Source organism: Vigna umbellata, chromosome 5 (assembly GCF_029865625.1).
Source record: "Vigna umbellata cultivar VRB3 chromosome 5, Vumbellata_1.0, whole genome shotgun sequence".
Lineage (NCBI taxonomy): Eukaryota > Viridiplantae > Streptophyta > Magnoliopsida > Fabales > Fabaceae > Vigna > Vigna umbellata.
The window spans coordinates 12,593,917-12,666,005 of NC_142169.1; the positions used below are offsets into that span (position 1 = coordinate 12,593,917).

At 33.9% G+C, this 72,089-nt stretch overlaps 5 protein-coding genes across 5 annotated transcripts; 3 read left to right on the plus strand and 2 right to left on the minus strand.

The window, feature by feature from the left end:
* Nucleotides 1-2,317: 2,317 nt before the first annotated feature.
* LOC124842899 (putative inactive receptor kinase At2g26730) lies at nucleotides 2,318-4,864 on the plus strand. The gene is made up of 2 exons (XM_047319496.2): nucleotides 2,318-3,644; nucleotides 4,311-4,864. The coding sequence occupies exons 1-2, from the start codon at nucleotides 2,318-2,320 to the stop codon at nucleotides 4,862-4,864; spliced, it is 1,881 nt and encodes a 626-aa protein (XP_047175452.2).
* Nucleotides 4,865-9,378: 4,514 nt separating this feature from the next.
* LOC148197717 (RING-H2 finger protein ATL46-like) lies at nucleotides 9,379-11,552 on the plus strand. Its single transcript, XM_088114835.1, has one exon. The coding sequence runs from the start codon at nucleotides 10,004-10,006 to the stop codon at nucleotides 11,162-11,164; it is 1,161 nt and encodes a 386-aa protein (XP_087970961.1). The 5' UTR covers nucleotides 9,379-10,003; the 3' UTR covers nucleotides 11,165-11,552.
* A 9,460-nt stretch (nucleotides 11,553-21,012) lies between these two features.
* On the minus strand, nucleotides 21,013-21,441 carry LOC148197718 (uncharacterized). Its single transcript, XM_088115614.1, has one exon. The coding sequence runs from the start codon at nucleotides 21,439-21,441 to the stop codon at nucleotides 21,013-21,015; it is 429 nt and encodes a 142-aa protein (XP_087971740.1).
* Nucleotides 21,442-25,269: 3,828 nt separating this feature from the next.
* Nucleotides 25,270-31,547, minus strand: LOC124836681 (potassium transporter 8-like). Its single transcript, XM_088116059.1, has 8 exons — nucleotides 31,138-31,547; nucleotides 30,555-31,044; nucleotides 30,283-30,336; nucleotides 27,954-28,214; nucleotides 27,816-27,868; nucleotides 27,427-27,550; nucleotides 27,081-27,335; nucleotides 25,270-26,686 (listed from the first exon to the last, which is right to left on the minus strand). Exons 1-8 carry the CDS (start codon nucleotides 31,174-31,176, stop codon nucleotides 25,635-25,637), a joined length of 2,328 nt encoding a protein of 775 aa, XP_087972185.1. The 5' UTR covers nucleotides 31,177-31,547; the 3' UTR covers nucleotides 25,270-25,634.
* A 16,958-nt stretch (nucleotides 31,548-48,505) lies between these two features.
* LOC124836682 (cyclic nucleotide-gated ion channel 18) lies at nucleotides 48,506-52,531 on the plus strand. Its single transcript, XM_047311858.2, has 6 exons — nucleotides 48,506-49,223; nucleotides 49,670-49,882; nucleotides 49,954-50,267; nucleotides 51,031-51,142; nucleotides 51,230-51,466; nucleotides 51,605-52,531. Exons 1-6 carry the CDS (start codon nucleotides 48,594-48,596, stop codon nucleotides 52,328-52,330), a joined length of 2,232 nt encoding a protein of 743 aa, XP_047167814.1. The 5' UTR covers nucleotides 48,506-48,593; the 3' UTR covers nucleotides 52,331-52,531.
* The last annotated feature ends 19,558 nt before the right edge of the window (nucleotides 52,532-72,089 follow it).

Below are 72,089 nucleotides of genomic sequence, written 5' to 3' on the forward strand. Positions count from 1 at the left end.
ATATTCGTGTGCTTATTCTCTTATTTTTTTTCTTTTACATTCTTCAATATATAGGCTTCAAGAAAATGTTCGTTAGATAATATTTTGCTTTAATCTTCGGATCTTTTTAGCCTTGTCGTAGGTAGCATCCGTCGGTTAAGGTCAACCTGTCAAAGCATGTATGCTTTTTTAGTTTTTTTACCAAAAGTAGGTTGTAGGAACTTTATAGCACGACTTTTGATATAGAGAACATTTCGTGAATATCTTTTTTGTCTATAACGTCCACTTCTGATTTGTATATGATTAAGTAGGTGAATACTTGACATAGGTAATCTCCATATAGTATAGTAGATATGCATGCAGACATATTCATTTTTCTTATCACTTTTGTTGTTTTTAAGCGTTGTGCATTTAATGACATTTAATGTATGTTCAGAACAACAAAGTGTTTTTCACGTTTTCTACCGTTTAGATAGGATTTGATCGTTTAAGCTTTTCACTAAGATACCAAGTAGTTGATGAAGACTTCATCGTTGGACAAATCAGATTGTTTGGCACATGGTATCATCTAGACTATGAAAATGCTTCTTTAAGTTGTTTATTTTTTTGCAAAAGCGCATTTAGCAAGGTGTATTTCATTACAAGTTTTTGGATCATTGTTTAAGAATTTTAACATACTTTCCGAAAACATCTTTTGAGACTTTTATCTATCAAGACATGTTGAGAGTTTGTTTTATCATCTCTTCAGAATGTAAAACACTATAGTTGCAAATCAAAATAAATTGTGGTTAGATTTCTCTTTATATCTCCACTTAATCTGACGAGTTTTGTTCAATATCATGAAAGACACAGATTTCTTAGTGCCAATAGCTTTTCATTGGCAAAGATTGTTTACAATTACAAGAACATCGTCAAAACCTAGTGCCTACTTCAATTGGAATAGTTAGTTTTGGATTGTATTCAGTGTTCTAGTTACAATTTCGTTATCAACCTTCCTGTTGTGAAAGTTGCGGACAAATGCGACTTCAAATGTGGTCAAAAATCTTAAACCAACCAAATTTAAAATCACAAAATTTCCGGCAAAATTATGGTGTAAGAATTCCTTACAGAATCTTAAATAAAATGTCTAAATGAGCTAAGATCCCAAGGTATACCGTTCATCGAAATATATTTACTGTTATTTCTATTCTTGAACAGAGCCAACAACTTAATTTAATGAGAAGTGTTTTTGCATGTGCCTACTTCTAGTCTTATATGATAAGATACAAACAAAAGTTCTATTACATAAAATAAAAAAGATAGATATAAGTTTATATATATATATATATATATATATATATAATATTTTTATTGGTAAAAGACTTTTTAAAGTGGTATCAAAAATAAATTAATAAGAGTTTGACCTAAAGCAGCAAACAATTTGTGTATTGACCCTCTACGTTAATGTGGTTTATCTATATCTTAAGTACAAATCTTGAAATTTATATATGTCATTTTTTAAAATTAAATGACTAAATTGAATCAAATAAAAATTATAGATCTAATTGAATTTTTTTTTATGAAAATTAGAATACCAATAAAGAATTTTAGCCATATTTATGAAAATTATAAAGGTTCTCATAATTCTTTTTGACAAAATTACAAATCTTCTAATATCCGTATACATATAAAGAGGAGAAATGAGAAGATTACACATCTATATTCATTTAACATTATAAAAATAAAATAATATAAAAAGTAAATTTTTGTACTTTTTAAAAATAGAACAAGTAAAAAATAAGGAAAAGTTATCAACAATCATAGAAAGTGAATTTTAGTATTTTTTAAAAATAGAAAAAATGAAAAATAAAGAAAGATAATATCATGAAAAAAAAAATTTTGGTAATAATATCACTTCTAGTACTTGTCTTACAAGAGACTTGAGTTGTGGTTTCACTGCTTCCTTTTTCTGATTACTTGATGATAGATTTTGGTACACACATACAAAAGAAACAACCGGAGGTGTTGTGAATATTGTTGTTATCATAGTATACAATGCCGTATGAATGAAATTAAGAAGGTAACGACAACACTAGTTGCAACTATTCATCATGCCGGCCAATATTTGTAAAAGAAATTGAGAAAGCTGCAATCAGTATTAAAATATTTGTTAAGGTATGATAAACTAATCATGCCAACTACAAACAAACGGTCATCGAAGTATCAGCCACACGGACCAGTTCCATTTCTTTTGTACTGAAATTACAAACTCTATTTTATTCATAAACCATTTCATTTTTACTCCACCCTCTTCAGCAACAAAGCTGGTGATCTCGCATAAACTCTTCCATCAACCCAAATGAAAAGACCTTCTACATCGATAGCATTTGCCACATTCCTTTTCCTCCTAAACACGACCAGTTGTGTAGAGTACGAGGTCAAGAGAACACTGATACAATTTCTGGGACAAGTCTCTGGAAAAGATGGCCAACAGAACTCCAGTTTGGTATGGAAACAAGACTCTGATCCCTGCAAGGGCACCTGGCAAGGTGTACACTGCGATGCTCAAAACATGTCCATAAAGAAGTTGCTACTTGATAACCTCAATTTCTCTGGAACACTTGATCTTGCTATGCTTTGCAACTTGCAGCCCCTGGCTGCATCTCTCACATATCTTAGCCTTGATGGCAACAAAATCAGTGGAGGGATGGCCTCTGAGGTTGGAAATTGCAAACAACTCACTCGCCTGCACCTAAGCGGAAACCAACTTGCTGGAGACCTTCCTAGTTCACTTGCTATGCTGAGCAGTCTGAAGAGATTGGACATTTCAAATAACCAGTTTTCAGGATCTTTACCAGACTTGTATAGAATCTCAGGGCTGAACATGTTCCTCGCACAGAACAATTACCTTGGAGGAACTATACCTGCTTTTGAGTTCTCTAATTTTGACCAATTCAATGTCTCCTTCAACAATTTCCGTGGCCATATTCCAAACGTGCATGGCTATTTCTCTGCCGACAGCTTTCTTGGTAATCCTGAACTATGTGGAGATCCACTGCCAAAGAATTGCTCTGATAAGCCTATGCCTTTGAGTGAGGCTCAGACATCAGAAAAATCAAAGGGTGCTTCCAAGGAGCAGATTCTTATGTACTCAGGGTATGCTGCATTGGGTGTCATCATTGTCCTTTTCGTAGTCTTAAAGCTGTGTAGAAGAAAGAAGGGAGAGAATAAAGTTGAAGCATTGAATAATAGGGTAGGGGCCAGTGGAGGTGGTGATGTTGAAAAGCCGAGAAATGTTTCAAGTGAATACAAAAATGAGGTAAGCAGATCTGAGTTTTCAGTCCCTTCTGAAAGTGGGATGGTTTCACAATCACTGGTGGTTCTTTCGAGCCAAGCGGCAATGGAACTGAGATTGGAGGACTTGTTGGGAGCACCTGCAGAACTTATTGGAAGAGGAAAAAATGGAAGTCTTTATAAGGTGATGCTTGACAATGGGATGATGGTAGTTGTGAAAAGGATCAAGGATTGGACTATTTCAAGCCACGATTTCAAACAAAGAATGCGAATACTTAGCCAAGCAAAGCACCCTCGTGTCCTTTCACCACTTGCTTTCTATTCTTCTAAACAAGACAAGCTTTTGGTGTATGAATATCACCAGAATGGCAGTTTATTCAAGCTCCTACATGGTAAATATCACATCTTTCTTTTACTTTTGCATATTTTTTAGTTACACTTCGATGAACAAGAAATGTGACATACAAATTTATACACTTCATAGTGTTGTCAAAACGGCCAGTCCGACCATCATGGATTGATGGGTTAAACAGATTCACTCACTGGCTCACTTAATTATAAATTCTTTTCTAAAATCTAAAAAAATACTATTTTTTAATTCAAATTTAAATAATTTCACTCTAAAATAATATTAAATTCCAAAGATAATTCAAAATAAAAAATTAACAAGTATAATCTAAAAACAAACTCAAAAAGTGAATAAATAAGTTTATAATATTGATAATTTTTGTGTTTATAAAATTAAAGTCTTGAATAGATAAATTTATAATATTTTACTTTTTTGTAACATCGTTTTCTTTATTTTCATTTACAATACAATAAAATAGATATTAATTAATAATATTGAAACACAAAACAATAAATAATTAAATTAAACTAGGTGAGTTAGTAAACCCGGTTTATCATAGATTCAATCCAAGTAAGCTGAGTCGTAAGTGAATCGAATTAAAAATGGATTCGTATAAAAAAAATATTTTTTTTAAATTCAATCCCACTCAAAATCCTAACTAACATACCCACACTAATTCATATACTAAAATATAGCATGTGCTATTCAGGTACTACAAAAGCCTTAGACTGGACCAGCAGACTTGGGATTGCAGCAACAATTGCTGAGGCATTAGCTTTCCTGCACCAAGAGATAGGCCATCATGGTATTGCTCATGGAAATCTGAAATCCTCCAACATTTTGCTAAACAAGAATATGGAACCATGCATAAGTGAATGTGGCATTATGGATATGGATGATCAAAGAGGTTCAGCTTTTGGCAGTAGTAGTACTGATGGTGGTGCATCAGATATGTTAAAGGGAGATGTTTATGGGTTTGGTGTGATTGTTCTTGAACTGCTTACTGGTAAGTTAGTGAAGGGAAATGGGATTGACTTAACCGATTGGGTTCAGTCAGTGGTGAGGGAAGAATGGACAGGTGAAGTCTTTGACAAGTCTCTGTTATCAGAGTATGCAAGCGAAGAGAGAATGGTGAATTTGCTTCAAGTGGCTATAAGATGTGTCAATCCTTCACCACAGGTAAGGCCAACCATGAACCAAGTTGCTCTCATGATTAACACTATCAAAGAGGAAGACGAAAAATCATTGATCTATGAAGTCTGATTTAGACTATCAAATATTTCGATAACCCTTAATACTTGTAAGCCATACTTATAAGATGAAAAAATAAAATTAGGTCCTCTGTAAATTCATTCAAATTAACTACAATAAGTTGAAATTTGTCCATCTTCAACAATGGATCGTATCATGCCGTTGAACTTTAATTAAATATTTAGTCTATATACTTCAACGTAACAATTCCTCAAAATCTCTGCCCTTTAGTATTTATATTGACAATCTTTTTTATTCTTCTACTTATCAAAACTTTGTATTTTGATTCTTTTACCTTCAAGTTTTGTGTTTTAGTCCTCGTAATAATATTTTTTTATGTTTTAACATTTACTATTAAAGTTTTGATAAGTAGCAAACAACAACTAATACAAAAAAAAATGAAGAATTTGGACAAATGTAAGAGAAAAATATTATTCGTATAATAATACAGATAATTGTTTTTTATATAATTAATATTAAAACAAAAAACGTGAGCATATAGAAACGAAAGGGTTATCAAAGCTTCCGTTAACTATATATATTCTGTTGGTATGAAGATATACAAGCGAACTAACCGTGTCTTTTACAGAGTATTAGAAAAACTATTCTTCTTTGTATACACACACCACAAAAGATTAGCGCATATTAGCGCATATTTGTAGTATTAGTCAATAAGACGCTATTATTAAGTAAGGAGGGTTTGCATTATATAGTGAAGAGAGTTTAACATGACCTTAGGATTGGATGTGTGATCTATATTTCAAGAATCCTTCGTAAAAGTCACTAAGGCCAGACTCGTAAAAAACCATTTGTAACTTAGTTTAAATCTTTTAATCTTTAACATAAATTTCTTTGTCTATAAAAATTTCTTTACAATGTTTTTAACATTAGTAGTGTTGTCGGATTAGAACTCACGACTCAACTTGGTCCACCGTAGGTTTTGACAATTTGTTATTTTATGTGTTTAATTTGTATTTTAAAATATGTCTAATTTGTATTTTAAAATATTATATAATTTTATGAGGATGTTACAATGTATATTAATTTTAAAGTAATCAAATTTAAAATTGATATTAAATTGATTTATAAGCATTCAAACTATTATATTTTAAAAATATAAATTTGAATTTAAAGTCTAATTCAATTATTTAGATTTTCATTCTATAAAACTTCAAACTCATGCTTTTACAAAAAGAAAAATACGAATATGAATTTAATTTTAATGTAATTATTTATGTTTTTCCAAGATTGAATATATGTAAATATCTTTTAGTAAAGACTCTTCATTTTTTAAACCGTAAGATTTCACGACTTGAATGTAACTTTAGATTGAGAAGAGTCATGTTTCCAATTTCGCACCTTCAAACTAAAATATTCTAAGTTCTCATCTCTTTGAGATCAAGAGTACGTATGTTTGCCAAAAGACACTATGATGTTTAAGTTAACCAAATAATGCCTCAAATAATAGTAAATGTCATAATAATAAGTACCCAAAAAAATGCCCAAATGATTATGCTATTTATAATATAATTTAGGCTTAATAGTACTGATGGTCCCTATTTTTGTCAGGTTTGTTCCAAATGATTCTAGTTTTTTTTCTGTTCAATATTGTCATAAAGAATGTAATTTATGTTCAATTTAGTCCTTTTTGCAGACGACATTTAAATCGTTAACGACCAACTGTCCAGCTATGCAATACCCAAATGAGGTGACATTTAACTGCCCACGTGGAGCTGCCACGTGTCCTAATCGAGGAGGTCATTCGCTGTTGTGATGATGGAAGCGCGCCAGTGGTGGTCACGATTCTTGTTCTCTCTCGCAGCGATGTTGGCTCAATGAAGAAGAAGATGAAGAGGTTGTAGCCTTGCCCTTGTGATGGATGCTGGTGGTCTTGCACTAGGTAGATGTGCAATATTAGGATTCTGTGGGTTTCTAATTTGGGAATTTTTGGACTGATTGTGTTTCGTTGCAGGTTGATGAAAGCACGAGGGAGAAGCAGGTTCACAAATATGGTGGTTCTTAGGCGCGATAGGGTTGAGGGTTTCGAATTTCTAGGTTAGGACAAACTCGCAAAGACATCGCGAATCCCAGCAGTGTTGTTTCTGGATTTTTGTGGGTTTTCTGGATTGGATTTGATGTAGGTTTCCGGTGCAGTCTATGATGGTGGAAGTGCGCTTCATGGCGGCTGACGCGAGGTTGATGGTGGAACGAGAGGATGATGGCACAACGGCATGGTGCTGGCGGCGAGGCTATGGTGGCAGCGCGAGCTGGGAAGAAGATGATGGTGAAGGCGCGCGATGAAGGTGGTGGCGCGTGGATGTGGTCGCAGCGGTGTCCTGGTGATGGTCTTTTGGGTTGCGTTTGAAGGTCTTTGGTGATTGCGGTGGCGGCCTGAGAGTTTAGGTGTGACGACGCTAGGGTTAGGTGGCTAGAGAGAAATTACGGTTTCAGTTTCTGTTTAGGCCGAGGGTTGAAGAAGATGGTGACGTGACAACTTCTAAATGACATCTCATTTGGGTTTTGCACAGCTGAACAATGGACCGTCAACGATTTAAACGTTGTTTGCAAAAAGGACTAAATTGAACATAAATTAAAAAAACTAAAACCATTAAGAACGTTCTTTTTTGTAGTGAACAAATCTGACAAAAATAGGGACCATCAATGCTATTAAGCCGATAATTTATTACATTTACTACTCTTATTTGGATGACTTAAGCTTGGATCCCGTTATCTATTTACTTTATCTAAATAAGTTGTTTTATCATATTTTACTAAGTTCTATAATAATTAGTATGTCATTAACTCTAATAACCCGATAAGTGATCAGTTAGATCGCTAAACATGTTTAAGTTCAATTATTTAAAATATAATCATTTGTGATTTTGAGTTATACCGTCCTAAGATAAAATCAATATTAATGTAATCGAAAAACACTCGGTAATATGAAATACAATTTGAATTGAATTTTTAAAATGGTAATTCGTGTTGAAGGAATGCATCTTTTTCTTAAGCAATTCGATCATAACCAATAACTATATCACTATAAAATAGATAAAAAGAAATACAATAAATTATACTATCATTACAATTTTTTTTCCATATAAGATATGGTTTTACTTTAAGGAAAAATAATTATCATTAGTTATATTAATATTTTACAATCATAACATAAGAATCTTTTTATATAGAATCACAGCTAAACAACATAAATTTATTTTCGATTTTTATCTGGATAAATATATTTGATGATTTTATTTTACCTTTTAGAAAAAAATCTTCACAATTTACAATTAAATGAACTTTCTATTTAATAATACATTTTAACTATTTATTTTAAAGTTATAATATATATATATATATATATATATATATATATATATATATATATATATATATATATATGTGTGTGTGTGTGTGTGTGTGTTTCGGATATGGGTTAACGTCGTATACTCAAAGCACTCAAGATTGTGTGGATGACTGGATCGACCTTGAAGACTGGACGAACATTACGTAGCTCGCTCTCCCTCCTTCTCCAAGCCGGATGGGGGCGTACCCGTTTTAAAATGACGAAACTGTTATAACAAAAGATGCAAGTAATGCATAAGATGCAGCATGTGCAATTTGGGTAAAAGTCATACCTGAAACCTTTATTTATACTAGTTGTGATGGGTTTATGGACTTTTACCTTTCACTGGCCTGATAACGGCCCAATGACACCTTAACCTGCATTAGGGTGTTAATGAGTTATCACTATTTATAATCTAACCATGCGATTGCTCTAGTGGTTGGTCGGCCGGGATGGTCGGCATGGTCGGCCTGGTGATTGGTCGGCCGAGATGGTCGGCCGGCCTAGATAGAATCGTTCGATACACGGGATCGGGAGGAGCATACAGTACATACGGTCAGCCTGATGGTTGGTCAACTAGGATGGTCGGTCGACTAGTATAAGTGGTTGGCCTGGTGGTTTGTCGGCCAAGATGGTCAGTCGACCTAGATAAAGTTGTAAAGAGAACCATACAGTACAAAATATATATATATATATATATATATATATATATATATATATATATATATATATATATATATTCAAATATATATTTTGAGATTATTTTATTTTTTTATTATAATACATTCTTTCTTATAGCAAGACACACGTCCCGTTCCCAGATTTTTAGTTCAATTTAATTATTTAGATATATACTTCTTCTAATATGTCCTTGACCTTTCACATAATTTAGAAACACCTACTTTTCATAATTAATAATTTCTCTTAATTTTAATTAAATTTAAAAATATATGAATGAAATTGACCGATACTTGCCGCTTATTTAAGATTTCATAATTCCCTGTGAAGTTAACCTGTCAACTCATTCTATCAATACAAAATATTCAATAGTCGGCAACAAATGGTGCATACAATACTGCGGCAACTGAAACCCACGCGCGAATTGTGGCGGTGAAATTGAAATTTGAGCATCTGTTTTTGTCATCATTTAACCTCACACTTTGGAAACTATCGCCTCTTTCTCTCTTCGATCACTTTGTTGTTCTAACCCACAAACACGACAAGGACGAGACAGTGTTTGAGCCAAGAGAAAGGTGTTTCACACTTCACTTTACTCTTCTCTCAGCACTCTTTGACTTGAGCAGCTAAAAAAAGTCTGCACCCTAGGGTTCCTTCACCTACCTGAAAGCCTCAAGATAAATCACAGTTTCAATGCCCTTTTCAAACAATGTGCACCTCAGAAAATAGTTGGTGAGTCAAGTTTCAGATATATTGTGCTTCTTATGTTTTTTTTTTCGAAAACAAGACCCAACACATGTTAGTTTTTGTTTACCCGTTGTTGTTGGTCCATCGCTGGTTTTACCTTTCGTTTAAAATGATTACCCAATACGAAACATAAATAATATGTAGTTGGTACTTGGTTGTGCTCACTGCTCAATTCATCGTTGCTTCATTTTTCCACAACCATCTACCACTTCTCTGTGTGCATTTATTTATCTGAGTTGCAAGTGTTCACTTTCTATGTTATGTGTAGTTTGGAAATGTTACTAGGATTATGTTGTGTGTGGATGAGTTTGAGTTTGGGTTAGGCAAGAGCATGCTTTATGGGTCCACGTTTATGACTTTTGGGATTTTAAAGAGAAAGCATGAATGGTAAGTGGTCCTTTGACCATACCCATTTGAAGATGGCTTGGATTCAGCATCAAATCCAACAAAAAGATGGTTACTTGATCTATCCACCACCGGTTTTGCCTCCCCCTTCACCCCCAAGCTGGGGTGCATTTCACAAAGAATCAATGTCTTCGTCATCACCATCATCTCCCTCACCACCCTCACCTTCATCCTCTGGTGCTAGAATTAGTCCTGCTGTGCTTTTCATCATTGTGATTCTGGCTGTTCTATTTTTCATCTCTGGCCTGCTCCACCTGCTTGTTAGATTTCTCATGAAGAACCCTTCTTCCTCAGCATCTTCTCAATCCAATAGGAACCAGGAAAATGCAACCTCTGATGCTCTTCAAAGGCAGCTGCAACAGCTGTTCCATCTTCATGATTCTGGTCTGGACCAGGCTTTTATTGATGGACTTCCTGTTTTCCAATACAAGGAGATAAAGGGGTTGAAGGAGCCATTTGACTGTGCTGTCTGTCTCTGTGAGTTTTCTGAAAAGGATAAACTCAGGTTGCTGCCTATGTGCAGCCATGCCTTTCATATCAGCTGTATAGACACCTGGCTTTTGTCCAACTCCTCATGCCCTCTTTGCAGGGGTACCCTCCTTACTCCTGGCTTTCCCCTTGAAAATCCATTGTTTGATTTTGATGATTTGAGGGATGATAATGGGGAACATGAGTTCACAACTAGGCAGAAAACGATTGAAATTGAAGAAACTGTGGTAGAGAAGGGGGTTTTCCCTGTGAGACTTGGCAAATTCAGAAGGCTTGATGTGGAGGCAGAGGTGGCTGCTGGAGGAGAGACTAGTAGCAATAATTTGGATGCCAGAAGATGTTATTCCATGGGATCTTATCAGTACGTGCTTGGGAATTCAGACCTCAGAATAACCTTGAGCCATGACCGAGAAGGTCGTCATGCACAGTTCTTGAAAGGAAGAGAAAACTTAGAGAGACTTTCAGTTGAGGGGGATATTGAAGGAAAGAAGATTACAAGTGTGTGTAAAGGCGAGAGCTTTTCTGTTTCCAAAATCTGGCAGTGGTCACAGAAGGGAAAATTTTCAGTTTCTTCTGATACCCAGATGAGTATGCCCTCTTCTCTTATCACGGATTTGCCTTGGATGAGAGAAACAAGAAGGACATGAAAGGTATCCGTAGTATACCCCTTCTCCACCTCTTACTTGAATTCATTTGAATCCATTGATTACAGCTTCTGCTTTTCCTCGAAATTTCTTCAAATATTTGGTGTTCTAATCTTGAAGATGTGGTTATTGATGTACTACGATTCTGTGACATGAGATGGAAGAAATTTATGTTTCTATAAAAACAGATTTTAGGAATGAACTGATACAAATGTTACTGATAACATACAAATTGTAACAATGACCCAATCATTGGAGACAGCCAAAATTTCATGAGATTCACAGATGGAAAGAAATTTTATCAAGGGAGAGAAAATATTTGTCAAAACTATGTAGCACGCTTATTTTTACCCCATAAATGCATTGGGTCACTGAACCGTAGTTGTTTCGAGATTGATATATTGATAAATATCAAACATTTGATATATCGTTGGTAGGAATAGCAAACGATTATGATATGCTATTCTTAAATTTGATTCCATTTTTGTTGTGATCTTGTAAGTGATATTTGATGATACGCATTTGCAGTTACAAAAAAAATCAAAAGCCTTAATAATACTGTAGTAGAAACTATTTGATAAAACCCAATTGATTTGTTATTTTCACTCGTTAAAATAGTTTGATTGGAGGAGTCTATTCGCAAAACCTTGTAGAAAAGTAGTAGCTAAACTAAACTTTACTTTTCTACCATATAGATTGTTATTAAAAAATTGTTAAAGATATATTTTCCTTACTTGATTACAATCATCTTAAGTAGATATACTGAAATACAAGTAAATTCAAGAGCGTAAATTCATAACAAAAGATACATAATCTTTTAAAAAGATAAACAAGTCCATAAACAACTAAAAGGAAAAGAAATAAAAGATACATAGTCTTTTAAAAAGATAAACTAGTCCTCCACAAATATTCATATAAACTAAACTGTTACATTATCATTCCCTTCGAGATGGATCAACACTTATATCTGTTTGTTTACATTAAACAGATGAAAAACAATACAAAAACACAAGTATAAGAAAAGAGCAAGCTTGCATATAAAAATAACATGCATATACTAGTTAAATTTATGGAAAATGTTCTTTTAACCATTCATTTTTGCCAACTTTTTTATAACACCAAGTGATGGCATTTGGCATTTGATTAGTTCATTTCAAATAATATTTTTAGAAATAAAATCTTACGCAGAGGGTGTTTTGGAAACAAATTTTGTTTTGCGAGTTTTGAAATATCATTTCAAAAAAGGGTTCATCTTCTTCCTCTCAAAAACTTGAAATCTCTCTCTCATTGTTACCCGTTGTTCTCACCAACCACCATGACGTTCATTGAATATGTCTTCTCTGTTGGTTGTCTTCTTCATCTCTCTTTCGTCTCATTTTGTTTTCGCATTTTTGTTTTGTCTTTCTCTCGCGATTTGCTTTTGCTTTCTCATCCATTGGGACCTCGAAGGTGACCTCCTCCAAAGTTGCTCCACCAAGGTTGTAGCATTCCGCCTCTCTACCTCTCTCGCGCTCTCATCAACGATTAAAGGTGTCTCCTTTCTCCAAGGTTTGGGCTTTGTTCAATGAGAAAAGAGAATTTTCGCAATATCGATGAATAAAATCAATCATCCATCTAAAAAAATGAAATAAATCACATATAAACACACCCAAAATCATCCAAAAGACACACAAAAATGATCTTGGGGAGTCAAGTTATCCCACCTGGGAAGTCACTTATTACTTTTTGTACAAATCAACAATCAATCCCTGATAATCGATTACATGGATCTTGTAATCGATTACCAAGACATAACTTGGGTAAAAATGGTCATGGACTTCACCTACCTTGGTTCAGAAACTTATATGGGCTTTTTTTCTCCACAAAATTGAGTGGGAAAAATTGTGTTTTGATATACTTGACACCATCAATAATGAGAAACATGAGGCATCCATGCAAAATATGAAAAAAAATCACCCATAGGGACACAAAAATGACCCTGGGAGTCATGTTCTCCCAACTAGGGAGTCACGTGTAACTTTTCGTACAAACCAACAATCAGTCCCTAGTAATCGATTATGAGGTCCCTGTAATCGATTACTAGGGGAAAATTATTGGTTTGTATGAAAAGTTACATGTGAGTCGCCAACTAGGAGAACTTGACTCCCCAGGGTCATTTTTGTGTCTCTATGGGTGATTTTTTCCATTTTTTTGCATGGATGACTCATGTTGCTCATCATTGATGGTGTCAAGTGCATCAAAACACAATTTACTCTACTCAATTATGGACGAAACACATGTTGTTCATCATTGATGGTGTCAAATGTATAAAAAAACAGTTTTCCCACTCAATTGTGGAGGAAAAAGCTCCTATAGGTGTTTGAATCAAGGTAGTTCAATTCCATTACAATTTTTGCCCAACTCATGCCCTGGTATGTCATTTAATGTTGTTACAATGGACAAATTTTAAAAGGCATTTTCAATAAATAATATATCTGTGAGCCAGAGGGAAAGATACACGTATAAAATACATGCTGTCAACTTTGATCTTTATTGACTATTTTAATCATAAATTTTCCCATAGACCTCCAAATGATGCAATTGTTTTTGTATTAGAAAATAGAGTAGAAAATCTTTCTAATGACTATTAATTTGTACTTTTTGGACATTTGAGTAGGTACAATTAATTTCTTAAAGTTAACGTGTTATATATTCCTATCAACTCTAACCTTTGATGGTTGTTTTGCTAATAACTTTTTCCACTAAACTCCAAATGAGTTTATTCTTGTTTTTTTCGAATCTAGACTCAAAGAAATTTCAAATGATTACTAACTCATAATTTTTAGACCACTGTACTAGATGTAGTTAATTTTTCAAAAAATAACGTTTTTCTAAATGAGTTTACTTTCAAGTTATTGTTTCATGTTTCTTATTTTAGATGGGTGAGTGAGTTTAATGCACCAATGAACACGTTATGCCATTGAATTATTGAGAAAAAAAGGTAATTTAGGTGTTTTCATGTAAGTTAGATGAGGTCCATGAACATTATTGGTCATTTTCTGCCCTATTGTAATCGATTACCAAAGGATTGGAGGACATTTGTTCAAAAAGTTCAACATGATTCTTCAACTGGAAGAACATGACTCTCCAACATGGTTTTACTTGTGTTCTTGTGAATTTTTCCAATTTTTGAGACGGGTGAGTGAGTTTAATTGTCATGGGTGGTGTTTATTGCACCAACGAAAACATTAGACTATTGAATTATTGAGAAAAAAATGTCATTTAGGTGCTTTCATGTGAGTTGTATGAGGTCCATGAGCATTGATGACCATTTTCTACCCTGACAATCGATTACAAGGGTCTTGTAATCAATTACCAGAGGCTTGAGAGGTATTTGTACAAAAAGTTCAACGTCACTCTCCAGTTGGGAGAACTGGACTCCCCTACATGGTTTTGCATGTGTTCTTTGTAAGTTTTTCCAAATTTTTATATGGGCAAGGGATTTTAATGTTCATGGGTTGTCAAATCAATTAACATTCCATGTTGAGAATATAGGTTGGTTCAATCTATGAATATTAACATTGCAAGAAGATGTTGTGAATTGGAAATGTTTAATACAATCCATTACAATAATCGTTAAAAGTATTAACGTTAGCATGATGACAACGTAGACATTCCATAATTTTATCAAGTAGACATTCCTATGCTCCTAAGTCAATCTTCCATTCAAAGCAGCAACAAACTTGGTTTTGAAAGAATGTCACACACACAGCATGAAAAATAAATCAATAAGAAAATTTTTACAATTGAGGTGGTAGTGCTACCTCGTAAGCTACTACCCTAATAATTTTGAGAATCTCATTATGTTAGAGAAATTTTGGTGACAACTTCCTTCAAGCTACTAGCCCTTCTAACTACCGTTGGTGTAACTTGTAGAAACAAATATCTCCTCCCTCGAACTCCAAGGATTTCCTCCTCTAATCTACATAAGACTTTTGTCTACTCTGGGTTGCTCGTAGTTGTTCCTGTATTACTTTTACTTTCTCTATTGTTTGTCGTAACAACTCAAGACCCATAGTTTTTACTTCGCCATCTTGGTACCAACACAAAGGTGTTCTATATATCCTCCCATATAAGGTTTCATATGGTGCCATACCAATACTAGAATGATAGCTATTGTTGTAAATGAATTCTACATTCTCCTAAGGGTATATATAAGCTACCTAACTAGTTTAAAGATTAAAACTAAAACTATACATGAGGTAACTTACATTACAAGTAACTAAAAGGAGAATAAACTTATTTATTCTTCTTTCTTTTAAGTCCAAAATATGGAAAGTCCCACATTGCTTGCACCTTAAAGAAAAGAAGAATACATAAACTTCTTTACAATCGAAGTAAGAGAAAGAAACTAGAAAGCAAAAATACAAGCCTACGAAAACCTATGTTATTAAAGGCTAAAGTACATGCCATGAAATATATGCTATGTCTTTTTATGCTTCTTGTCACTCTTTTAATCTCTTCATCCTTGTCCTATATGTGATCACATCATCCCCCTTCCCCAAGGTTGGAGAGGATTCAACCTCAGATCTTGAAAACCCTGTAACAAAGAGAGATTAATGTCTTATTGAGAAAGCATGCCATTATCAAATGACTTTATTTCTTTTGTAATCCAAAGGAACTCCTCCTGGATTAAATGTCAATCTGCAGAAAACATCAAACATTTTATAAATGAATTTATGTTTTCCAAATAATGTATATAGACAAGGAATATTAGAAGAAGGCTTCTTTGGAATTGAATTGATTTTCTTAATGAAAACTAGGAATCCTTCTTTAGACAACTTTTATTTTTGTATTGAGTTAAGTATAAAAAGCAACTCTTGAAGATTTTGAAAACTTGTTGTGTTAAGTTTCTTTTCACAAGGGTTTCTTTTATACTTTTATAGCCCTATGAATCACTACATCCAAATTCTCATCATCATGGAATTCAATTATATCTTGAATATTGCCATTAAGTCTACTAATAGACCTTTTTATTTTTGTTGTTCATTTTCTTTAATATTAATGTGATGCATAAGCATTTCGAGGTTATGGGGCATACTCCTGCACACTTCGTCTACCATGATTAAGCCGTTGGAGCTTAACCAAGAGTTTCCTAAAGTAGTGAGGAAGTACAAAATGCTAAATTATAATGTCCTTAAAAAGTTCTATACAAGGACACAATCCAAGAGACATACTCTTTAAGAGGCAAAAAAATCAAGTGAAAACTACTAGATAATGATATAAAAGGAACCTAGTAAAGCAAGAAAAAATGGCACAAAAAAATGGCAGCAAACTAAAGTACTTAAAGAGAAAAAATAGCAAGGAACATGAGGAAATCAAAACAAAGGCACCTACGAAAATACTGCAGCAAAATAATACACATAAACAAGAGGCAATTACAAAAACAATTATGGGCATACATGAAGAGAAAGATCCTAAAATGATGATGATAAAGGCTTAAATTAAGATTTCAAACACACACACAAACTGGATGAGTGTCTCACCATAATAAAAATAGTAAGCACAAAACAAATTGATGCATTGGTGATTTTTTGCAAACTGTTGCAGTTATATGTTTTAAACAAATTGATGTATGTTTGAACAACACTACTTTTATGTTTCTTTAAGACCTCTACTAGTGCAGAACATACAAGCAAAGCATACACACTTAAATCCTAATTTGATTCATCTCAATTCAGCATATAAGAGCAATGATGCAAAAGACTCTAACAAGTGCAATTCAAGAAAAAATTTCTTGAAAACTCCTAAAGAGGAACCACAAATGACTGAAATCAAAGGTTAAACATGAAATAAAGATTTAATAAAGACCAACCAAGATAAGAAATAATACCTGGAAAAGAAGACAAAAGAGAATTTAGAAGCCTACTTCAAAAGGTACTTATTGCTTGTGTTGGAAGGTTTTGTTTGTAGCATCTGGAGAAAAACTTTTTAGACCACTTATAGACACTTAATTAGAGTCTTTAGATCACTCTTACCTTGATGAAGTATAACATCCAGAAGAAAGAGTCCAATCAATAAACATATAAACAGTAAAGAATTAGTATCAAACAGAATATGAATGACAAAAGCAACAAGCAAATTGCGGAGTATTGAATGAATTAATAACAAATGAACACAATAAAGGATAAAATTAAGGTGGAATAAGCACTAAAAGTTGTTCCTAACATGTAAACAAAGCCATAGAAAATTTTTCACTCAAAACAGACTTCAAAAACGCAATTTAGAAGCAAAACAAACTCGACAAAGCATTAGTGTCCGCGCTGAGCGAGGACTTTATGCGATGAACGCTGACAGAAAGAAGAACAATGCTTTAGCATGCATTCCTAAAAATCACCAAACCTAAGGCTCTAGATATAAATAAAACTAAGAACTAAACAAGAATAATTAAGAAATGGAATTAAAAGACTAAAATTGAAAGAGAGAAAGGAGAGGAAACTTATGATTTGAAGACATTCCACTTGGAACGATCCAAGATAAATGCCAAGGGGGATCCCTATTTGTTCTTCATAAGATAAGACCCAAATTTAAACTAAGAGACAAATTTCTATCTCAAAGAAGTAATCAATTGAATGCAGAACAATCTCTATATTCAAATTTGAAGGTGTACTTACAAAGGAGACCTTAGGTTGCATATATAGCACTAGGAGATGAAGTAGGTGAGAAAACTAAGGGATGTTGGACTTGAAGGCCTACAAGTTTGGACAATAGCTTTCAAGGTTGTTTTAGGTTCCACATCTCTTAATTCTACATAGTTTTAAGGGTATATAAACTACCTAACTATAGTATAAAGATCAAAACTAAAACTATACATGAAATAACTACTACAAACAACTAAAAGGAGAAGAGACTTATTTATTCTTCTTTCTTTTAAGTGGAGTCCCACACTGCTTGCACTTTAAAGAAACTATAAGAAAGAAACTATAGTGTCTAATAGGTATAGAAACAATTATCCAATATTACATTTTTTTTTCACCGCGCCACTTTTATACCAGTTATATGTCTAACTAGTATAGAAAAATGAATTTATGTAATTGTTTTGAGTGCAACTGGTATAGAAATCTTTGCAATTTATTACAATTTTGCCACTACACCACTTTCTATAGTTGTTATAAGTGTAACCAGTATATAAAAGTTTTTCATATTTACAATACTATCATCGCACCACTTTCTATACCTAGTGGATTTTAATAGGTATAAAAAGTATATTTTGCACTTGTGACAAGAAGTCATCGATTCTGTTACAACACAAATGAATTACATGCAACAACAATTGACAACAACTCATAGGGCCCAAATTGCCCTGCATTAGATTTCATATGACTTCTTTGATAAGCTTCACAACAATAAGCCTATATCATCATCTTTTCTTGAGAGAGGAGTGTAGTGGTGGTGCAGCAAGACAACAAAACTTTACACATACAAACGTGTTTGTGATGATTGTTTGATATTGTCATTAGTACAAAAATTGCGTATAACGTCACGCATTCAATGTCCCATAGTAGAACAACCAACGTTAACAATGACCGATGACATTGTTGTAAATAAATTCATTTCGCACCATGTCGATTGAATTTCGTAAGCGTCGTCTTTAAGGAAATAATGTCCAATCGTACACAAAGCCGATGTAAAACTATGACCTTAGTAATCACATAACGTCAGCTAAGGAAACAACATACGTCAAATACAAAATAAATAACTACTAAATAGTGATTTACTAAATATGACGTCAATCGTAACAAACATTGGACGTTGTATATTACAGCCAACAATTATGTTTTTATTTTTCTTTTAAATCAACCCATAAAACATCGAATTGGTAAGGACTTCGACGTTTTATTGTCAACTTGAAGCCAAAGCCTCAGTCCTTTTTTATTATTTTTTTCTTTTTTCTTTTAACTTACCACAGAACGTCGAACTCTTTTATCAATTCGACTTTTTATTTGCCAGAAATTATGGATTTTATTTTTTCTTTTAAACCAACCCATAAAACGTCCTTATACTAAAGGCCTCAACGTTTTATTATGCTATTGAAGTCGAAGGGTCACCGCATAACACGTCGAACTCTGTGGGGATTGGACGTGATTGGCTCCCAACAATTATTCGTTTTTTCTATAAATACAGTTTCAGAGCCCTGGATAACCTCTACACCTCCATTTATAAAATTTCTCGTAATATTCCTTCATGGTTTCTTTATGTTAACTTTTTTCTTTGATTTTGTATTAGCTCCTTCAAGGTTTGATTCTTTGTTATGTTGAAAAAGTTGAAGGAATGATACAAACTCAACGAAAACAGTTGATACATTTCAAAACGTTGCAACTTCCATTCATAAAATTTCTCGTAACAATCTGTTAACTTTTTTCTTTGTTTTTCTATCAACTCTTTCAATTTCACAAAAGCGAATTTCCTTGTGGTTTGATTCTTTGTGCATGGTGAAAAGCTTGAAGGAGTGATAGAAATCCAAAGAAAAAGGTTGAGAGATTTGGATTTCGTACCCTTTCAAAACGCTACAACCTCTATTCACCAAAATCCTTCTACATTTTAACTATCTCGTGGATCTTTTCGTGGTTAGATTTTCATTTTTTTTCCTATGTTTAGTGCTATTATGCTTTTCTTTTGTTTTTGTTTTCATTTATGAATATACGTTCTGTAAAAATGGATTTCTTTTAGAAATCCTTCTAAGAGTTTTACGTCGAACCCTTGTAGAACTTGACATCCCACTATATATTAACGACGAAACGCTTCCTAATTCGAAGTTTTATTATGCAAAGTCACTATGTTACACGTCGTATTCTTCTGGGGCTTCGACGTTTTACTGACTAGTCAGAAGCCAAAGGGTCAATCTCTTTTTATTATTTTTCCTTTTTTTCTTTTAAACCAACCACAAAACGTCGAACTCTTTTCCGTTTTATACATGTATTATTGTTTGTTTGGATTTTACTATCTAGTAGTGACATTATGTTTGTCTAGTAAATAGAGAATACAATCCACTCCACTGAAAACTGACTTGTCATTTATCAACGATCTTTACCCATAGTTACATCTGTCGATATTGTCTTGTACCTGATCAGTCATGTTATTACTGACAAATATTATCCATCGAGAATTATAGATAAATATATCTACGATAATTACTGAGAAACTACCGTCAATAATTCTGACCTATAACACTTTTACTAATGAATTTTTGTCTGTCGAAAATCTAACGAAAAATAATAATTAGTAATGAACACTAATTATTGGTAAATCTATTTTTTTTTCTTTGAAGTGGTTAGGCATTCTATTTTGTTTTACTATTTCTTTTTAACTAAGACCATTTCTATGGGACAAGGCTATTGTCTAAAATGAATATGCTTTATCTTGGTTTTGACCTTTATACGAATAATTTTTTTTTCGTTAATTGATGCATCACCCTAATCCCCTACTAGTTAAATAATAACATTAACAAACACGTTGGAGCATTATTATTTAATGGTTACAATATTTTTAACATGCAATGTGTCCACACTTCCAATATCTAAATCAAAGAATAAAAATAATTTATCAAGAATTTTTTTTTGTCATTAGCTTCGAATAACTTCACCAAACCAGAATTAATCAACAGTTCATGGTGAACACATTTTCTTTAGCGACGAAATCCTTACCTAGTTAGTTAGAAAAAAAGTAAAAAAAAAAAGAAAAAAAAACTCAAACTATATTATTTAGAAAATGAAAAGACTTGTTCGGTGTGTATATGTTTTTTTTGTTCTCAGAGAGTGTTAGTAGAAAACAAAAGAAACCATTGATCATGAAATAAGCACATTCTCCAGCAGTCAAACGAAGGAGGGGCCATACTTTCCAAGGTCCATGGAAGACTTAGCCGACGAAGGAACAGAAGCGTAACGAGACGAAAAATCATAAGCATAATGTTCCTCTCGTTTCTCTTTAGTTCCTTCATCAAAGTTTCGGGCATAACTTCGACCATCATAGCGGAACGACCCTTGCTTTCTATACCCAATGGCGCGATTTTTATTATTCAACCGACGAACCAAGTTTTTCCATTTGGAACTTGCCACATGTTTTGACCATTCCCTTATCTTCCTCCACCATTGCACCTTCTCTCTCACTATCTTCCTCTGCGACGACGTCGTTCTGGAGCTTTCTCCGAAGCAGGAAAAGTTGAAGCAACAACCTTTCTCGAAGAACGCATTATCTTGCATGTGGTCATCGACGAATCTTATCCTGTTCGACGATGGTGTCATCTTCGCCGGAGAAAGGAGAGAGGTAATCGGAAATGTTTGTGATATCAAAACTCTCTCTCCCTTTCTGTCTTGGGTTTTGCATTCTGCGAGATAATGAACCAATGAAGAACCTGTTTTAGCAAAATAACACCGCAGAACAGATCGGTTGCCAGATTAATAATTAGTTACCAACTTCCCTTCGAAAGTCCCTAGCTATGACAGTTGGCTCCACATAATAGTTTTTCCCAAAACCAACTTGCATAGAATTAGAATCTTCTAATCTAAATTAATCGTAACATTTCATTGTATATGCTTCTTACATTTTCATTCTATTTTATTAGAATATTCTATCTTTCTAGATTCCTCAATTTTGTATGACCATAAATAAATTACCTTGTTAATTAATAATATATTTGATCCGACCTTAACTTAGTACCTTGTTAATTAATAGAATATTTGATCCCACCTTAAATTAGTATCTTATTAATTAATAATATTTTTATCCAATGTTAAGTTAGTTGATAGAGTCAAATTTTAAATATGAAGTATTATCCATTTTAAAACTCTTGCTACTATTATTAAGACAACACTTAAGAAAAATATATTTAAATTGTGATTAATCATAGTTACTAAATAATATGAAATTATTAAATATATCAAAATAATAGACAATAATGAAATAAATAATAGACAAAATGATGATGTATTTACGAATTAAGTATGGTCTAGACCGAATAAGATCGAAGATCAGAGAGGTCAAATATGACTTAAGTTGGAGAATCTAAACAAAATCGAGAGTTGGAGAGATCAAACAAGGTCGAATATCGTTAAGGTTGAACAAGGCAAAAGCTAGAGAAAGCAAACAAAACCGTGAGTTAGAGAGACCAACTAACGCTGAGTACTGGAGAAGTCGAATACGGATGAAATTGAGATAAACCAAACAAGACCAAGGACCAACGAGGCCGAACATAAAATGGACTATTTTTTTTTTATTTCAAACTAATCAAAGTAAATTTTCAATTAATTTGTTCATGATCTTACAATTAATTAAAATAGATTCTCAAATAAAGGCAAGACCTTTATACATTATTCATAATAAATTCAATCAAAGTACATTCAATATTAAATCCTATTATGTTTAATTATATCTATTCTTTTATCTCGTAACCAAATTAAAAGTTAATTAATTAATGTATATTCTTGACTAATTGTTGTTAAAAATTTTACCATTAATCAAAGCACGTTATCAAATGGTAGAAAAAACTCATTTAATCATATGAAAGTTCTTAAATTCAACCAAAGTATTTTCTCAATTACAATTAAAAACCTTTAGACTATATAGATAAAAAAAACCTTGATAGTTAGTTATGATGTAGAACCATTACTTTTTACGTAATTGAGAGATAGAAGACATAGATGAAGGATACCTCAAACTAATAATAGAAAAACAAAGACATTATTTCAACCTAACTTAAGAATCCATAATGAAATTACAGAAATAACCCTAAAAGCTTAACTCTCCATAGATGGAGTGAAACACATTATAAATGAAAATAAAAGAGTGGAAGATGTGGTGGATAATAACTGCACCAAACCATATACTTTCCTTGGTCTCTTTATATAGATCTTGATTGGGTTTAGATTCTGATTTTTCTATTGCTAAAATCTAATTTATGATATTGTAATATCTCCCCAAATAATTAACATATTTGATTAATTTTTAAAATATTTGAAAGATATTCTTGGTTGATATTTTTATATATAATTAAATTAATTATTTTGTAAAATATCTAATAAATTATCAACAACAGAATTTTTTCTCAAAAATTCAATTCATCCTTTCTTATTCTATCCAAAATTGTTGAGAGACCCAAAATATTTGTCTTTAACCGTTTTTTTCTTCTAAAAGTTGTTCTAAACGAGAAGATAAAGATAAAGAGGATGATGATGTGACGACCTATCACTAGACGAAGTGGTGTGTGGAGGACCAGAACACATGACAATATCTTGTTGGTCAGATTCATGAGTGGATGATTGTCACTTGGCAACATCTTAAATGATCTGACATGTAAGGGGTATGAGGCATGTGAATAGGGAAATTGAGGGATGTAGAGTAGAATTTATGAATGACCCATTTCAAAAAAAGGAGTGTATAAGTGAAACTAGGGATGCATTCAAATCCTTGTATATTTCTTTTTATAACTTCCTAATTTTGGACTTATTTTGTAACTTGAAATAATTTAATTTCATGCTTTGAATGAATAAACTTTAACTTTAGCTGCATCAGTAAACATTAGGATATCGAAGAATAATTTATGCAACTAAAAATCACTTTTTAAGACATTTTATTCACAAACTTAATAAGTCCAATTATCACAAATCCTATTTAAATCAATATTTTAAACATAAAAATTCCATAAAAAATTTGAAAATTAAGCCTACAAGGCGGGCATAAATATGCATTCATCAGTACATCAACCCCCCTAATCTTCAATTGTGAGGAACTTCAGTAAAATAGTTGTAGTTGGCCTTTGGTTTACGAAACATGGTACTGAGAACAGGTAGTTGGTAGTCATTTTGTACTATAAAGAAAATTTGTATCTTTAGCAATAACCGTACTAGTAGCCCCTTGCGTCAAGCAGCATAGCGACGAAGAAGTTTAAATAATGGGATGAAATGTTTGACTAGATGTGAATGGTGAATAATTGTCATGGAGTTGTCTTTCATTCAGTACTCATTTCTTTCCTTTTACCTTTTATAATTTGTAGTTTTCCACTAACGTATATGAAGTGGAGCATAACCTATTTTTCATACAATTCCCTCAATGATTGTTGTCAAAAATTCACTTTTACTCATTTAAAGCTTGATAAGGTAAGAAATATACAAATATGAGAGTTATTCAACCAAGACTAGTAAGCTATTTGTTAAGACAAGATCATCTATAAGATTAAACTGTCTAAATGTTATCACATGTTTTGAAGTTTAAGAAACAATATGAAACAAAATGAGCAAAGTGTTATATTTGAAAAAATAACACTTTGGTGTCACTAGTGCATAAACATATATTTTCACTAAATCTTTATGAATTATATTAGTAACAAGTTTGTATGCACTAAGTTGAAGGGAAGTGTTAGATATATTATCTCTATTTTATATTTATCTTTTATCTTTAGTTAGTTTGTTATTTATTTCTTAGTTGTATTTTGGACTTAATCTATATTTTTTTCGTTATAAATAGAAGGCCTCATGTGTATATTTAATTCAAAAGATATTAATTACATTCATAATTTTTACTATATTCAATGACATATTTATTTTAAAAAAAAATAATTTTTGAAAGCATGGTTTAATAATGGATACGTACGGAAAAATAGTTTCATAACTTTAACATGAAAAAACTTGTGTTTATATTTTCTTGATGAATCAAAGGTACACGAAATGATGTTTCATTTACTCTTCACAATATATGGAAAAATATGCTTTGAAATAATATTTTTTTTCTTTTTTCTTTATTAGGCGATAATCGACTTTTAATAATAAATACTAAATTAAATTATTTAATAAAAAATTAATAATAGCAGTTATAAAGTTGTACAAATGAGTAAATGTCCTCGCCCTTCTTTAGGTAACATGCGTTTCAGATTGTTCATTTTTTTTAATAATAAATATATTTTTCGTTTTTAAATTATTTATAAAAATTGTATTTTAGTCGTAAACTATATATATATATATATATGTATGTATGAAAATTATGTAAAAGATCCTAACAAATACATAGGAAGTGTTTCTTTTGTGATCCTTATCATATTTAACCTTTTTCCTTTATGATGTTCGAATGAAGAGATCATCAACAAAACTGCAAACAGGAATCCTTGTATAAATTCTCAGCATGATAAAACATATACATTGAAGAACTAACACAGCACATTTTACAAAGTTCTAGGCCTGCTAGATACACAATCCACAACCAAACTAATCTTTCTGTTACAAAGTTTTCTATTGAAAAAAATTAAAATACCTCCCACAAAAATATCCATTGGTCACTTGACGTTCATTTACTTGGACAATGGGCGAAAATTCCCTCCTAACATATTATTTATTCATGTATCAGGAGGAGAAATGAAAAGATTGGTAGCATGGAGGGGCACTATAAAAAATGCAACCAATTTATGCTGTGTATGATTTATCTAAACTGCATAACTTGTAGCCAAAACTCAGACATGGTAGACCATGCCAACTTCTAGGATAGAAGCATGAGGGATACTTAGAGCATAAGTTGGTCCTCTAGAATTTCTTCTTAAGAAATCATACCCATAATTGATCACAACTTTCTTTATCCAACTTGAACCTCTCTTTGCTTTCACATAAGAGTGGCCCATTATGAATGCCATTCCTCCTTCCCTTGCTTGCATTAGTTCCTGCAACTCCTCCCTTGCACCCAAATCAATCTCTGGACTGTCTGGCACAACAAACCTCACTCTCTTCCTAACTATTTCAGGAGACTTAACCACCCTCATTTCTATGCAATCTTTCATCTGAGAATTTTTGTTATCATCTTCACACATCCTTATACCTTCTGAATTTGATGCTGAGGTTCCTACAACTGCCATTTTTGTGTCATCTTCAAAACTCTCAAATCCTTGGTTGGACTCAGAACTATCTGACCGAATGAATTCTGCTATGCTACAAATAAGATCTTTCTCAAACTCAATGTCATCCTTGTGAAAGTCCCTATAACCATACCGAGCTATGCACCTATAAAGCCTGTATTCTTTTGGGCCAACTCTACCAACCAAGAACCTTTCTTCAGGTCTCACATGTGGCACTGGGACAGATTTGACGCAGAGGAAGATCACTACTTGATGAAAAGCTGGGAGATTGGTGACAAAGTGAGAGAAAATGGCTGGGATCCCAGACACAAGTTCAGTGTGTATTAGGCCAATTCCTCTTACACGCACAATTCCTAGAGTGGGGCCTAAACCAAGGAGCCAGTTGATGGACACCTTATTCTGAACATCAAACTCGTACTTTTTAAGTGTGCCAAAGTGCCACACATACATCACGATAAGAAATGTGAGCGAGAGGGCAATGGGCACCCATGCTCCTTCAAGGAACTTGATCAGGGATGCAGAGAAGTACAGTGCTTCGATGGACCCAAAGAAGAATATGAAGCAAATGGCTAGGAAAATACTCTTGTGCCAGCATAAAACAATAACTAGAGACATTAAGCAAGTGGTGACCAGCATCACAGTTATGACAGCCAAGCCTGTTCATCCAAACAGTATAAAAATTCATTAGACATGCTATAAGCCATTAAAAACCATGATCAAGATTTCTACAATCTTAATGTACTGATCTTTTTTTTTTTCAAACATCAGAATAACACCATAAGATATAATCTAGAAACTATTGAAAAATGCAAATGGACCGAACTAATCCTATATTGGGTCTTTGCATTAATCTGTTGTTTTCACGGCAAAGTACATCATACTGATTCTTTCCATCAAGAAGTAAGTAAAAGATTGAAAATTTAATTACCAAAAGGGGAAAGGGAGTAAAGAGAAAAGAAAATTAGTTTAGAGAAACAAAAATCAAAGTGACAGAGATGTTTCAAACATTCAGCACAAATAAATTTGCGTGTGCATCAGGAGAAGGAGTACCTGATGCGTTTCCCATGCGTTTTGTATCTCTAAAACCAACAGTAATAGCAAGGCAAAGTAGCATCAAACACCAGTTGATCTCTGGGATATAAATCTGGCCGTGTACCTTTGATGATGTATGAATGATCTTGACTTTGGGGAAGCATCCCATTGCAGAACATTGTTTGATTATTGAGAAAGTACCTGTGATGATAGCTTGACTTCCAACCACAGCTTGAAGTATGGCTATTGCAAGAACAGGCCATCTAATTTTCTCTAAAACAATTTCAAAAGGAAGAGTAAGCCAAACAGTCAAAGCTTAATCATTCTTTAACAATGTCCCCATTGTGAGAAACTCAGATCTTACCAGGTACAGATACGTAGAACCCAATTCGGTAATCACTTTCAATAGTATGATGCTTGGAAAGATATGCAGCTTGTCCCATATATGCCAGAATTAAAGAAGGGTATACCAGAAAAGTAAAAGCAATCTGCAAGTAAGTGGTTTTCAGTTAATGCAGTTGATTATTTCCCTGCAGCTTCTAATCAAGAAACATCCCCCAAAGTTTCACATTCATTGATTCCAAATTTTAGCACGACCAATGATGCATTGCTTTCAAATCAAAATTAGGAATGTAAATCATGAGTTTAGTTTCAATTTGAAAATGATGCTACCAACATATTTTCTATTAGACAAACATCATTTCCCTTCAAACATTCTCTCATAATTTAAAAATGATGCTACCAATTGTGCACCTTAATCGACAACTGTGAAAAGTGCCCTAGATCAGCAAACATGGCTTCAGAACCTGAAACATAAGAGGGACAACGTCAGAGGAAGTTAAAACATATGTCAAGCATGTAGCAGTTGTGAAGTACAATTACTATATATACCTGTTATACACAGTAGAATTCCCCCTAAGGACATCCAACCTCCTCTTTGAGTCTTCTTCAGAAATTTGAACATGTAGTAGGGAGAGAGAGCCTCATAAACATGAGGATTCCAATGTAAGATATTATACATACCGATACAGCTAATGCATAGTAGCCAGGTCAACACAACAGGAGCAAATAGAAACCCCACGCGATGTGTTCCATAATGTTGAAGTGCAAACAAAAAAATCAGTATCACACAAGCAATTGGTACTTCAACATCTGCACAAGCAATTATATTTCAGAAATGCAGAATAATGTATAGATATATGCTAAGAAATTGAGTTCTAAGTCTAACAGTAGATTGTCCTACCTAAAAACAACCAACAAACATTAGAAGCTCTAAGATTGACTTAAACATGTACATTCTGGTTAGGAAATAGAAACCTCTTGCAATGAGAGATATTTTAGGACTCCGAATTGTTTAATAAATATACACAAATAGTAAGTCACATATTTAACTGTGGCTTTTAGGGAAAATATATCCAGTTCATGCTGTAATAATAATACATTACCCTGATATGTGAACCTCTTTGTTTGCTAGGATAACTACTTTCAGTTCAGTCAACTTCTCAAGGTGCTGATACAATAGTGCTATACTTAAAACTACTCAAGTGATTAATTTATGAAACAAGTGGTTATCATTAACCAGTCTTATAATATCTTAAAATATCCCCTCTTTAATATTGTTTCCCTCGTTGTATTTCCAAAGGGAAAGAAAATGTACAGATGATAATAGAAATGTTTGAATATAGACCTAAAGACACTATAGAATTATAAGGAGTCAAATATTATTTCAATTGAGGGCCCACATGATTTAGACATTCAGTAAGGTTCTAATGTAAAAGGTAAAAGACCAGTGCCTAGTTACATTTGTATTGGAATCAGAATTTTCAGAAACTGAAGAAGTGGAGCAAACATCAATTGACATAGTCAACTTATTCTGATTTCTGTGTGCTGAAAAGTTACCAATGCAGCAAAACAAAGTATAGACTACAGTAGTATACTTTGAATGCATCTGGAAAAAGGTTGAATAATGGGATGGAATCAAATCTATATGCAACTGACCAAAAGTCATCCAATTGAAATTAAGCAGCTCAAGGTGAGAGGTCATTATTAAAGATGATAAATACTTAACGGGAATCACAAATGACCTTAGAAGAACAAATAAAAGTCCAGCAAACGGAGCTGCATCAAAAGCCTAATTTTAATAGAGAAAGGACCACATTTTAGTGTTTAAAGCACTGCAGTGATTAAGTTTCAATTAAGTTGAAGAGTACCTGGATCATCATTAATTATTCATAGTGGAACAGTATATGACAAATTTACTAGTGTCCTTACCTAATTTTGTCATCCAATCAGATAATCACTTTACTGTTCCAGATTGATCCATAATGGTTTATTCAAAAACCTTATCCATACCACCCTGCTCCTATCGTAACAACTTCTTTTAGTAATTTCCTATGCTCATCATATTCTAATGAAAATTAATTAATAAAGAAATTACTGTTTTCAATCCTTCTGTGCTTGATATTCTATCAGCCACAACCCACAAACTTTATCATATATTCAATATTATCAATTTAGCAGGGATTGTTTATTTTAATATAAATTTTAGCATGACATTGATTTGACTTCGATCAAAACAAGGAAGTTGGCCCTGATTACATATTTATGGGGACCCACAATAATGCATGCACTTGGAGGCATTTGGTTCTCCCTTTTTGTCCACTAACTCGAACGCTTTGATATAGTTAGCATAAAAAGGGAAGTCATTTAGAATTTCAAATAGGTTGTATAGAAAAAATTAAACAAAAATATATTGTGATAGCTAACAACAATAATTTCAGGATCAATATCTATTCAGCATATATGCCATTCAGAGAGCAACTTCCCCCAAATCAATAGCAGTATTGTATGATGCAACCATTAGAACTATTCTAAATGTACACAATTCTTTAGAAAATATTCCAGAGAATAGTTCCAGATGCCAAGCATTTTGCAATTTACTAATCAAAATTGAATTCTTAATCCATTAATCCAATTCCATTAGCATAGTTATGTACGTGTATCCAACTGTAATATACAGTATATGAAACGAAACTTCAAACCATCTTGCAGCTTATTAAGATTAAAATATATTTTTTCAATTAAATTCATGACATGTTGCTTACTGCTCTTTCGTGTTCATTAGAGGCTAGCCGCAAACTAGACTTAAAATTGATCTCGAACAAAACATACTAAAAGGAGATTAAATCAACCAATTACTTGTATTTAGAAAGGAACTTACACCTATGCTGTTCTTTAGACATAGAAAGCTCCAACCCTGACACGGCAGAGAAAACTGCATAATAACAAAAAACCAGATAATTCAGTCATCAAGAACCACCATCTCTGTCCAAAACCATGATTTTAGCTGCAACATGGTTTCTCGGATCTGCCGAATTGCGGATTGCATTTGTCCACAATTTCCAGCTCTGTGAAAGATTGCGAAGAAACCACGAGAGCAGTTTAAAACCTTGGCCATGACGAAAACACAGATAACGTTGGAAATCCCAGTACCAGAAATAGCAGGTGTAAGCACACCATCCCCAATAACCATGCAAGTCCCTATCAGAGCCAGAACAAGCAGCACCCTCTGCAGAACCTTGTGTTTCTCGAACACCGATTTCAACCCCAACCCAACATTCTTCTTATCAATTGGCACTGTTCCATCCTTGGTGTACTCAGTTAGTTCTTCGTCTGCAAGCTGAACATTAGGCAACAACCCCACCTGAGCATGCCTGCATAGAAGAGAGTACAGAGCAAAAGTCCCTCCTTCTCCATTGTCATCTGCTCTGAGCACAATGAAGACATACTTGAGGAGTGGAACCAGTGTGAGAGTCCAGAACACAAAAGACAACACTCCATATATCTCTTCATTGGTCTCTGAATGCTGAATGTCCTCAGCAAAAGTGCTTTTGTAAACATAAAGTGGGGATGTACTTAAATCGCCATACACAACTCCTAAGCTCTGATAAGCCAATGTTAACACTGTCTTCCATGATCCATCCTGCAAGGTGTCATGAGTGGTACGTCAAAAACAAGTTTTTTTTTTCTTTTCTTTCACACATAATACTGATCAGGAAACTCTAACATGCCATACCTTAAAAGAGTTTTTGTAGATCACAGACTCCAGATCCATCAAGGAATGTCTCGGAAAAGACCAACCTTTAAATTTTCAATTTTTGCTGAGATATCAAAGGAAAATGAATGCCACCCTCATGAATCAACACCCTCCCCTAGTTCAAGCTAGTCCTTAGGATAAAAAACTAATTTTGGCAAAGGAGAGAGTTTGGTACAACGCCTATGCTGTGTTTTCTCTTTTCAAGTATGTGCTCAAATGCAGACAAAACAATAACAAACAAACATAATAAAAAAAACACCAACACCAACCAATTTAGATAACAGGGTTAAATGTTGTCGTCAGAGTGAACAGATTTTTGGAATAAGAGAGAAAGAAAGAGAGAGCAGATAAGCAAAACTTCTCCGGTGAGTGAGTGGTGATTTTGGATTCAAGTTTTCCGTTTCCTTCTCTAAATGCCTGTTGAGTTTGCAGTTTGGTTTAGAGGGAATATAATATAATAGTTTTGAAATGTGAAATTGGAAGTTTGATATATATATATATATATATATATATATATATATATATATATATATATAATGATGCATAATAAATATGAAAACGGATTGAATTGAACACGGAACAGTGTTTTACATATTATTTGACCTGTATTAAAGAACTTCATAGGTGTGTAATACTTAATTAAAAAATATATCTATGAATATTGGAGAATATTTACAAACAGTTGAAAAAAAATGTATTTATAAATATTTTTAAAAAAATTAAAAAATATATAATATAAATTAAATTAAAATTTAATTTTAATTTTAATTAAATTTATAAGTAATGAAAATTACAAATAAATATTAAAATATTCCGATCGATAATAAATACTCATGTCTCCATCAAATTTTATTTCCAAATACCTTATTTTTAACCTCTTACTCTCTCGTAAGGGAGGATAAGAAACAGGGAGAGGGTTGCATCTAAGCATGCACTTATTGGAACTCTTGAGTGACCAGACAACAGCGCTGACCACTTCTCAATAGAAAGAGACACTTCTATGTCTATCTCTTTCCCTCACAGTCCTAATTATGGGGACGTTTCAGTTTCACAGCTGTTAACACCTAGCTGTTACAAAACCTTCAATTAGGTCAAGGAGTTAAATTATTCCAAATTAATCTCATTTTTTCAAACCAATACAATGAATCAATTTTCATTATCACTAACTTTTCCCACTTCATTATTCATCTTTATTTTATTTTTTTCCTTTTCAATTCACAAAAATGTGAACACAATATCTTGGTTATTTAAATTTAAAGCATTGAATCAAATGTCATGGACCGATGTTTTTTCTGATAGTTTTAATCTTCTTTAACGACTAAAAAATATTTAATACGATAATAATACTATTTTATTGTTGTGTATAATTCAGTATAAACATTTATTTTATTTGAGATTTAATGAGAAAATCTTTCATAAGTTACTTGGTCAAAAAGAGAATTTTGATATATTTATTTGAGAAAATGGGAAAAGTGTGAACTTAAAATTTTGACTTTTTTAATTTATAATATAAAATTAAATGTTGTTTAATGTATGAGAAGATTAAAATGAATATAAATATTTGATTATTAATATATAGAATAATTTTAAAATGATATCAATATATACAATTAATATTTACTTTTAAATATGTCTAACGAACAAGCATAAATAGTAATATAATAATAATAATTAAAACTACGTATAAATTTAATCATCGTATTAAAACATGTGATTCAAATTGAATTACGAATATTTATTGGTATCTTAACAAATATATTACTCGAAGACTACCTTTTAAGTTAACTAAAGTAGCATTAGTAATGTATTTAAATCATTCTTCAAATATATTGTGCTTAAATAGTTTACTTATATCTGAGAATATTTTAATTTAAATAATTATATTTATATAAATTATAGAGTATGAGATGAGATGAATATTATCATATCCGTTTTCAACCAATTTCTGTTAAAATTTATGAATAAATACTTATATTCATATTTATTCCCATTAAACAATGTTTTTCCTTTTATATTTAGGATTTCTTACATCTTATTACAGAATACAATTTATCATCATGTAAGTGGTGTAATTACATTCCATTTACTATAATAAAATTTTGAATAGATTTTATTACTTTGAAAAGAAAGTTGAGTGTAACATTTAATTCTCTTTAATATTGATAAGTAGTTAAGTTTTTATGATAGCGTTTAATACTGCTTTGTCCTAAAAATTGCCTTTAAAATATTTATATCAATAACTTCAATAATCAATTTCTCAGTTAATTTCTTTCAGAAAGCTGTGTTCACTGATTTGAGCACGTATTATCTTAAAAAAAAATTAGTAATTGAATGTAGCATTATTTAATAATATTGTTTTACATAATTATATATTATATGTTAAATTTTATAATATCATTAATACAAATATGCAGTCAAATATTTTTCTTAAGTATAGCCAAATAATATATTTAAACTATTTAAATAAATTATTTCAATGTTAAATTGTTAATTAATATAAAACTCTAGAAAATGATATTTTAGAAGTGATACTAGTTTAAATATAGTGAGACTTGGTTATTTTAATATTAAATGATTTATTTGTAAATAATTTTGTTATAAACGAGTTTTATTATTTTAAAACGTATCATTTCTCTAAAAAACATATTTTCTAAAGTTTTCTCCCTTCTTTGTAAGAGTTCTAACTCTTAAGTCATCTCTTTGACAATAAAGAGGTATCTAATCGACTACGGCAACGAGGTCTACATTCTTATCCGATTGGTTTCTATAATAGAACAAGTAAGTTTCAGCTCATTTTTTTCTCTTCGCTCTTTTATTGAGTTCATGCATGGAAGCTTCCATTTGCATGTGTACTTTGGCCTTTTCTCTGAGTTTCCTTGTCAATCTAAGATCCTAAAGACTCGTTTCTTTTTCAATTTGGTGATTTGTAGGTGTTTCTAAAAATTCTTTGTGCGAGAAGTAATCAGGGTGTTCTTAGAACTTTGTATCGTCGGTGTAAGGTAAGGGAAGCTAGAACTTGCCTTAGAATTGTATTTGTGGTTTGAATTTAGTATCTCTATTTATGATAAAATAAATTAGATGTAATGGTAATAATAGTTTGAGTAATGTGTATGTTTAAATGATGATAAATGATAGTGTGATGTGTGTACATTTGAAATTGCGTGATTTTGATGATTAATGATGTCATGATTGTGTGTGATAAAGTTGTTTTAGTGTTTGAAACTGGATTCAAGTGTTTAGGATGAGTGGTGGTCAAATTCTTGAGTTTTAAGGTTAAAAAGGGAGGTTTTGATGGGTGAGTTTGAGAAAGAGAGGTTGAGGTGAGAAAGCAACTATCTAGAAGCTATCATGAGGTAATTTGAGACTTGTTAAAAGTGTTTTGTGAGTGAAAATCTGTCATGTAGCAAAAAGGTGGTTCATAGTTGAAGTTTTGAAGTGTTTTTGTGTAAAAAGAGGGTTTTGAGTAGGGAGATTTTGAAACATTAAGTGTAAACTATTTTGGGCAGTTACATATCTGTTATTAGACTTATTAGGGCTTGAAATATAAGTGTTGTGAGCTATTTTGAGGTGTATCCTTGAGTGAGATCTCTATATATTGGATTGGGACTTTCTTTCTAAAATACGAAATACGTGAATTTCAAAAATCTTATCTATTTTGCTGTGTATTGTGACAAGTGTGTTCTAGGGTTTGTGTAACCCTTGTGTTGTGGCTTTGAGAACTTGGTGTTGGCATAGAGCAAGAACTTTCACAGTTGTGATTTAGTGTTATTGTTGTTGTTGTTGAGTTAAAGTTTGTCATCCTTTGTGAAGATTCAAAGGAGGAGGTCATCCTTCGCAAAACATTCGAAAGAGGTGTTCATCCCTTGTGGCTTTCAAGGGAAGTGAGTTTCATCTCTTGGGGGTAACAAGAGAAGTGTTATAAACCTTAAACTTGTTTATTTCTTTGTGATTGTAACGGTTTGTTGGTTTTGTGATAGTGAATTGCTAATTCTCATTTGAGATTAACAATTAGACAGGATCCTTGTGATCTAAACCAATATAAAATGATCTATGCAATTTTCTCTCTTCTTTATAGTTATATGTATCAGCTTGGAAAGAACCAATAGCAAGCATGTGGCTCAAGAAGATACAAATGGAGTAGAATGTGTCGTGTACTACTTGAGTTTAAGAGATGTTAAAACTCGATATAGTGATATTAACAAATTTTACGTTTATGCTTGTATTATTCTTGTTGTAAGCTAAAACATTATTTAAGGCCTCATGAAGTAATAGTATTCTCAAAGAACAATATATTGAACTTTTTGTTATCTAAGCCTACAATACATAACTGTGTGGGAAAATGGATGAGACTAAATTTTCACTTCAATTTGAAAGTTTAAAAGTGATTAAAGGTCAAACCATAATTGATTTTATGGCTAATCATTCTTGTATTAAAGAAGTATTTTAAGTCAAATATGATCAATGTGTACTATATTTCAATGAGTTAAGTATTGTGAATGGAACTAGTGGAGGAGTACTAATAACTTTGCAAAATAACATTCGTACTAGACTATTGTATGAAATTTGACCCAATTGTTCGAATAACAAAGCAAAATATGAGGCGTTGATTTAATCAAATTACATGCTAAAAATGTATTGATTGGAGGAGATTCATATAGTTAATGATTAAATAAGTGACCCAAGAATACCAATGTATATAAGGCATTAATTTAATCAAATTACATTGTCAATAATGACTTTTTTACGATGGATTACCGACAGGTCAAAATCTGTTGATAATAATGTAGTCGGTAATATTTATTGATGAAATTTTATACTCGTTGATAGTTACTAAAGGAAAAATTGGTCGAAAATTACAAAAAAAATCTTAGTAAATTTCATCGGTAAATATCGCGATCTGGTTCACTTTATTCCTCACCTCTTCTTCTTCTTGTTTCTTTGCTTTTCACTTTTATTTTGTGTCTTCCTTCGTTCCAAAACCAAAATGAAAAAAATCCAAATAATAATCTTGTTTACGGTGATGGTTTGCAACGTTCGTGCAATTTGCGATGATTTTTTGATGGAATACTGACTAAAAAACCTTCCTTAGTGTACTCTATTTTGTATATTTACATTTTATTATATACGTTTCTTAGCTTGCAAGGAGCATGTGTTACTATAAATACTCAGCTCCACTATTGTATTTTCACTTTTCGAGATAAATGCAAATTAGATTTCTGAAACCTAGAATTAATTCTCCTTGAAAGTCAGGCTAGAGAGTACTAGGGATCCTCCTCTAGCCATCTTCCAAGCACACACCTCAATTTTCATTTTCCATTAATTCTCATGGTGCTTTCATTATTTTCTCTCTCCTCCGTGATGCATTGTTCACAGATCTACAATAGTCTTTCTCACGATGCGTCATTGCCTCCTTAGCACATTACCACATCATTCATCTTCATTTTGTCTCCCGCGCATCAGAGACACAACTTTAACCACTTTTCATTTCCCTCACGCGAGCCTCAAGCGTCATTTGCTCTCTCTCTCTCTCACTTACTAAACCCTAGCTTCATCTCCAAATCACAGTTTCCACTCCATTTTTTGACTTTATAAGCCTACATATTCCTTAGGTTTTCATTCATTTCCACCAATTGATTTCCAATTTTTACCAGTTAAAACCATTTTTCTACTAATTAAAAACCTTTCCACCGTTTGTTCTTCATTTTCCACTGTTTAATCTTGAGTCTGAACCGATTAATCAGTTCATATAATGTTTCTTCCCTTTTCTAGGGTTTTTGTGAGTTCTTTATCAAATTTGGATCGTTCTCTTTCAATTTCTCTCTTCCATTAGTGACTAAGGTTTTCGCGAAGGTTATCGTTGTTCAGTTTTCGTAGATTCTCTCTCAATCTCGAGTTCCAATCCTTTTTCGCTGTGTTTCACTCTCTAAGGAAGCTCTAGGAGGTTCGAATCACGCTCACATAGCTCCAAGAGGTCTTCTCCTCAGGCCTACTCCATCATTTTGTGTAGCTTGCGATATGCATATGTACTATAATGGAGGTTTGATGGTGATGTTGGGTTCATTCATATGGTTGTTGTGAATAGTGCTTGCATGGTTTGCACATACCTAATGTTGACGGTGGCTACAATGTGTGATGGTTCTCTCACGGTTTCAAATTTGGACTACGTTACTCCAAGTCCAATCGATTCAAATCCTTGATGAAGATGAAACAACGTGTACGTCTGACACCAACCTTCCTTCTTTTCCGTCATCGACGATGTCGTCAGACATTATGCTTGTCGTTGACCAAACAACACATGATGGGTAACTTTGGTTCTGCCTAGGTGTTGGATGGCTATCTGTGTCGAAGAAAAGAAATATGGTATTGGATGATGCTGAAATATGGTATAGGCACTAGTGTTGGTTAGGGTTGTTCACCTTCGATATTTGTATTATGTATTATTGATGAATTTATTTATGTATTTTTTGTCTATAAATGAAATATGTATTATCGACAAATTTATAGAATTTTTTTTATCAATAAATAAAATTTCTTATCATCAGATTTATTGATGGAAAAATCTGTCGATAATAAATTTCGTCGACAAACTTTTTTATATTTAAAATTTAAAAATTTATTGATAAAATTCGTCAATAATTCAAAATTATTGACGAATTTATTTCCATCTTTAAAATATTGTCGATATAATTTTATCGATAAAATTACGTTGGTAAAATTTCGTCAATAATTTTATAAATTTTTGTAGTGGAATGAATGAAAAAGATATGATTAACTTTAATGAGAAACATATTATTCATCCATTTAGAATCGCGTAATCAATCACGAGATATCAAGGAGCAATGTTTATTAATAGAAAGGTATTAATACATTAGACAGAATTAAGAAATATTAAATTATTGGCTTCAATGCCTTATTACCGCACAAACAAATGGTTAAATGGAACAATTAATAAGATGTGGATTAATTTGATTCTAAAGCACATTGGTGAAAAACCAAAAAATGGCATGAGACTTTGTTTCAAATTTTGTGGGCTTATCGAAGAAAAATGAAAGATTCAATAAAGAGTTTGTCTTATAAATTAGTTTATGAACATGATATTGTCTTACCAAAAAGTATAAATTTTCAATCTGTGAAAAATGACCTGCCTCGATCTAACTATTGTGACGCAATGTATGATGAGTTAATTGACTTGGATGACATTAACTAGGTTACATGCTTTTGAAGATCAGTTACGGTAGTATGAGCTCACTAACACAAAAATAACTTTTGTGTTTTGAAATTCGTCTGATTTCTATCTACTGATTCTTTAGTATACACAATTTCAATAAAGGTTTGTCTAAGTTGTAAAGGGTTATATAAAACATGGTAATAATTCTCTAATTTCAAAATATCGAGAGAGTATGTATCTTTGCTCTTCCTTGATGAGACATGCAATATTCAGGATTGCTTCAAATTAGTTTGCCTTTCAAAACCTTAAAAAGGTTGGTGGTTATTGGAAAACCATCTTCCACTTAAAAAAGAAACGAAGAGTTTCAAATGCATAGGGGAAAAAGTTCAAAGGATTTTTGGGTAAAATCCTATCTACTCTTGGTTCACATTAAAAATAGTCTAAAAACAACCAATTAAAAGGAATTAAGGTGGAAACTAACTCTTCTAATCAACACTAAAAATATCCTGAAAAGTCAAGACTCACAAACTAGGTCTTAAAGGAGTGTTTTTAACCCTGAAAAATTTCAGCACTTGGGAATTCATCAGAGAATACTATCACAACTAAATCGTTGAGAAACAATTTTAAATTATCTTCATTTTTATGCTTGAGTTTTATCAATTGTTAACACTATCTTCATCAGCTCATCGATAGCTCTTGTGTTTACGTGAATCATTTCAGTTTCTATCACTCACATCTCTATCTTTTCATGATCTCTCCAACTAATATATGCTACACTCTCAAGAATTTTTTGTTTCACAATTTAAAATCACTTTAATTAAACACTTATCTTTCCATCAATTTAATTAACCATCATATAAAATATCTTATTATAAAATATCTTTATTATGGATAAACTTTGTTAGTTTCTTTTTCCCTTTCGTAGATAGATTGAAATAATATAAAAAAATTATGGATCTTTTGAAGTATGAGTCTCTTCACATTGATATATCTTTTTGAGTGAAAGCATTTCAAACTGAGTTTGCATAACAAGATATTCTGATTCCATTTATAGATTTTTTAATTCATTAGATACAATACTAATAAGAGATGAACTCAAAACCTTAAAGAGTCTATAGGTCTTATTCTTTGCATGTTGCTCTACTTTCTCTTTGGTACAACGTGAGACATAAACTTTAATGGAATTTTAGAGATTTTGGAGATACGAGACATATGAGAGGTATAAGAGATAAAAATAAAAATATTTCCTAAAAGCTAATTTAAATAAAAAATATATTAAGTAAATATTCTCAACATTCCTCATTGCTTAATATTTGTTTATTTAGATTTCAAATTTCATTAATTCTTCTTCTTTTTGTGCTTCATTTTTTTTCCTTCTTTTTTTCTTATAATTATTCTCCTCTTTCTTCCATGTGATCACATCTTCACTCAATTTGACATATATCTCTTCTTCTATTCGTACCATCTTGTCGACTATGGATTTCGTGATATCAAGAGACATTATTCTTACGAGACCTATTGATGGAAAACACCGAAACAGTGGTCAAGCACATACAAAAAGAGTTGGAGCCATCTGTGAAAGGTGGGCCCAAGTTGTTATCATTATGAGCCATGAATTAATTATTAGTAGAGTAGGATTGATGACTTGAGTCCAACCAATGGAACCATAACTAAGAGTACGGCTCGAAGGGTCCAAGAAGGTTGGGGGGAGACACCAAAAGAAAGTGGACCATTTCACAATATCTTCATTTGAATAACTTGAAGGTGCCTAGCGAGCCTTACTTTTCGCTAATGACCAAGCGTTGAGTGGATTCTACTTTCGCTTAGTGTTTTCCACCTTCCAGACTTTGTTGTTATTCCTTTCACACAGTTTTAGCACATGTTAAATGAGTGGCCACGTAGAGTGCCACTTGGCAACGAATTCATTAATCACAACTAATCATCAACGAAGTAGTTAGTTATGCATGGGCATTGGGGCTATTATAAATACCATGCTTCTTTATTGTATTAAGGACTTTTAAGAGAATATGTTCATATGTTGAGATCACTCTAGAGCACATTTTACCCCTTGAGAGTCACGATTAGAGAGCCTGAAAGAGGCTCCTCTAGCCATTCTGAGAACCTCTTCAAACCAATTACGCCTTCATTCATTTTCATTATGTTGCATCTTGAGTTCGAGTATATGGCTTTTAGTTTTATCGACCTGGTGCTCATCAAGGGTTTTGTATTATGGGCCTAGTTAAATAGAGTTTTCTTTTGGGGCCTTGTATAATGGGCCAAGTAATCTAAGTTTACGTAGACCATGAATCTGGGCCTAAGGTTGTAGTGTAGTTTTTGGGCCTAAAGAAGATAAGCCTTAAGGAGACACTTAGTCTAGGGTAAAAATTCTAGCTTGGGGTTCAAACCTTTTAGAAGAGGGGCCACCCTCTATGCACATGAGGGGAAAGATTATAATAGCTTGTGGGTCCTTGGCTAGAGATATCTCTAGGTTGCTCTCTTTTTGTGAGCCACCTTGCCATGTGTCTTTCTCCTAATAGAGAGGATTAGTGACCATGTGTCCTCCTTCTATTGTAGAATTAGGGTTTTGCTCTCCAATTTTTCAAACACCTATAGGGTTTCTTAGGCATATAAATAAAGATGTCTCCCCATATAAATAAAGATGTCTCCAATTCATACTACTCACTTAGTTCACCAAAGGCTAGAACACCCCTACTGGGTTTCTTCTAGCCAAATTTTCTTGGGAGTTGGCCCAAGCTCTCTTGAGAGCACTTAAACACTATCATCCCATCATCATTAAATCACCAAAACTGAGTAATATATTTCCATTTCTTTTAGCTTTCGTGCATCATTCATCATTGGGCTCACCCACCTTGCTTGAGTCATATAGCTAGGAGGAGTAGCCTACCATCACCTATAGTGGAAGAAAATTTATCACAGTCATTATTCCATTCTTTGACGATGAAAGTTATTATCTATGGACACTAAGAATGCAAACTTATCTAGAGGAGCTAGAATTATGAAAAAAGTGGAGGAAATTGACAATTTGTTGCTTGAAATTCATACCATAACTCAAATCAAAATGTAAATGGAAAGAAAGATAAAAAAGACGAAGTCATGCTTGCTTGTTAATGTTTTGATAAATGATCCTTACATTAATCTTGTCTCTAAACTCACCGAAAGAAGTTTGAAATTAGTTAAAAAAGAAATGAAAAGAATGTAAAGATTCTATGTATGAATGTTTTGAAGAATTTTCCAACAAAAACAATTCATCATACAAAAATTATAGGTTTTTCACTACTTCTTCGTCGTCAATAAATAAATAATCGAATTAAATACGCTATTGACTAAAAACAATCAATTTATTCTAAGAAAAAGCATTAAACTTCATAAAGGCTACAATAATAATATCAACGTTTTCTTCCTTCCAGAAAAAGCATTAAACGTGACTACTATCTTTCACGAAGATGTGCACTAAGAAGCCACAAGAACAACGAAATTGTGAAGAAAGCTACGTGTGCGACGGACCCCCTCCTGCCACAAGCCCTTTGTGTCTTTCTTAACGTTTGTTTGGTTCTGCCTCATAATTCAATCTACGTGACCACCATGGTCCCATGGAATCCTTTCCATAGTCTTGCATACAAATAAACCAGACAATGCTGTTGCTTTTCTCAAGCAAAATCATCAAACTTACCATCGCATTTAACATTTTATACATGAAAGAAACTAAAGTATCACGTAATCGCTCACTTTCACCACAATTAAATACATGTAATTGGCTGGGCTAAGATAGTGCTTGCCGAGTCTACAAAAAAGTGACCTTTAATATGATATGCAGGAAGATAAGATGTGAAAAAAAAAATCAGGCTAGGATATCATAAAGTGCAGATAAGTTACACCATATATATAAGGCATTCCCTCTATCTAAAGTGTGGAAAGAATTTTGACAAGTGGTTAGGTGGCACTAAAAGACCAAGAAGTTGTATACAATATGCCATTACAAATGGGGCTCTTTGAAGGGTTACTTTCTAGGTAGGTGACCACAACATGTCTATTATCAACAAGAAATAAATGGGTCCAAGTTTTCCCAATATCATTGCCAAACCTACTACACTTATCTCTTATCTAATTTCAATCAATCTAACTTTTAACATTGCCAAAGCTGCTCATTTTTTCCCTCTATTAGATATTTCATATCCATTAAAAATAAGATAATTTATTATACATAAGTAAATGTAAAAAGTTACTATAAAAATTAATTTTGTAATATTAAATTAGATTTAGAGTTTACTTTTTAAGATAACATAACTAGACACCATGGGTGATAACGATGTTTCTAGCGAGGAGGATGGCAAGAACCAAGTCATGTCATGGTCCTCCATACTGTTGCCGCTAACAAGCTCCTCTGCCCAACCAAAGAAGACAAAGAAGTTTTTTTTTTTGCATACGTGAACCAAAAATGGTGTAGATGCGAGAAAAAAATGTAGTGTTAAATGATTATTAAGTGCCCCATGTTAGCACTTTAGTTTTGCCACTTTCTTTCATAAAATTGTCTTTTTAGTTCTAATTAGTTTGTAACTTTCTTAGGTTATGGTAGATTTTAAGTTTAAGTGAAAAAATAGAGTTTCTTAGAAATTATTGTTAAATTTCTGTTTTTAAATTAAAAATATGTCTAAAATAAAAGGTGACCATTTCCATAGAATTTGAATAAAACTAGAAGATATTAATTTCGGGCTATCGAGGTCCTTCAATAGAGTTCTCAAGGTGCTTTAGCCGGACTCCCGAGGTCCTTTATCTGGGTTTCCGAAATCCTTCAGAGCTAAATCAGAAAACACCCATTTGGGTAAAGCACCTTGTCAACATGGGGCACTATGATAAGGAAGAGGCCTTTTTGTAAGACCTAAGGAAAAAAAAAATAAAGTTAGGGAATTGTGTGTTAGATGTTGATTTTGTTTGTTATAATAAGAAATAATATGTGATGCTTATGTATTTATGTCTTCGTTTAGACTTTGATATTTAATAAAATATTTTAATTATGATTTGTTATAATTTAGTTTAATTAGTATGAGATTAAAAAATATGTTAAAAATAGTTTTATAGTTGCATAAATATCCTTTGAATATTTTGAGGTGTATTAGTGAGCTGAAGCTAAGTTAAGTTTATTGAGGTGGGGAAATAAATTATTTAAAGTTTCACGAAAAGATAAATCCAAGAATAGTAAATAATCAAGATCACAAGAAGTTAATCCAAGCATAACATGAAAAAGTGAAAAAAATTTAACTAAGCCAAGAAAAGGAAACAGGTAACAAATTTTGGACCTTGCGACTTTCTCTATTTTTTCTACAAAAAGGCTTTCATAATTGATAAATGTGTATGATAAAAGATATTTTGGGGAAAATATATCTTAAGTTATTTTATTTTATATATTTAAATAATTACCTTATTTAACAACATCAATAAATATCAAAAGATAATATTTGTCAAATCTTTTTTAATCTAGTAAATATCTTCTCAAATATTTTTAGATCTCCATAAGAATCAAATTTATCTTGAAGATATTCGATTATTTAGAAAATAATTGGATGATATTACATTATCATAAAGAAGATTATAACAATAAAAAAACCTAAAACAAAGTCCAATCCAATTTCTCTATAAAAAGAATTAGGGAAACATATTAGGGGAGCTTAGACCAACCCTTTCGAGGTTAAAATTTTGTCCTCTCTCTTCTCTCATATTCTCTAGGATTGATTTTGCTGTAATTTCTTAACTCGATTCTAAGGTTAGATGAGTAAATTTGTTTATTTTTTTTATTATCGTTGTCATTTATTTTTATCTATGTCTTTTGCTTATTAATCAAGTAAAATTAATGATTTTTACATTATAAAAAGTAAGTATGGTGTTAAATCTAAATAACATATCAATCATATTATTTTTGTAACACCCACTTGGATGTCACTAAAAGTTTCAAGGACTAAAATGTTGTTATTCCATTTTACTTATAAATAAACTTTTACAAATATATAAACTTATCACAACTTAAAAATTAATTATTCAATTGATAAGAGAATTTCTTAATTAAATTTATTTTGCATAAACCTAGGGTTAAATAAATATTTACAAGCCGTATTTAGTTATATAATACATAAAGCCTTGAAACTCTATTTAGAAATAAAATATAATTCCCTTAAAACCTAATATAATTTCTTTAAATTAATGAAATACACATTGGAAAATATACGCTTCGGTTTAAGCGAACCCGAAGCGTATAATAGTGTGGTGGCAGAGTCGTAATAATAACTTAAATATATGCCTCAGTTGTTCCATAACCGGTGCCTAAAGCACGCTACTAACTCGGTTCTACGTAAAACCGAGGCATAAAACTCTGTCCAAACCTGCTCCACTGACAGCTGTTGGGTCTGATAAGAGCAACTAACTCGGTTGCCTAGCAACCGATGCCTAAAAGACACTACTAACTCGATTTTAGGCGAAACCGAGGCATAACTCCTGCCACCTAACACGGTTCTGACATTAACTCTTCATTTTCACTTCTCTCTGCCCGTGACTCCCATTCTTCTTCTCTTCTCCGTGCTTACTCCCCCTCGTGCTCTCACTCCCCTCGTGCTCTCACTCTTCTCTCCGTGCCTCCGCCGCTGCCTCCGCCGCTGCTGCCTCCGCCGCTCTAGATCCACCGCTCCAGATCGCCATCGCCAAGTCGCTCCAGATCGGCGAGCCTCCGTCGTTGCTGCCTGCCTCTGCCGCTCTCGATCCACCTCTCTAGATCGCCGCTGCCTCCGCCTCTCCAGATCGGCGAGCCTCCGTCGTTGCTGCCTGCCTCCGCCTCTCCAGATCGCCGCTGCCTCCGCCTCTCCAGATCGGCGAGCCCTCCATCGTTGCTGCCTGCCTCCGCCGCTCTCGATCCACCGCTCCAGATCGCCGCTGCCTCCGCCTCTCTAGATCGGCGAGCCTCCGTCTACTCTTGTTCTTCTACTTTTGAGGCCAGGCCAGTGAAGACTCACAGTCACAAGCACTTCGAGTTTCTGAAATTGTAAAATGTTAGGTCTGTTTTGATCTGGGATTGGGATTGGGGTTGGGATTGGGATTTTCCGGTTGTGTGAAAAACATTGACTTGCTGAAACAGTTTCTTGTTGCTGAAAAAATTTTTGCTGAAACAATTTCTGGTTTCTGAAACCATTTCTGGTTGCCTACTGTAAACAGGTTGCAGGTTGCATCTGAAAAAAAAAAATAGGATACTGCCTCGGTTATGTAAGAACCGAGGCATATTTCTGTATGCTTTTTATCTCAGTCCATGACCCGAGGCATAAAATCGGTCTTTTTTACCTCGCTCACATATGCTTCGGTTGCAAAACCGATGTCAATAATAAAAAATAACCGGTGCCTTTTCTTGTTAATGTACTAGTGTATAAAGAGAATTAGGGAAACATATTAGGGGAGCTTACACCAACCCTTTCGAGGTTAAAATTTTGTCCTCTCTCTTCTCTCATATTCTCTAGGATTGATTCTGCTGTAATTTCTTAACTCGATTCTAAGGTTAGATGAGTAAATTTGTTTATTTTTTTTTATTATCGTTGTCATTTATTTTTATCTATGTCTTTTGCTTATTAATCAAGTAAAATTAATGATTTTTACATTATAAAAAGTAAGTATGGTGTTAAATCTAAATAACATATCAATCATATTATTTTTGTAACACCCAGTTGGATGTCACTAAAAGTTTCAAGGACTAAAATGTTGTTATTCCATTTTACTTATAAATAAACTTTTACAAATATATAAACTTATCACAACTTAAAAATTAATTATTCAATTGATAAGAGAATTTCTTAATTAAATTTATTTTGCATAAACCAAGGGTTAAATAAATATTTACAAGCCGTATTTAGTTATATAATACATAAAGCCTTGAAACTCTATTTAGAAATAAAATATAATTCCCTTAAAACCTAATATAATTTCTTTAAATTAATGAAATACACATTGGAAAATCTCCTCAAAAATTCTATTCCCCCTCTCATAGGTCTACCAAAACTCTCAAGCATCTGCAAAACATATGCATTCCTATCTGAGTTTCCATATAACACATGTTATACGATCATTGCTAAGTACACACAAAAGCAACACAAACAAATGTATGAGTGAGTTATTTGAATAAGAACAAAGCATACATAACAATATCATTTATCATCGAAGGATATAACATTTCAGTACCTTTAACATACAATTTTTATGCTTAAAGAATTATTTATAAATCTAGAGACTTTTATATCAACCTAAACTCTAATTTGTTCTAATTAAAATTCCTAATTTAATTTCCAAAATAATACAACTAATTTTAATTTAACTCACATCTATAGGTCCTTAGCATTTAGCTCATTTCAAAATTCAAACCTTTATTCTTAACAATACAACAATAACTATACCATCAAATTAAATTTCCCAACCCATAACTCTATACTATTCAGTTTCCCTTGGAAAATAATCTTTTGTTCATGTTTAGTCACCAATTACATTTATAGAGTAAACATATATCATTACTACCCTGCACGTACTTTATCAGCCATTTTCATTTCATTTCAATCAGAATATAAAATTCCTAAGCCTTAGATTATACTACTCTTTCTTAATGAAACCAATTTCCAAATTCCAATTTCAAAGACACATATCTCATACTTACAAAAATTATTTCATATTATGCAAAATACAATACATTAATGCTCTCATACACTTATATCCGTAAACACAAAAACACGCGACAACATTCATACCATTTTTCCAGAATCAATTTCATCATAATACATTCCATTACCCAAATACATTAATTCAATCGGTATGTTTATATCTTGTTTATAATTGATATGTTTATATCTTATTGTTATGATTGTTTTATCGATAGTTTATCTCATATATGTTTGTGTTTGTATGTTTGTGAATGAAATTTTTGACGATGATCACATAATCTGTTATACGTGAATAGATGATATTGTAGATATTCTAAAGGTATTATAGATTCGTGAGATGACGGAGAAATATTTGTGTTTTTTTAAAAAAATTATATTGGTATAGACTTTTTGAAACAAAGTAATTGTAGTTGTTTTATTTCCTTAGTCGTTTTAATTACTTTTGGAATAATGTAATTGAACAAAACTTTTGGAACTTATTATTTTTTGAATAAATTATATATGTCAAAAAAAATTAAGGTTTTGAAAAATATATTTCCATACTATGATAAAGTATTAAAATTTACCAATTTTTGTAAACATGTGACGTCCCAGAATTTGGACGTTACATCTTCCAAAATTGAAACTTAATATTGAAGTTTAATCTTCGTTCACGACCGAAACCAAAAAGCTACTTTTTTTAAGTTGATATGTTTTGATTATTTAACTGAAATGCAATGTTCAAAATAACCGATGCCAAATCTATGAAGAAAGAGAAAAATCAAAGATATCATGTCAACTATTGAAATGACTCATAATAGTATTTCTTTTTTAAGTTAAAAATAATATAATAAACATGTACGTTATTACAAAATTATCATCATTCCACCAATTCTAATAATAGTCGATATAATAATGCTATCATATATAATAGCTGGTGAATTATATCCGTCATATTAAGTCATCACTAAATCTATTCTTTTCATCAGTGTTTCTTACCTTTTGTCATGCTTTTCATATTACCTTTCAAGCACCTTGGTTCATGATCACAGCATCTTATCTTAATTACACCTATATGAATTCAAGTATAACTCTAGAAATAAATTTCTAATATAACTTTTACATTAGTTTGTCTCTTACACTTGATGTGCATCTCATCTCGTACACCTATCCAAACTTTATGTAATGTAAAAGCTAACCACAAAATTTAATTTTATATATTTTTTATAACCCAATAATTATTTAAGTCTTAAAATTAATAATATAATTTTTTTGGTAATTTTCCATTTTGAGAGACTTATAAACATTTTTTTTATATTATTATGATATTTTTGTTTAAATATTTCAAAGAATATTTTGAACTTAATCATTTGCGATCATGTATTTCAAAGAATATTTTAAATTAAACATATAGGTTCCATTTATGATATGGAGAGTTAAGAACTAGTTTATAAGTTGTTGTAGGAAGGAAAAGACCATTAAGAATAAATAAAGGATAGAATGTCCAAAGTTAGGATTCAAAAGTGTCTGGTGTTTCCTAGAATTACGCATTCCCTTGAGGTTAGCGCGAAACTCTGAAGGTTCAAAAATGGATGAAAGTGGAGGCACAGGAGGGGCATTTGTCTTGTCTGAGAGAGCAACCCATCCAAACCCCGGTGATCTGCTCGCGATTGTCCTTGTCCTCGTTCGCTGTGAAACCCCGCTCTCTGACCCACCCGCGGAATCCGTTCACCCGGAATCCGCCATGGAAGATGTATAACATAATATCGACGCCGGCGTCTAAGTTCCGCCAGTTCAGGCGACTCCGATCCCGACCGAAGACAACAACAGAGACAGAGGAGGAGCACGCGTTTCAAATCCTATGGCGGCACCAGATACTGGACCCCGACAGCGACATCGTGGCGTATTGGAACAAGGTGTTTCTCGTGACAAGCCTCCTCGCTCTCTTCGTCGACCCTCTCTACTTCTTCCTCCCCACAGTGGGTGGCCCCGCCTGCTTGCAGGCCGACCCCAAACTCAGCATTATCGTCACCATCATCCGCTCCTTCGCTGACCTCTTCTACGTCCTCCACATGCTCATGAAGTTCCGAACCGCCTTCGTGGCCCCCAACTCTAGAATCTTCGGCCGCGGTGAACTCGTCATGGACTCCCGCGAAATCGCCACGCGTTACCTCAGATCCGATTTCGTCATTGACCTCGCCGCCACCATCCCTCTCCCCCAGGCACGCTCACAAACACGCTTCTTTCTGCTTTCTTCTTTCTCCTATCTGCATTGCTTTAAAACCACTTTTTTTCTCCATGCTAAAACACTTTTCCGTCTTCGTTCCATGTTTTAAATGTTATTCGTTAATCAAAGTTCAGATTTTATATCAGAGAAAGAAATTATTAATTAAAATTGAAGTTTAATTTCAATATGTATAACGAAATTTTAAATTGAAAGGCAATATACGTTAACATTGTGAAATTTCAATTCTAATTGGAAAACAATAGGAAAAGTGTCGAAGGAAGTGTGTGGAAGTTTTGTTCATGAAGTATGGATTGGTGGTTCCAATTTCGGGAACCAAATTGACATTTAAAAAGTGAATCATGAGTATTGATCTGGAAGAGTTCTAGTATCTTGCCAGTGTAATGCGGGACTTCTAACCGTTATGTGCATTTTGCTTTGCAGATTGTGATTTGGTTGGTGATTCCAGCGAGCAGAAACGCAAGAACTGATCATGCCAACAATACTCTTGCTCTTTTTGTACTTATTCAATATGTTCCTAGGTTGTTTCTCATCTTTCATTTGAACCAGCGTATTCAGAAAACCACTGGCGTTATTGCCAAGACTCCCTGGATTGGAGCCGCATACAATCTTATTCTCTACATGCTAGCCAGCCATGTAAGTAGAAGCTACTAGCATGCACTTTAACTCAATGAAATTTTAACTATCGTGGCTTTTTGTTGGAATAGGTTACAGGAGCCACTTGGTATCTATCGTCAATAGGGAGGCAATTTAACTGCTGGAAAACGCAGTGCCAAATAGAGAACAAATCACATACCCTCTCTTGCTTTTCAAGTTATCTTGATTGCAATAGTTTGAACGTCCCTGATAGGCAATACTGGCTAAACATCACCCATGTAATCACCAAATGTGACGCGAAGAGCAAAATCAACATAAAATATAAATTTGGGATGTTCGCAGAGGCTTTCCTGAACGATGTTGTCATTTCCAGTTTCAAGGAAAGATACTTCTACTGTCTTTGGTGGGGTTTGAGAAATCTAAGGTATGTTATCTTCATTTCGTTATATATACATATATTCTCATCTGTATTATTCCTCCCTTCTTGTTATGGTAATAACTGTTTAGTGACAATTGTTGAGTTTCATGTAAGGATCGTACATTAATAGATTTTGTGTCCAAGTTAGCGTACAATAATTACTATCAAAAGTGCATTTTCTAATGTCATAATGAAAACACCAACAAATGATTCTTTACATCGTCTCCCATCTCCGTCATCAAAGACCCACAAAAGAGAATTATGAGATGGTTTAGTTAGATTTGTGACGCTAACTTCAAAAACTTGGAAATTGTAGTTTCTCGCTCTTCTCTAATTTATTTATTTTTCTGCACGATTCTATCCTATTTAGACTTGGAATGTTATTTATACATATAATAATAAGTGGACAACTCCTAATTAATGTCCACGCACGTTATTTTGAGCTAAGGAAACAGATAAATTAATACACCTTTCTACCAAAGATTTGGGCTATTTCTATATAAGAAAGTTACAGAATTATTAGGACGTCATTTATCCTCGTAAAATACTCATGCAGATTTTCCTGCCCTGTTAATTGTGTGCTTTGGAAGCTACATTTTTGTGTTGTTGCTTTATTACTTTTCTCTTCCAAATGTAGGAAACTAGATCTTTAGTTTCAATTTTGATGGCCCTATAGCAACTGCTTGTTTGAAAATTTAAGATATACGAGGGAATGTAGAGAGTGGGTAAACGGGTTTTCCTGGCATCACACGTTAATTTCCTTTCGCAGTTCATACGGACAGAACTTGGACACCACCACATATCTTCCAGAGACATTATTTTGCATCGTCTTATGCATTGCTGGACTGGTTCTCTTTTCGCTTTTGATTGGAAACATGGAGGTAAGACTAGGAGAAACTATGTTGATTTGTAGAAGTAATACAAATAGCGATTTTGGTTAACGAGCATGTTTTTTTTCCTTGTCAAAGACGTACTTGTCATCAATGACAGTTAGACTTGAAGAATGGAGGATTCGGAAAAGAGATACCGAGGAGTGGATGAGGCATCGCCAGTTACCACCACATTTGCAGCAACGTATCCGTCGTTTTGTTCAATATAAATGGCTTGCAACAAGAGGAGTTGATGAAGAAGCCATAATGCTTTCGTTACCTTTGGATCTTCGTCGAGAAATTCAACATCACTTGTGTCTTTCTCTCGTGCGGCGTGTATGTCTCTCCCATTCCTTGATGTGATGCTGCAAATACATAGCAATGCAATACTAAGTGAATAGCAGTTGAGAAAGCAAATTGCATGTAACATTGTATTTATTGGTTGAAAAACTTGCTTTATTAACATTTGTACAGGTCCCCTTTTTCTCCCAAATGGACGATCAACTTCTTGATGCAATTTGTGAACGTCTTTCATCATCACTAAGCACTGAAGGCACCTACATATTTCGAGAGGGTGATCCTGTGGATGAAATGTTGTTTATCATCAGAGGGCAATTGGAGAGTTCCACGACCAACGGAGGAAGGTCTGGATTCTTCAACTGCATCAAACTCAGGCCTGGTGACTTTTGCGGAGAGGAATTGCTGACATGGGCCCTAATGCCAAACTCAACCCTCAACCTACCTTCTTCTACTCGAACTGTCAAAGCTCTTTCTGAAGTTGAAGCTTTTTCACTACAAGCAGAGGATCTTAAATTTGTGGCAAGTCAGTTCAAGCGCCTTCACAGCAAGAAACTGCAGCATGCGTTTAGGTATTATTCCCATCAATGGAGAACATGGGGTGCTTGCTTCATACAAGCTGCTTGGAGACGATATCAGAAAAGAAAGGCAACAAGGGAGTTATCCCTGAAAGAGGGTCTCTACTACCTGTCTTTGCCTGAGACGGAAGAAAGTGGACATTTGGAGGATGATGAAACCGGGGAATCCTCAGGGAAAACGAAAAAGGTTCAGAATCTTGGTGCAACTGTCTTGGCATCAAAGTTTGCTGCCAATACAAGGAAAGGAGGACATAAACTACCCGATCCTGTTCCCCAGTTGTTCAAGCCAGACGAACCTGATTTTTCTTTAGACCATGAACTTTAGTGGTGAGCACAAGAACCAATCATCAGTCCAAAAACGTATTAAACACTGGTTCAATAGGAAGTTTTATGACTTGGATGTAAATGGTACCAGTAGAATAGTAACCTGATCACATTTTTCTTAACTCTTTCTTTATTTGCATTCATTTGCACCAACTGTATCATATACAAGGTTACCCATGACATTTAGAACCTTTCTTTATCACTTGAACTCTCTTCTCCCTTTCATACTCTTTCGTCATGCTTTTCGTAGTACTCTTTCTGGTCTGTGATCCTTGCTTCATGATCACATGAACTCCTGATATGTATTTTATCTTCTAGCGCGCCTTACACCTATATGAATGCAATTACGCCTCTAACTTATAATATAACTGGTATATTAGTTTGTCTATTACACCCATATGTGAATCCTACATTGTGCACCCATGATTAAATAATGTAAAAGTTACACTACAAATTAGATTTAATTCTATATTTTCTTAACAACCTTTTTTACAACCAAAATTATTTTAAGTCTTAAAATTAGTGCTATAATCTATTTTTTGTAATTTTCCATTTTTATAGACTTATAAACATACCTTTCTATATTATTATGATTTGTTTGTTTAGATATTTTAAAGTATATTTTTAACTTAATCTTATTTTTAGATTTATGAGTCTACAAAATAATATATTTAATAAATTAAAATAGAATGAGTTTGTAGAAATAAAACATTTAGGTTCCATTTAACGTATGCGTATAAAGTACGAAGAAATATATAGGAAGAAATAACAAAGCGCCTTAGAAGAAATAGTTTTTTAAGTTGAAGGCGCAAGCCCTATAACTAGGAATGGTAAAAATATATGCTATAGGTAAAAATATCTGCGCCCGCGGATATATGTAGATAAAATCTGCGACGAATAGTTAGTATCTGTGGATATTTACTACCTGCGGGTAGCGGGTAATACCCGCTTATAAACGGATCGGGTATTGGTATTATACTATCCGTACCCGCGGATATCCGCTACCCGCAAAAAATAAAAATAAAAATTAAATTTATATTTTATTAAGATTAAATTTAATTAAAATTAAATTTTAATGTATATTTAATTAAATTTTTATTATATTTTATATATTTTTTGTAATTTTATTTAAATTTTATTTTAATAATTTATAAAAATATATTTTTTAAATATTTGCGGGTATCCACGGGTTTTAAAATATTCGCGGACATTTTTTAAGCAAATATCCATGCGGGTAGAGGGTGGATATCCGTGTCCGACCTGACCCGTTGCCATCCCTACTCATGACAACTATAGCCCTAAGAAGGACTAGTTTTATAAGTTGAAGGTACAAGCCTCATGACAACTATTTATTTTACGAGAGGAGCATGATATTTTAACAACTTTTTTTAACAATTTTTTAACAACAGAGTATGTGTCACTATTTCATTGGTCCGTATATTTGAAACGGACCAATCATAAACTACCACATAAGCGGTTGTAAAAAAGTTGTCAATAAAAATTGTTAGAAAAAACATTTTCCTTTACGAAAATAATAAGTATTGTTATACTGAAAAGTTTGATTCATAAAATTTGAAAGGACCATGATATTTTAACAACTTTTTTTAATAATTTTTTGACAAAAAATTGTGTCACGACTTTATTGGTCCGTATATTTGAAACGGACCAATCACAAGCTACCACATAAGAGGTTGTAAAAAAGTTGTCAAAAAATTATTAAAAAAATATTTTCCAATTTGAAATTGGACTTGATGAGTTAAGTCGACCTAGAAGCTTGGTCACCGACTTAGATACCAAGTAATACACAATAAATCATTTAAGAAATGTGTGGTTAGAGGAGCTAGGTGTGATACAAGGAACAACGAATAAAACATAAAAACAGTGAAACGAAAAACCAATTCGAAAAAGGTTTTTTATTGATAACTTTTTTACCACTGTCTACGCGGTAGTTTGTTATTGGTCCGTTTCAAATATATAAACAAATAAAATAATGACACAATCTATTATCAAAAAATTGTTAAAAAATGTTGTTAACATAGTCCAAATCAATTTGTTATTCACAAGACAACCCCTCTTCCCCTTAATTTTCTCTTCAACTCCCTCTTTCCATTCTCCCTTCACTTCTTTCCCTGTCTCCATTTTCTCTTTTCACCTCTCTTACGCACCTCCAAATGAAACAAGAGAACGGCTATGAAGGTTTGACAAATTCAAGACTATTTCAGAATAGTTTAGTATGTTTCATATTATATTGGTATATTTTAGACAATTTAAAAAATCTTTTTTAAATCATATTTTGGATTAATTAATCCAAAAATTACACTTAAATTCTAAATTGATAGTAAATAATATATTTTAAAATTTAGAAATATATTTCGGATTATCTAATTCAAGATATTTTTCGAATTAATTATTTCAAAATATATCTCTAAATTTAAAAATGCATTTTAAAAATTATTTAATCTAGATATAATTTTTGAATTAACCCATCTAAAATACATTTTCAAATTTAGAAATACTTAGATTATCTAATTTGGAATGCATTTCGGAATGTTTATTTTTCACAATAATTAGTGTTGTTTTTTTTAGTTTAAACAATTGTTATGACTAAAAAAATAGTGAAATTACCAACGGATACAATCAATAAAAAACGATCAATTTTTTTCGGTAATTGACAATTTTTAATGGTCTATCGACGGTTAATAATCCATAGGTAATTTTGTTGTACGTAACCATTATCGACGAATACTGGTCTTCGATAATTAACGATGAATATATTTGTCGATAATTATTGACGAATAAATCCATCGGTAATTACTAAAGAATGAATCCATTGGTAATTACTGCAGGATATATCCTTCGATAAATTTGTCGATAAGTGGTTGACACAAATCATTGCAATCTGTATTATTAGTATATCCCCACATTCACACAATCAGACTTGCACAAAAGAGCAAAGAACCAAGATTTTATCAATTTATAAGCACTTACCCAAGCATATTATATACATTTGATCACTTCGTTTACATCATACAATTCATTGCTACCTTTCATAAAATCTAATTACTTAAATATATTAAGTACACACTTAAAATAGAGTACATTACCTACATAGTATAAATGAACATACATTACATATTTCAACAGCTAGTTCATCACAGACATAAAATTTAACCATATATATTGATATCACTTTCTAACCAACAACTACTTCAGGTAGATTAATTCATAATTACCTAAGTTGTCAGACATGATATAATGTAGTTTTGTTTAGTATCAATTTGAATACCCTTAACTAGAACATGAGACTCCTCACTACACGCACTCAATCTGGAGTAATCCACTCCATTTAGAGTAAGTATAGACTTTTGGGAAAAAGCAATCACCTACATCATCAATACAAGGTATAGGTTGTTTCCAGTTTTCAAGTCCACTTTGCGCATATGTAAAAAATCAAATACAAGATGATACCCATTTAACTCTATCTCCACAACTACCTTCTTAACCTCAAGATCCTTCTTAATCAAGTCAACAACATCCTTAGGAAGGTCACACCATTCACCATTCCTATAAAACATCAAATGTTCTAGTCTCCCACTCTTTTATAATTTGAAAAACACCTAACTAAGTTATGCCCAATATGAGGACCAACATTTGTCAACTTGTTTCTACATTCACCAAATCTCATATGTTTGGGAACCCTGCTCGTTGGTGACACATACGATGGTCAATGGAGTAAAATTAATTACGAAGCTCCACTATAATGTGCAACATATCAGGTTGCTCGCTTGAGCTTCAGATTGGGTACAAACCTATCCAATGCCTTAACAATTTTTGCTTCCATTTCTATCTACTAGCCCAATATCTATAAACACGCTTAAATATAAAAAACCCATGTGCGACACTTAGGCAATTTCAAAGAAACTGTGGTGCCAATGATGAAGTCATTTAATAGCCCGTACTGGGATAACTATATTCGCATGGGTCTTGTTCAAATCTACTAGCACAACATCTATAAAGACACTTACATATAAAAAGCTCAGGTGTGACAATTATGAAGGTGCTAGAAAACACTAGAAAGGGGGGTTGAATAATGTTTTCTAGATCTTTTCACGATTCTGATAATTTGATCATGATGTACATAGCACTTGTGAGTTATTCATACTTCGTCTATAAATGTTATTTCGCAAAGATCGTTTACAAGACTAACTCAACTTTCTCCAAAGAAATACAAGCAATAAGTTATGGGAGATGTAAATGGTAGTTGATAGCTTAAGGCTTGAGCACTTTGTTACCAATGAGGAGCATTGGTATCTTGAAGCTACTGTGAAATTTTGATGATGATAAAAGCTGAAGAATTGAAGACTCTAAATGCATCTTTGTTAAACGCATTTTGTAGAAACAAAATATATAGGATAAAATGTAATGATGTAAAAACTCTTAGAAGTTTTCGTATTTAGTGAGTCATTACACAAATAATCGATTCTCAAGAGCAATAATCGATTATTAGGAGCCAGTTTAGAAGAGAGTTGCTTGCGCAAAAAATCGATTATTACACAGAATAATCGATTATCACTGTTTCATTTAATTTTGTCCAAGTCTTTGGAATAATCGATTATTGCTCAAGATAATCGATTATCACTTTTTTTGAAAACCCCATAACGAACACAAATAATCGATTATCACTTATGATAATCGATTATCAGTGGCAGTTGGGAGATGTCTTTTCAGTTTTTGACCCTGCACGAAACTAGGCTTATAAATAGAGGTCTTCACAACTCTTAGAAAGCACTTTTCAATTGAGAGTATTAGAGCTTTGTGCCTAAGGGAAGCTCTCTGTGAGTGAAAAGGATCTATACCATTTTGAGAATACAGTTTGTCTGAGGAAGTCTCAAAGTGATAGAGTGCTCTTGTCTGGTCTTGTGAATAGGAGAAGCTCGCGATTTATGTGTCAATGGTCGGAGCAGTTCTCTTCAAGTTGGCAGAGCTGTTGCTTTCGGTTCGTGCGTCGAAGGAAGCTCTTCCGGTTCGTTTGTCGAAGGAAGTTACTTGTCGCACACTTTTGGTTCATTTGTCGAAGGAAGGTGTTTTCTATTCTTTGCTCATTTCATTATCTTGTAATTTGTACAACTATATTTTTAGTGAAAAAGGTTAATCATTATTTATAGTGATTAACGACTGGACGTAGAATCTTTTGATTCGAACCAGGATAAAAATTCTGTGTTGATTTTCTTGATCCCTAAACTCTTAGCACATCAATTGTTCGATAAAAGTTCGCTAAGAAAATCAATTTTTGATACCGACTATTTTAACTTGTGTTGTGATCGTTACACGCTTTCCACTATCTATATTTTTTTCCGCTGCGCGACTCTATATCGGTACCGATTATTCCGACAATTGGTATCAAAGCTTGCTTTGATAGTTTTTCAAATTTTTCGAAAATGGGCGGTCATAACCAAGTTTATGCTGAGGGAGCTTCTATTTATAGATCTCCTTTGTTTACGAGGGGAAATTATGTGTTTTGGAAAATTAGAATGCAAATATTTTCGGAGTCTATTGACAGGGGTATTTGGGAAGTTGTTATGAATGGACCAATTGTTCCCACTATTTTTGTAAATGATATGCAGGTAGAAAAACCATTTTTACAGTGGACTATGGATGAAAATAGAGTGGCACAATATGATGTTAGGGCTAGGAACATAATTTTATCTGCACTAACCCTTGATGATTTTTTCAAAGTTTATGTTTATGAAAGTGCTCAGGAAATGTGGAAATTTTTAAGAGTCACTCATGATGAAGTATCGAATGTGGCTAAGTTGACTTGTTTGAATTTATGCTCTACATCAAACTCCTCAAGCTCAAGCGATTCTAATGAGCAAGAAAATCTATGCTTGATGGCCAACGATAAATCATCTGAAAGCAAAATCTTGAAGGAAAAGAAGGACTATCAAGGTTCCTCTTCAAGCTTCAAATGTTATGAATGTGGTGAAAGAGGCCATGTGAAAGCTTATTGTTCAAGCAACAAAAGAAGTAAAGAAAGAAAAAAAAAAGAAAATTCACAAGAAGAAGAAGGTTCACATTGCTTGGGAGGATAATGCATCAACCACCTCTAGTTCAAGTGATTTTGTTGAAGAAGCCAACTTGTGTTTGACGGTTAATATTGATGACATTGCAAGCCAAGTAAGTTGCTCTAGCCTTGACACTAGTGAATTTGATGTACAAAAGACTTTTCTTGAATTGCTTGATGAATCTGAAAAATTGAATGTTGCTCATAAAAATTTGAAAAAAGAATTTAAACAATTGCAAATAAAATATGATAAGGCATTAGATGAGGAAGTAAGTTTGAGAAATAAAATTTGCAACTTGGAAATGAAAGAGTCTTCAAATGTTGAACATCTTGTTGAATGTCTTTTATGTAAGAGTCATATGATTGATATTGATATTCTTGAAAATCTTCTTGAAGTTGCAACTAGAAATAAAATGTTGAAATTCCTATACTTGTTAAAAAGGTTTATAAAAACAAAAGTGTTTTTAAAAGTAAGAACCAAATTAAAAGAACCCATAGGGTATGGGTTGAAAAAGGAACTGTGTCTTATAGAAACCCAAATGTTGTCACATGTTTTTATTGTATGAAAAAGGGGCACACTTCTAACAAATGTAGAATTAAACATTTTGATGTTCCAAATGGAAAATATGTTTGGATTCCTGTTATAAAGTAAATTGTCTCTAACCTCAAAGACCCAAATGAGATTATGGGGACCAAAACTCTATTGTTTGGTTTTGCAGGTTAATTTTTCAAAAGGAAAAGAAGACTCTATGGTATCCTGTTATTTTTTAAGAGCTTCGAAATAATTTATGAATGTTAGATGTGTCTTAAGTTGAAAATTTGGCCAAAATTTGTGTTTTTCGAAAATTAACGTAAATAATCGATTATCAAGGGTAATAATCGATAATCTCATCCTCAAAATTTTGGATTTTGACAATTTGGCTCGCACATAATCGATTATTTAAATTAATAATCGATTAGCTTAAGTCACAGCGTAAAAAAAAAAACTTTTTAAAATTTTTTTAAGGAATCTGTCTTTGATTTTTAAAGGGAATATTACTTTTAGGGGAGTAATTTTTAATGAATTAAAAGGACCCAAATTCTTTTTAAGTTAACAAATTTAGGGGGAGCATAAAGATTAGATGTTTTTTTGATTATGATAAAAAATGGGGAAATCTATTTTTGATTGACATATTATGTGATAACTAGTACCTATATAAGGGGAAGATATATGAGTTTGTTAGATATCTTGCTTTTATCTCTATTATGGATTAATTAATACTGTTTCTACTTCTTAATTAGAGTTGAATTTCTGTTTTTCTTATATTCCATGAGGTATTCTGTTCTTTCATGTTATGAAATTTCAATTTTATTTCTGTTTTGAAATGCATCAATTCTTTTGTTGAGGGGGAGAAAAATTTGAGGGGGAGTTTTTCCACTTTTTTACTTTTTGCTTATGATAAAAAAGGGGGAGAAAACTTCTAATTTAAGTAGTGCAGTTATTACTAACATGTTTGTAAGTATGAACTCTGTGCAGGAAATTAGAAATGCTTTTAACAAGAAGATATTTTTGATCATCATCAAAAAGGGGGAGATTGTTACCAATGAGAAGCATTGGTATCTTGAAGCTACTGTGAAATTTTGATGATGATAAAAGCTGAAGAATTGAAGACTCTAAATGCATCTTTGTTAAACGCATTTTGTAGAAACAAATGTATAGGATAAAATGTAATGATGTAAAAACTCTTAGAAGTTTTCGTATTTAGTGAGTCATTGCACAAATAATCGATTATCAAGAGGAATAATCGATTATCAGGAGCCAGTTTAGAAGAGAGTTGCTTGCGCAAATAATCGATTATTACACAGAATAATCGATTATCACTGTTTCATTTAATTTTGTCCAAGTCTCTGGAATAATCGATTATTGCCTAGGATAATCGATTATCACTTTTTTTGAAAACCCCATAACGGACACAAATAATCGATTATCACTTATGATAATCGATTATCAGTGGCAGTTGGGAGATGTCTTTTCAGTTTTTGACCCTACACGAAACTAGGCTTATAAATAGAGGTCTTCACAGCTCTTAGAAAGCACTTTTCAATTGAGAGTATTAGAGCTTTGTGCCTAAGGGAAGCTCTCTATGAGTGAAAAGGATCTATGCCATTTTGAGAATACAGTTTGTCTGAGGAAGTTCTCAAAGTGATAGAGTGCTTTTGTCTGGTCTTGTGAATAGGAGAAGCTCGCGATTTGTGTGTCAAAGGTCGGAGCAGTTCTCTTTAAGTTGGCAGAGCTGTTGCTTCCGGTTCGTGCGTCGAAGGAAGCTCTTCCGGTTCGTTTGTCGAAGGAAGTTACTTGTTGCACTCTTCTGGTTCGTTTGTCGAAGGAAGGTGTTTTCTATTCTTTGCTCATTTCATTATCTTGTAATTTGTACAACTATATTTTTAGTGAAAAAGGAATCACTATTTATAGTGATTAACGATTGGACGTAGAATCTTTTGATTCGAACCAGGATAAAAATTTTGTGTTTATTTTCTTGATCCCTAAACTCTTAGCACATCAACTGTTCGATAAAAGTTCGCTAAGAAAATCAATTTTTGAAACCGACTATTTTAACTTGTGTTGTGATCATTACACGCTTTCCGCTATCTATATTTTATTCCGCTGCGCGACTCTATATCGGTACCGATTGTTCCGACACACTTAAGCAAATTTCTTTCATCAACACCCAATCGTTTACCTAGAGGACTGCAATAGACAAACAAATTTTATATTAGTTCACTTGTTAAGGCTATATCTAGTTCTCCTTTAAGTTAACTTAGAGGGTTCCATTAGATATTCAATGAAGTACAATTGAGTGTTTTAAACCATTCCTAGTCCTATTGAGTAACTATTGTTACTTCTGACTAGTTGAGTTTGACTCACTCCTGATTCCGTAATATTATTCACCACTCCCGATATCCCTAGACGATTATAGTATCATTGTGATACATAGTCTAGTTGAGCTTTTACCCACTCATGGTTATTATTGACGGTCCCAGTATCATTGTGATACATCATCTAGTTGAGTTTCACTCACTCCTGGTTGTGAAATATTTTTCACCATTCCTGGTATCCTTGATTAACGAATAACCTCCACTTACCCTATACTAGTTGAGTATTCGTACCACTCCTGGTTTCCCAGTCAACAAGTAGTTGTTAATCACCTTTGACTGATTGAGTATTCACACCACTCTTGGTCTTCAGTCAACGAATAATCTCATGTTACCCTATATTGGTTGAGTATTCTCACCATTCCTGGTGTTCTTAGTCACCACTCGTGGTACTAAGCAACCTTGCCTAGATTTCCTCAACTTTCCAGAGTCAAGTTGTAAGTGTTTTAATTCTCTCCAAAACTGGATGTAGCCCTAACAGGTGAACCAATATAAAATTGTTTTTGTGTTGTAATCTCTTCAATAAATGATTGGCTCTTGATGAAGGCAATATTTCTAAGTCCTCACGTTAGCTTTAAGCTTTCCGCTAGCGTTTACATCCTCAACGAGTTATTGCTTAAAGATCTTTGGAGGAAGTTGAGTTAACTCTGTAAACAATTATTCAACCCCAAGTGTTACGTATATCAGGCTTAATTCTTAAGTCGAAGAAAAACAAAGAATAAAAAACTAAAGAACATTATTCAGCCTCACCACCTCCTCCCCTCCCCCTTCCTTTCTAATGTTTTCTCACATCTTCAATGGCAGTATCTTATTGGTTGTCCTTGGTAGTGGCGGATTATCACGTGGTACCATCTTAGACAATTTGACTTAAGAGGGGTGAAAATAGGAAAAATCAGGGGGTGTAGTAGTAGAGGCTACTTGTTTGGCCCATTTGCTGAAATAGGAATGTATTAATGAAAAACTAGGGGTGTATTCAGCTATTTGTAATTTCTTTTTCTAAATTTTGATTTTAGGCCTTATGTTGCAACTTGACAATTTAATTTCTCGTTTTAAATGAATGAAAGTTTAACTTCAGCTACTCCAATAAACATTAGATTATCCAAAAGTAATTTATACAACTAAAATTCACTTTTTAAACCCTTTTAATTGTCAAACCCAATAAATTTAATCATCGGAAATCTAATTCAAATTAACCTTTTTAACACAAGAATTGCATCAAAAATTTGCGTTCATCAATGGTGTTGATTGAATTTCAAAGACAATTTTTTTGTGGTAATGATTTTAGTGTATGCATTGACATTTTGGGGGTTAGGAAATGAGGTATCCTAATATTATACCAACCATTCAACTCATATAGAGAGGAATCGTGGGAGAGAGAATGACAAAACGTCCAAGTCACTAGATCATTTGGTCTTAGGCATGAAAGGGACTAGCCTTGTGAGTAGTAGGGTGATAACCCTTTTGTTTATGATTCTACAGAGTATAAATACTACTATAAATGCAGAGTGAAGCTCAATGTCAAAGGCATATATCCGAATAATTTTGTCTAGTATAAGTATTTATATTTGATATGGTTGTTTTGTTTTAATGAATGAGTGATGTATGATAACATCATTATGTTTGTTTATGAAAACTTTTTCTTTTCCACATTAACTTACCTTGTTATTCTTTCTTTTGTGATAATCACCTTTAGTATGAATAGATAAGGAGTTGTTTTTTAAACATCTCTCATGAAGGACAATAATTGTAAAATATTATTCCTTATCATCTACTAGTCTTTTCTAATTATTATATATATATATATATATATATATTATTAAATTTATTTTTCTTAAATAATTGTATTAATATTGTTTGAGATAATCTATTTTATTTATCAATCTTATAATATCTATTTTATTAGTTATAAAATATTAAGATTGGAATGTTACAACAAAAATCATGTCAATATTTTATTATTTAATATTAATGAAATTATATTTTTAATTTTAAATATAAAAGAATTTAGGAACAATTAAAAATAAAAATGAATGTATTAAGTTACCAAGTGTAGACAAATAAAATAGAATTTATATACTATTTTACTGATAATATATATATATATATATATGATATTAAAAAGACGTTTAATTTTATCATAACTACTAAAAGAAATAATATATAAGAAATTATTTTTGTAATTTTAATATAAATAAGTAATTAAATTTAAAAGATAAAATAATAAATAATTCATATTAATAAAAATAAAATTAATAATATAATACATATACACTAAAAGTAGTTTCAAATTCAATATTTTATTATAGATATAAAGAATCTGAAATTCAGTAATTTAGAGCAGGATATTACATAGCACTAAAGTTAATCTAAGATGAAAAGATTCGCATCTCAGGGTGGGTGGAGTGACTGGAAGACAAATGATGGATAAAAGGTAAAAATAATAATTGGATTCAGACAATGTTTTACCGACTGCACTATGAAATTCAATTTAAACATAAAATTTGAATATTTATAAATTTACAGATATATTTTAAATTTTAAATTCCATTTTAGTATCGTACTTTTTTATTAAAATTTTAATTCAACGTAAAAATAGTTATTAATATTACACATATAATGTTTTAAAATAATTAATATACATATTTTATTTAATGAAAATTAAAATAAAATTTAAAAAAATAAAATTGATCTAACGTCCGAAATTCGAATAGTCCCTTCGAATTAATCTACAACTCAGTAATTATTTTTTATTTAAATAGTGAACTATTAAATTGGATTCATATTAAATTGGAAAACTTTTATTAAACAATTCTGCATGATAAATTTTGACAATTACCAGTTGACAGTTTTTTATGGGTGCATTTAAAATATTCTTTTAAAAAATATTTAAAATAGAGTAATACATTTTTAACATATATTTAACTTTTAGTTGTTAACATATTATAATCCTATTAAATTAATTACTGCATACGAATGTCCTATTAAATTAGTTATTGCGGACGAAGACATGATCTCGTGGTAATATATTAAATGCACTGTATAAATTGACTTATATTTCATGGTAACCAGTTTACGGAGCAATGTTTCTTCTATCTCATATATTTCTCCCATTACCTTTTATTTTACGTATTTGTCTTTCATTTATTAAAATCAAATGAAAATTAATGATGGGTTAATGATTTTGTAACCACCAACAACTCTTCTAATTCGTTCTATGTGCACCTCTTTCCTTTTTGTTATTTTTTTACTTTTATTCTTCACTTCTTCACTTTCACGATTAAGCTGTTTCAAGGTTAAGGTTAAATAGGAGTGATTGTCTGGTGGTGTTGTGGACAGTAGAGGAGGAAGAAGGTTGGTGGTGTTGTGCACAGTGGAGGACGAAGAAGGCATTGAGAGCTCAAGAGGTTAGTACATTAGTTGAAGTAAACGCCTTAAACACCTTAACCGTTGATGGAGTTCCTATTAAGGGTGGCGCAGTCCGATCGTCGGTTAGACGTAGTTGAAATTTGAATTTTGGCTGAAGTCCAACCGCACTTCGACCTACGGTTGAGGTGTGCCGCACTTCCAAGTGCAGTTTCATCCAGTTTTTTTATCCAGTTTATTTTGCATGGTTCTTTATTTTCGTAGTTGCACGTTTTATTATTATTTCCTTTAGTATTAGGAGAGTGGATGAGAACAGAGGGAGAGTTAGGTTTTATTTTTCTTTTATTGGCCATGCAATGCATAGGAAAAGATAGAGTTACAACAGAATAGCGGAAAAGATTTTGGAATGATATTTTCGAATAACAATTGAAGGGCTAGGAATAGTAAGTGAGATTTTGTGTTATACATTAGAGTGAGGATAGTACTGTTTCTACATGCAGAGGGAGAATGGAGATGGGTTTCTAATAGATTGGTATGAGGTGAGTGTAGAGAGAGAAAAATGCATATTTATAGTTGATGGAGGGAGGAGTTAACCATGAGATAAGTGATGGAAGGAGAGAGTTATTATTTGATATTATCAAGTTTTGATGCAAAGGTTGAGGTTTTCACCTTTTAAGCTTGAAATCTTGCTTTTAGAAAGATGTTAGGTGAAGTGGATTGGGTCCATTTGGCGCTTCAAAGAATTAGAAGAATATGTTGTTGAATGCAGTGCTACGATAAGGGAATGAAAGAATATGTTAGTGGGTTTTAGAGTAGAGTAAAATAAAGAAAAATGAAAGGAAGAGAAAGAAGGGTTATAACAGTAGTAAAAGAGAAAGAGAGGAATGAGTTGGTCGTAAGTGAAGGAAACGGGAAGAGAAAAGAATAAAGAAAAAGAAAAAAAAAAGACCAAATATGAATATGGTTAGTAAAACTGAATTTAGATACTAACCTAATAAACAAAAAACACATAACAGTCACAACTCCTAAAGCGCAACCCTAAAACGCAACTCGTTAAGCGTAACTCCATGTGCAGCAACGAAAGCCGCAGATCCAACTACGGACCACTCACATCGCACTTCCAAGTGCATTGGCCATGCAACCCAACCGTAGGTCCAACTACGGTCATCAGGCGCAGATCCAACTACGGTGCCACCTTATCAGCACATCCAAGTGTGGTGGGCATTAACCGCAATTCCAAGTGCAGTTATGCCTACAACTCCTCCCAGTTCCAATGTCCAGTTTAGATCGAGCACAAAAACCATGCTCAAGCGCATATAAACCAGAAATCAAGCACAAACATATATTCTATCATACAACAACACAAAACAATGAACAAAAGAGGGAGGAGGGGGAAGGAAGAGCACGGAGGGGTGGAGCACCAGAGAGGAGAGAAAAGAAAGAGTTCAACCTTTCAGAAAGGAAGTGTAGGTTTCAAATGTAAGATGCGCAGAAACTTTGAGGATGAGTTAACTTTTTTATAAAATCAAAATATTCTCACTAACACTGACAGGGCAGTTGAAATTACAAAATGATTGAGAGGTGCATGGTGAGTCTAGTGAGGTGTAGAAAGAAACACTCCCAAATTACGTAGATAAAGTGTGATCTGTGTGACCAATTATTATTAAAAAGAAGAATCAATACCAATAATTATTAAAAAGAAGAATCAAAATATCATTGTCGTTCTTATATTTTTATCCTTCTTATTCTACTCCTTTCATTATGTTACTCTTAAAATATTTAATATATTAATTTCATAGTTATTTATTTGAAATCATTTCATATTTTAAAGTAAAAACCATCATGTAATTAATATTAATGAATGTCTACTAAAAATGCATTGTTATATGCAGCTCATTTTAATGCATGGGTGTCATTTACGTAACCTTTGTCAGAAAGGAAAACAACTATATGATACACGAACACTTCAATTTTCACCCGACATTTGCTTAATATTTTAAAACTATATTAGTTAAAATATATATTTTTAAGTAAAATTTAATCTTATAAATTTAATTTATAAAAATATATTTATATTTATTTATATATTATAGGTTAATTTTAGTTTTAGTTGAAGTACATTTTTTAATAATATTTTTCTAAAATATAAAATAATTCAAAAATAAAATAAATAAAGAGTAACAATATTAACCTTTTCTATGTATTGAATAGATGTAGTAGTTTAAAGGTGTTCCCATGTAACATTTTGCGAGAAAACAAGTGAATAAATAATAAACAATAGCAGGAATTTGATTTTTTTATGCTCTTTTATCATTTATTTTGTTATTCTTTGTAATAACATAGTGATATACTTCATATAATAATCAATAATAACACAGTGATATACTTCATATAAATAATAATCATAAAGTACTGAAATTAGTTATGATAAATGGATAGTTTTGGTTGTTCTAAAACGAAGAAATTTAATAAACTGTGTTGTTTAATATAACTATTAGATCAGATAGAAAAATAAATTCTAAGTCTGGAGTTTGATTTGGTTTGGTATATATGTGATTGTCTTTATGATATCTTCGAGGAGTAGGTACAACACATAAGAGAACCAATCTCAAATCCATCGACCCTTAGCGTGGCACGTCGATGTAGAGAAAGGATGTCTTGGACAGTACAAAATACATCGAAACCATCCATGAGGTTCAAAAAGTAGTAGACGGAGTCGCCGTTTCTGTAATAGCCCTCCACTTGCACCATGGAAGGGAGAATAGCAACACCTGCCCCGTTGCACTGGATACGACCACCATAGTTGAAGTTGGCGAAAGCTGTTGTGCTACCGGTAGATGTCCAACCCAGCTCCACAATTTATATATGTTATTCTTTATTTAATTACGGAATACACAAATAACAATTTAAGACAACTAAATAATAGTAATTGATGCAGCATAAACACGATTATATATATTGGACAAAACAAGCAAACACTAATTATATTTATGATTTTGATAAACAATTTTTTATAACAATTTTTTCACAATAAGTTATGTGTTATTATATTTTATTGACTTGAATTTATTTTAAAATACTATTTGAAACGGACCTAAAAAACAGTTGTAAAAAAAAAGTTGTTAAATTCGTTTGAAATAAAATCACGCTTTATCGCGAGAATCACATCCCTCGGTCAGCAGTGACTCCAATGTTGACCACGATGAACCACCCTCTTGCGTAGCGAATTTTGCCTTCTCAGCCAATTCCCTGACTTTCTGTCTTGCTTTTCTCCCCTTGTCCCCTTCCATCATCTCCATCACCGTCTTCTTTAGCCCTTCCCTTTTCACAAACCCTCTCACTGATCCATCACACGTTTCCACCCTCAGCCCCACCTTCACCTCCTCTTCCACCATTCTCGCATTCAAATACTGCTCTGCCATCATTGGCCACGCCAAAATAGGAACCCCAGCGCACACGCTCTCCAGCACCTGAGACCTTTATTTATAGTGAGTTGTAATGGGCTTTTACCTTTTGGGGGCCTCGGAACGGCCCAATAATACCTTAATCTTCATTAAGGACTTTATTGTGTCATTAGCACAACTAAGTGCGGATCGGTTGGGAATGGTGGTCGGTCAGGGAAGTTACCCGGGGTGGGCGTCAAGTCCTTGGGCGGACGTCAACTCCTTGGGCGGACGTCCAATCTTTGGGCGGACGTCCCATCATTGGCCGAACGTCCAGCTCTTGGGCGGACGTTCAGTCAATGGGCGAACGTCCCATCTTGGACGAACGTCCCATCTCTTGGGCGGATGTCAACTCCTTGGGCGGACGTCAACTCCTTGGGCGGATGTCGACTCCTTGGGCGGAGGTCAACTCCTTGGGCGGAGGTCAACTCCTTGGGCGGACGTCAACTCCTTGGGCGGATGTCAACTCCTTGGGCGGACGTCAAATCCTTGGGTGGACGTCCAATCTTTGGACGAGCGTCCGGCTCTTGGGCGGACGTCCACTCCTGGGCGAACGTCCACTCGGGCGGACGTCCACTGCTTGGGCGAACGTCCACTGGGGCGGACGTCCACTGCTTGGGCGAACGTCCACTGCTTGGGCGAACGTCCACTGCTTGGGCGAACGTTCCACATTGGGCGGACGCTCCACTTTGGCGAACGTCCTTCTTGTTGGGCGGACATGCCAACCTTGGGCGGACGTCCACCTCTCAGATGGTTGGCTGCTCGTTCGGTCCTGATTCCTGGGCGGACTTCCTTGGACGGTCGTCCGGTGTCTAAGGACGGACGGTCCAGACTATTTGGCGGACGTCCGGACTACTGGGCGGGCGTGTCTTATGCCGGGAGGACCTATCAGTACATAAGCCCCCGAAGCCCGAGCATAATTTTATTGTGCGAAGGGGTTGTCCGTGCCTGGATGGGCGTCATTTTGGAGAACCGCTGGATCCATGCAAACTCGGACTAATGTTTATTTGGGAGTGCTTGACAAGGGGTGCCGCTCGTCATTTTGAACGGACATGCCATCTTGGGTGGACGTGCACATGAGTGGACGTCCGTCATGACTGCCATCTTAGGGCGGATGTCCAGATGGCTGGACACTCGGCCAGATTGCCATTTTTTGGGGGGCGGCCTTGTTAACCGTTCGCTCAGTCTATGTTGGGAGGACTTATCAGTACATAAGCCCCCCAAGCCCGAGCGTAATTTGATTGTGCGAAGGGATTTTTTAGATGGTCCCCGAATTGTTGGGTCCATGTGGAGGTCGACTTGGCGTTCCCTCCAGACGGAGGACAAATGGCCGGATGGTTGATTGACGTCCTCCTACTCCAGATTGGTGATGAATGCCAGATTCGGCTAAGTTACGGATGGCCGGCTGATTCCTGAATGCCATATTTGGCTAAGTTACGGATGGCCGGCTGATTCCTGAATGCCAGATTTGGCTAAGTTACGGATGGCCGGTTGATCGCTGAATGCCAGATTTGGCTAAGTTATGGACGGCCGGCTCTTTCCTGAATGCCAGATTTGGCTAAGTTATGGACGGCCGGCTCTTTCCTGAATGCCAGATTTGGCTAAGTTATGGACGGCCGGCTCTTTCCTGAATGCCAGATTTGGCTAAGTTATGGACGGCCGGCTCTTTCCTGAATGCCAGATTTGGCTAAGTTACGGATGGCCGGCTGATTCCTGAATGCCAGATTTGGCTAAGTTACGGATGGCCGGCTGCTTCCTGAATGCCAGATTTGGCTAAGTTACGGATGGCCGGCTGATCGCTGAATGCCAGATTTGGCTAAGTTATGGACGGCCGGCTCTTTCCTGAATGCCAGATTTGGCTAAGTTATGGACGGCCGGCTCTTTCCTGAATGCCAGATTTGGCTAAGTTATGGATGGCCGGCTGATCGCTGAATGCCATATTTGGCTAAGTTACGGATGACCGGCTGATTCCTGAATGCCAGATTTGGCTAAGTTACGGATGGCCGGCTGATCGCTGAATGCCATATTTGGCTAAGTTATGGACGGCCGGCTCTTTCCTGAATGCCAGATTTGGCTAAGTTATGGACGGCCGGCTCTTTCCTGAATGCCAGATTTGGCTAAGTTATGGACGGCCGGCTCTTTCCTGAATGCCAGATTTGGCTAAGTTACGGATGGCCGGCTGATCGCTGAATGCCATATTTGGCTAAGTTACGGATGGCCGGCTGATTCCTGAATGCCAGATTTGGCTAAGTTACGGATGGCCGGCTGATCGCTGAATGCCAGATTTGGCTAAGTTATGGACGGCCGGCTCTTTCCTGAATGCCAGATTTGGCTACGTTATGGACGGCCGGCTCTTTCCTGAATGCCAGATTTGGCTAAGTTATGGACGGCCGGCTCTTTCCTGAATGCCAGATTTGGCTAAGTTACGGATGGCCGGCTGATCGCTGAATGCCAGATTTGGCTAAGTTATGGACGGCCGGCTCTTTCCTGAATGCCAGATTTGGCTAAGTTATGGACGGCCGGCTCTTTCCTGAATGCCAGATTTGGCTAAGTTACGGATGGCCGGCTGATCGCTGAATGCCAGATTTGGCTAATTTACGGATGGCCGGCTGCTTCCTGAATGCCAGATTTGGCTAAGTTACGTGCGGCCGGTCCTTTGCTTCGTCGCCCAACCAAGCTGAGAGTTGTTCTCATTGGAACACTCTTTCACCAGCTTGGAGTTTGGTAGGGCGGACGGTCCTTCGCTTCGTCGCCCAACCAAGCTGAGAGTTGTTCTCGTTGGAACACTCTTTCACCAGCTTGGAGTTTGGTAGGGCGGACGGTCCTTCGCTTCGTCGCCCAACCAAGCTGAGAGTTGTTCTCGTTGGAACACTCTTTTTCACCAGCTTGGAGTTTGGTAGGGCGGACGGTCCTTCGCTTCGTCGCCCAACCAAGCTGAGAGTTGTTCTCGTTGGAACACTCTTTCACCAGCTTGGAGTTTGGTAGGGCAGACGGTCCTTCGCTTCGTCGCCCAACCAAGCTGAGAGTTGTTCTCGTTGGAACACTCTTTTTCACCAGCTTGGAGTTTGGTAGGGCGGACGGTCTTTCCCTTCGTCGCCATTGTTGCCGGTTACCTGCACCATGAAGGGAACATAACGAATTTCAAGTTTAAAGAAAGATGTGTCCGTACCTTGTAAGGCCGAAAATATGCTATGGCCAAATGGCCGGGAAAAGGTTGAGGCCGAACGCTCTTAATCAGGTGGAGGCCGAATGGCGAAATAGGCCAAGGCCGAAAATATGACGAGACCGAACGGCCGAAATAGTTCTTAGACCGTGCGTCCTTAAATATGAGGAGGCCGAACGACCGAGACTGTTGAGGCCGAACGTCCTTATGGACGAGCGCCTGACGAGGCGTGATGAACGAGCGCTTCAGCCAAGTGGATGGGCGCTCTTTGAAGCTGGACGGACGAGCGCTTAGGTCCGGCTTGGACGAACGCTTCAGTCCGGCTTGGTTGGTCACCTGTAGTGTAAGCGAAACATGATCGTATTTCTAGTCTAAAGGGTGTGTTCGTACCTTGTAAGGTCGAAAATATGCTATGGCCAAAAGGCCGAGAAAAGGTTGAGGCCGACTGGCCGAGACTGTACTGAGGCCGAACGCTCTTAATCAGGTGGAGGCCGAATGGCGAAATGGGCCGAGTCCTCAAAAATGACGAGGCCGAACGGCCGAAACAGTTCTTAACCCGAGCGTCCTTAAATATGAGGAGGCCGAACGACCGAGACTGCTGAGGCCGAACGTCCTTATGGACGAGCGCCTGACGAGGCGTGATGAACGAGCGCTTCAGCCAAGTGGATGGGCGCTCTTTGAAGCTGGACGGACGAACGCTTAAGTCCGGATGTGGACGAGCGCTCTTTGAGCCGGACGTGATTATGGAGGCCCCTTTTTGCTTTGTGCAGTTATGTAGGTATGGCGGGACACCTGTATTGCGTGGGAAACATGA

Excerpts from the sequence above, each read along its gene's own strand:
- LOC148197717 (XM_088114835.1), top strand. The coding sequence starts at position 10,004 with ATGAATGGTAAGTGGTCCTTTGACCATACCCATTTGAAGATGGCTTGG.
- LOC124836682 (XM_047311858.2), top strand. The coding sequence starts at position 48,594 with ATGAAAGTGGAGGCACAGGAGGGGCATTTGTCTTGTCTGAGAGAGCAA. Across the intron at positions 50,268-51,030 it reads TGGGGTTTGAGAAATCTAAG|TTCATACGGACAGAACTTGG; the intron begins GTATGTTATCTT and ends TTCCTTTCGCAG. Across the intron at positions 51,467-51,604 it reads GTCTTTCTCTCGTGCGGCGT|GTCCCCTTTTTCTCCCAAAT; the intron begins GTATGTCTCTCC and ends ACATTTGTACAG.
- LOC148197718 (XM_088115614.1), bottom strand. The coding sequence starts at position 21,441 with ATGACACCATCGTCGAACAGGATAAGATTCGTCGATGACCACATGCAA.
- LOC124842899 (XM_047319496.2), top strand. The coding sequence starts at position 2,318 with ATGAAAAGACCTTCTACATCGATAGCATTTGCCACATTCCTTTTCCTC. Across the intron at positions 3,645-4,310 it reads TTTATTCAAGCTCCTACATG|GTACTACAAAAGCCTTAGAC; the intron begins GTAAATATCACA and ends TGTGCTATTCAG.
- LOC124836681 (XM_088116059.1), bottom strand. The coding sequence starts at position 31,176 with ATGGATCTGGAGTCTGTGATCTACAAAAACTCTTTTAAG. Across the intron at positions 27,551-27,815 it reads TTTCACAGTTGTCGATTAAG|ATTGCTTTTACTTTTCTGGT; the intron begins GTGCACAATTGG and ends ACTTACTTGCAG. Across the intron at positions 27,336-27,426 it reads GTTCTACGTATCTGTACCTG|AGAAAATTAGATGGCCTGTT; the intron begins GTAAGATCTGAG and ends AAATTGTTTTAG.